This window comes from Rhea pennata, chromosome 5 (assembly GCF_028389875.1).
Source record: "Rhea pennata isolate bPtePen1 chromosome 5, bPtePen1.pri, whole genome shotgun sequence".
NCBI lineage: Eukaryota > Metazoa > Chordata > Aves > Rheiformes > Rheidae > Rhea > Rhea pennata.
The window spans coordinates 23,925,021-23,997,109 of NC_084667.1; the positions used below are offsets into that span (position 1 = coordinate 23,925,021).

Sequence of the window (72,089 nt, forward strand, 5' to 3'; positions counted from 1 at the left end):
TTTGTGTTTAATTTTTGCAACCAACCTGTGATGAAAAGACTATAAATAGACCAAGTTAGATGTAATCGACATTTTTGTGCTTACCGCCTTTGTTTTTCCAAACAGCTGTTCAGGGCAGTAAGACTTGGCAGACTGCTTGGTCTCTTTCTCCTGTTCTTCTTTTTGCATTATTTTCTCCACCATTTTCACATATTGAAACAGAGACAGGCAGCCAAAGGAGTTGTTAAATATCTGGACAGAGACAACAAGAGCGACTGTCGGAGGAAATTCTTGGCTGGCACAAGACTCAGTCGCGCTGTGCTGATTCATCACAGCTCAGGACTTGGAGCATATTGTGCAAAGTGCCATTAGCAGGGGAAGAAATGCTAAAAACCCAGACAGATGGTCTATCTTCTAAATTATTATAATTTCCCCCCAGAATTCTTGGAAGCATTGGTAGCTCTTAATTGCTTTTCTTTCTGCAAAACCAGGATCCACTTACCTAAACCAATTCTCACTTGTCCCTGATGCAGATATGCACACATCTCCGTATCAGGCTTAGACATAGCTTAGTAGATTCAGTTTACAGTGCTCTTCTTATTTACTGCCAGTTAACATAAGATTTGCAGAGTCTGCATTTTGCCTCAAATCTCTTGTATGGCCACAGAGTGTGGCCAAAAGCTGACTTTTTGCTTGATGTTAAGTTGCAACCAAAGAAGAAATACTTTTAAAGTATGTATTTATTTCAGTGTGTCCAAACAACATTTTAATTTGTCTTTATTTCAAATATTGGTCTCAGCTTGCTTGAAACAAAAGACGCAGCGATTTATGGGAAAACCACCTGGAGGCTAAAATTCACTCTGAACTTGCTTCAAATCTCGTTTTTCAATTCCTTTTGAAACCTGGCTCAAGATTCCCACATTCTCAAACTGTGACAACCCTTTTGGGGACCTGGCCTGATTTTACTTGCCAAACATGTGAGTTGTACCTATATTTAAAGTCCAAATGTATTCTTCTACTGAGGTGGACATAATTTTGGAGCCCCTTGAAACTCTGAGCTCAGGGCCACAATCCCCAAATATTTGTATACACAATTTTGAGTGCAGAGGAACCTCTCACTTGCTTGAAATTGGGCAAGTTTGCAGGTTTAGGAGATCACGGCGCGATTTCTGTGATTGCAGCAAAGCTCTCGGTTTGAGACACCCCCCGCCCTGGCCCAACCGCAGGGACAGTGGCATGGCAGCCCCGGCCAGGGCCGCACGCTGCCAAACAGCTCCGAGAATGCGACGAGACGGCAGCTAGCGCTGTGGGTGTGCTGTGGTAGCACCAGCTCGGCCATCCCACGTGGCACCAATGCCCAGCCTCAAGGCAGCTGCAGTCTGCAGTGCACGTACTGTATCGGCCCACTTTGTCCTTCTCATAATTATCAGGTTTTTCTTTCCTTTTTTTTCCCCCAAGCTGAACATCAAATCAGAAGAGAGATCATAGAATGTTCTCAGACGTTCTCTGAGTTCGCTGAGTATTTTTCTAGCATTTACTTAGATGAAAAAATATCACAAAAGGAAGTATTTCATGCATTTGTCTGCCTTGATTCAGTTAAGGAAGTGCTCAGCATGAGCAGTCCCATCCTTATTCAGCCTAGTCCTTGTGCACTCTTTAAAATACCTTGAAGTTAAATCAGTGCTGAAGCGAGACCTTCGTGAAGTTTAGCAGCTGAACAAGAAAAGTAGTTTAGTTCTGTCTGCACAGGCAAGTGTTCCAGACAGCCCTCTGAGATATGAACCAGGCTTGGAGACATAACGACTTTACAGTAAGTGGGCTATTCAGCCTATTAATAAATGTTAACTATTTTGTGGTAGGTACATCATTTCTTTCTCCACTTTGAAAGAATTCACATTATTCATTTTCAGTCTCAAGACATAAAAAAAAGTGAAGATGAGCATTCTTCAGTAAATTTCTTTCATGAGTTGTTTTATTTGAATTTATAGCAGATTCATGAAAATAGAAACAGTGTTTAGAACCATTTTGTGATACATAGTTTCCAAGTTGAGATGTACAATGGAAACAGTTAAAATATCTAATGTGGATCTTTTTTCCACATTTGTACATTGAAGATGCTGTGAGAAGCAAGCAGGAATTATGCAATTTGCTGTAGAAAGAAAGATGAAAATATAACTAAGCATTTTAATGTCTGTGTAATTCATCAACCTATAAACAGTTTCTCAGGATGTTTTTCTCTAATTTTGTACAGAAAATATAGTCTGAGAGTGCTCATGCCAATACCTTTGACATTGTGATTTGCATGTAACTATATAAATATAATATACTTTGCTATCTAGAGCTTTACACATATGAAAAATTATGGTACAATAAAAATCTATACACGTGGTGCTACCAGCTCAGCAGCTGCTAACTTAAAGGATACATCTAAAAATATGATTGCTCAGCTTCTGAAATATAAAATAAAAGAGCAATCAGAAATGCTTTTTGTTTAAATAGTAATTTACATAAACATTCATCTCTTCATTTTCTCCATTTGCTTAGGCCTGGTAAAAGGATTCCCTTTGGTTTGTTGGTTGGTTGCATCTGTCCTTGGCAAGAATTGTGGTTTTAAACAGTCCCTTGTGTTTGTCTTAGGCAAAGGTTAATATATTTGTAAAAGAGAGTAAACGTTGGCTGGCTTCTGTTCCAACTTTGTGCTATTGTGCTGCTGAATGACAAGTAGCTGGTCTGAAAAGTTCTGCAGAATAGGAACACAAATTGCAGGTTTCCACATGCTGAAAGATATGACAGCAAAAATCTGGCATTTATACTGCATCCCAGCATAAATCACTGTCTAGATTTATACAGCATGCTTCTCAATGAAGCCTTATTATTCAAAACTTTTAAGAGCAGGTTTAGCTGCTCCTTAGTCACAACAGGGTAACACATATATATCTACAAGCTCATTTTATTTCCTAGAAAATCTGGTGAGAGATATGGTTAAAAAGCAGCTTTACAAAAGGAATTACAATCCGTTGCTAGAAGATGCATTTTAACCTGAGATGAGGTACACCGGTATGGCCACTGTTCTCCAGTACTCCTCTTTGCTCCCAAAGCAAGAAAGGGAGAAAAGCTGGTGTCAGTGGCTTTTGGTACCACTGACTTCAGGTTTTCACCCAAGGTGTTGTCTGGAGTGGTGAAGAGCACAGAGTGAGAGGCTGCAAATTACACGGGATGCAGGGGGTGGAGAAATGGTCTTCAGTGCAAAGTGAAGGTGCTGTCCTGATCTGCTGGCCTAACTCTTGTTATATGAACTACAAATGATGGCAAAGGGAGTAGAATGTAGAAATTAGTGAGTTGTGCAAAAGCAAGCAATGCTAGCTCAGTCCAAAAAAAAAAAAAAAAAAAAAAAAAGGAAAGAAAAAAAAGAAAAAATAGAAGGAGAGATACATTGAGAGGGAAAAAAAATACTTTGAAGTAGAAAGAGGCTTATTACTTGATTTGTAAATAAAACGAACCTCTCCCCACCCAGGTTATGAAAAGTAAAAATTGTCATGTATGGATAATTGATGGTGACAACTATGGCATACACGGTGTAGGAGGTAGCGTTGTTATTTGATGTGCCCTACATGTGTAGATAACGAGTTAGGCTCTCATGTTTGCCTACAAATTGTTGCTAAGCACATTGGATACCCTTTATATTGGTAATTCTGTTGTCTCTTGGTTTCATCTCTGTTTCCTTTTAACACAAATAAAAAATGAAATAGCCTACAACCTCCAGCTGCACCCTGCTGCACTTCAAGCAAATCTGGAATCAAATCCAGGCACTGCCTAAGGAAATGGATATTGTCAGTATGGATTTAATATGCTTTAATGTCTTTTATTTATTTATTTATTTACTAATTTTTGTCCTGGACTTCTCAGCCCTCATTACTGATATTGTTTTCCAAATTCCCCATCCCTGAAAAAAGAAAATTGGAATTGATCTTTGTTTCACCTCTGTTAACATCCCCAAGAAAATCCTGTTTCTCAAGTCCTACAATCATGTACTCGGTGACCTGGTGAAGTGCCACCTCCTCTATTTTTTTATTTCCCCATGTTCTGTATGTGCTTGATCCCAGGGAGAAGCATTTGTGACTTGAGGAAAGAAAAAGCTGCCAAAGAATGTTCAGACTCTGCAGAGTGCTGATAGAGATGAGCCCAAAATACTGACCCAGATCTAAATGTCCCCAAAGTCTGAGTGTGTTCATGTTGGCAGGATTTTTCCCTACCAAGAATCTCAAGCAAAGCTGACAAATACAATGAATGTAGATTTAGATCTGAGCAAATTGAACTCAGATCTAAATCTACAATATTTTCAGATATTTTGAAAATATCTGTCCAAGTGAGATTTAAAACCAGCCAGGAGGACCATATGGCTTGAAGGAACAGGGGAAACTTCTCCCACAGGCAACGGGATTAGTATATCTGTTTTGCTTGCTTACTGCCTCATCATTTTATGTGCATAAGGTCAAATGCTTTAATTAGGAATACAAGAGGGTTTTTAATTATTACTACTGGAAAACTGGTGCATTTTAGTAAGTTTTCTCAGTCAGAAAACAATTATCTCCCTTCAGTAGCTTTTGGTCCCTGAGACTGACTCTCTTCCCATAGTTCACCTCAAAGGTGTTAGTTAAAATTGAATAGCCCTTTCCCTGGGATGAGCTGAATGCCCTGTGGAGATTATGGAGGATACTCAGTACCAGGCAAGGTCAGGTCCTGAACTTCTGCCTACAAAAGACAGTTCCAGCGGCGGAGGTAGTATGAGTTCTCCAGCCACCTTGTAGAGCCACTGCTTCTTGTGCCTTGGACGAGCTAATTGAAGCTGAACCCACTGTCCAACTTAACACAAGCAACTGGAAGCCAGCAAGTGTTTAAACATTCAGAAACTGGAGGAGGGAAGGAACAAGTGATATTGGCCAGTGAAAGCTATAAACCAGATGATTATGGAACAAGACTACTTGGCTCAGAGATGCTTACTGTTTCCTCCACTTATAGTTGCCTCCTGAAGTGGATTATCATACTCACTAAATGCCCTAGTATTTCCCTCCTTCCTTTTCTTTGCATGACTCACAGCATTGTCATAAATCACATTATGCCTGTATGATTTAAAAAAAAAGAGAGAAAAACTTCACAAGAAGGGAAAAATAATCATAATTCTATAATGTTATCATATATCACAGAAAACTGTGTACATTTTTTCCCCATACAGGACATACTTCAAATAAAATAATTTTAACACCAATAAAGATAATGTTCCTTCTTCCCCACAGAAGTAGAATTGTTTTTTCACCCCAGTTTGGTACATAAATATAAGAAAATAGTCTTTGAATATTTACATCCAGGTGTTTTAAAAGTTGTTTCTTGACATATTTAATTCTCATTTTCTCTCCAGCCACGGGCATTCTTTCCAAATTTATATACTAATCTCCGACCATCCACACGCTCCAGGATTTCTCTTTTATAATAATATCTGTTAGAAGAAGCATATAGAAAGAGATTTATGATTAAATTCCTGTAGAGTCCTAAAAGGGCTGCACCAACTAGGGAATCCCCTAGCCATTTTAAAAGTCTTTATTTTCTATTGGTATAAGTAATACCTAAGATTATTCTGAGAGTCAAGAAAAAATCATTGTCTTCTTTTTACTTCACATTATTTATCTTCTGAATTTGAAATTCACCCCTTTTCAAGTCACAGAGTGTTTCCATATCTATCAGACACTTGCAAAATTTCATGTTTTTTTTTCTAGGTAAACCAGTATCTGAAATCAGACCAGGTAAGAACCTCAGTTTCCATTTAAAAATACATTGTGAACTTCACCTCAGCCCACTTGCCCATTTTTCCCTCCTACAGTCAAGCAGCTCCACTGGTGGTTTTGGGGGACCTACTGCACAGAAATGGAGGAGGAAAAAGAAAAGACAAACAAAAATGTAATGTAAAGGTCAAAATCAGTGTGAAAGACTTGATTGTCAAATAAAGCAAGTGGAGCTGCTCACAATTCATTTTGAAAAATTAACGAGGTTCTCAGTTCAGACAGTGACTCTTTATCCGCCCCAGGTTTCTGTGGCATCTTCTCAGCTCACCTCATAGCCCGGCTGAGTTTCTCATAGGTCATGCTGCTATTGTTTTTCTTCTTTCCCCAGAGCTGAGCCACAGCCTCAGATTTTAAAAACCTGAAGACACCTTCTGACCGGTCTTCCCACTTGATTAATCCTGGATTTTTCTCAGGATTGAGAAGAATATCTCGAATAAATTCCCAGAGATGAGTTCCTCGAGGGTCTGAAAGAGGAAAGGGGCAGGAGGAAAGAGTTTAAGGAGTTTTCTAGGGGAGCGTGACTTTGTTGTGCCATTTTGTTACTGTGGGTCATCCACAGAAAATGACTGTTCCGTATGGATGGCTCACCACTCCTGCACCGCAGGACCCAGGCTTTGGAGATATTCAGGCCTTTGGAGATAACACTGACCGTCCTTACAATGAAACCTGAGCTCAGGGCCAGCCTGTGGCGATCTGAGTCCCTTGGTGAGAGTGCAGGTAGGTACATCAGCAACGAGGGGAAGCCGTGGCCAAACCAGCCACTGCTTCATACTGCACTTGGCATTATTTGTACCCCAAATACAATGTTTAAGACTTCACCTCAACTTACTTCTCCATTTTTTCTGACATTCTTTAACAGCATGGCATGTAACCTGGTATTATGGAGGTAACTGAGGTATCATGAAACTGCCAGGACAACTGTGAAGCAGGAACTGAAGCTGTATGTATTTAAGGACAGATTGACAAAAGGCAAAGGAGGTGAAATGATGTTCCACGTTAGTGAATATTTTGTCTTCAGTCTATTGGACAGACTTGAAGAAGTAAGAAGGAGTAAAGCAGATAGAAGGACAGTGACAAAGCTGGGTAGTCACATTCATATTAGGAAAGGATATGAAAAAAAGATTGACTGAGACTAATTCCCAAACTAATTCCAAAAGAAGTGTGCAATGAGTTAATGGAAATCAAAAAAACCTGAGACATAGCAATAAAGGAGTGATATTTTTGTGTAAGTCTGTGAGAACTTGAAATAAAAGGATAATGTGAGAATCAACAGAAGTCAAATGTGTTACGCTTTGAAAAAAATTAAAAGCAAACAACAAAAAACAAAATTAGCCATTAAAATGGAAGGAAAGCGGGAAAATATGAAGGCAGTATGCTGAAGACTGAGATAGAGATTAAGATAACCCAGATATGGTCAAATATCAAAATGAATAATTTGCCTCTGTTTTTGATATGAAACATACTGAAGACAACGGTCTTAATTTTTCGTATGTATAAAGCTCTAGATAGCAAAAGCAGGTTCATCAGTGAAAATTACTGTATGGGAATAGAAATGAATATAAAAAGGCATAAACAGATCTCAAAGTTCAACATGCAGGCCACCAATTTAAGTACAACTCCATTCCACAGTTACTGTAGAGAGAGCATCAGAATGCCCAGGTTCAAGAGAATAAGGTGAAATAAATCTACTGAGAGGTCGTAGTTTATGAATGAAGAATAACAAGCACAGTGACAAAGTGGACCAGTAAAACAGAAGTCCTTTGGTCTGATTTCACAGCACACAAGGGTTTAGAATAAATTTTGAAGGAAACAAAGTAGGCGAAGATATGAAGGTAAACAGAAACTGGTCTACAATGCTACACAGATTTATTTAAGGCAGATTGTAGTCAACTGATCCATATTTTTCTTTGATATAATAATTATTTTCTAGAACTAAAAGAAAATATGCTATCTGGACATTGGTAAAATACTTGATAGATCACCATACAGAGCAGTCCTGATGACACTGGAAATGTATGGGATTAGCAAAGCACTGAAAGGTGACCTTTTCTATATGCCAAGTCTGCTATGGAATTTTTCTCAGGTCTTTCGTCCAGTCCTAGCTAATCCTTACATTAGCAATCTTGTAGTACAAAAGAAATAAAGGGAGAAAGGGAGAAAGAAAGGGAGAGAAGAAGGGAGTGTGGGAGATAGAGAGAGGAAGAGAGGAGGGAAGGGAGGCAGAGAGGATGAAGAAGGAAGGGAGAGAGGGAAGGAAGCAGGGAGAGGGAGAAATGGGGGGAGAGAGAGGAAGAGGAGGAGAGGAAGGAAGAGAGAAAGAAAGAGAAGGGAGGGAGAGAGAGAGGAAGGAAGGAAGGGAGGGAGGAGGGAAAAAAATGTAAGTTGAATGCAGATAGCCAGCTCTGAACAGGCAAAGTCAGAGAGCACTGGCAATGTGAGGGATGATAGGAAGAGAAGTCAGGAACAAACAGGCAATCTTAAGGATCTACTGAAGCAGGATGAAATTGAATACTACAAAGTATAGCAAAGGACGAATATAAAAGATTTCTATTTTAAATCGGGAATGACGCAGGTTGTAAAATACATATGCAAGACATTTTCAGTATAAAAGTCACAGTGAAGTACATTAATGCAAATGCACTTAGAAATCACAATTATAGTAGCCTTTTGTCAGATTTAGGCGGGATGAGAACCAGAAGAGGCAACAGAAAAGGATGATGAGGGGAACACCAGAGAAAGAGTGGAAGCAGAGAGGAAGGTGGCGATGCCAGTGGACGGGTGGTGCTGTGCTTGGGGAGGTGTGGCAGGAGCAGTGCGCCCTGCACCTCGCGGTGGCACTCCTGGACCTTCCAGGTTTAGACCTGAGGGCTCCTTTGTCATCCCTGAACTCCAGGTCACCAGCCTATCCCACCACTGGGCAGCAACAACTCACTTCTGGTTCTCTTTTCCTGTAACTTCTCCATGACAAAAACATATACGATTGCACTGAGACAAAAATTGTGTAAGTAATAGTGCCAGAAACAATCAGGTCCTTGGAGGATTTAATCACAGTAACTTCATCTAACAGTCTTGTTTTCAAAATGAGCTCAGAATGCCTCCTTTTCCCTCCTAAAGGGGATTTACACTTAATATGTTTCTTTTCCTTCAACCAAATAACTATTAAAACCAAAGATGTAGACTTACTGTGCTTCTTGGTGTGGGACTTTGGGGTATGCTCTTGTGTTTTTTTCACTTCCAAAAAATCTGCAGAGAAGGAAAATGAAACCTATTTGTAAATTTGATTAAAGGTTTTCCATTGACTAGCAGGTTGAAAGAAATAAAACCACAAAAAAGAATGAATATCTCTTTTAAAGATAATCATTTTTCAGAAGGTAATCTAAGTGAGGAGGAAGGGGGAGAGTTTTGTTTTCTGTGCTACATGTTAATCAGCGCACTTCACAAAGAGACCATTGATGAATAAAGAATGAATGCAGAGATAAACATTTGGCTTTTGAAACCTAAATTAGATTAACAAATACCGCACCCCATGCTATGTGTGTGAGAGAGAAAAATAAGAGGATCACGTCTATAAAAGGAATCCTGAACTGTCCCATTATGTCTTAGTCTTTGCAGAAGCATGTATCTTTGGGGGCTTATTTGTTTCTGCAGAGATGATCTAATGTGAAATGTATGTGCTGATACGATGCACAGAACACCTACCTGACTAAAACATAATGATCTGGCAAAGCACTGTTGTTTTTTTGGGGGGGGAGGGTGCGGGAATAGGACTGCACTAGCAGGAGTTGTTTGGCAGCGGGATGTGCAGATCTTGTTGTATGGCTCCGAGCCACAGAAACATGCCATTTCTCATCAATGGAGCCTTTTCACCTGCAGCCAGCCTCCAGAGGAATCGGATTGCTGGCACGAGTGCTCCTTCAGACAACAAGAAAAAGAAAAGTTCCGTCTGTTCGTCCCTGTCACCTAGTTTGCAGTCTGCACGTTTCGTGTTCTCATCCTAAAACAACCGCAGTCTGGCTCTGCTATTGCCATTAATTAATAGCTTTCACTCCATCAGTCTAATGGGCTAGTTCTGAGAAGTAACCCCTCCTGTGTTTGCTTTTCTGCGTGTTTAGTGCCTGAATTCCACAAAGCAAAGCTTAAGGTAGGTCCCACGCACGTTTTCCCAGCTTCTATGAATGCACAATTATCATCCTTTTTTATGGAAGCCGGGCATTTGCATGTGCAAATGACTCACAGGAAATGTTCATTTGCGTAAAAACTTGTCAGATTTGCACAAGCAACTGCAATGACTGCATGTGAAAAGGTAGATGCAAAGCCATTCACACACTTGTTTTATTCATACCTAACTGGATATATAAACTGAACAGGTCAGAGATGATAGGTCTAACCCCACTGTTCTGAGCCTGACAGTTACTGTCCTTGACTCCCAAGCTGCAAACGTGCCCTGAGTCATTTCGCCTCCTCACTCTCAAAGAGCAGGAACCAGTCTGAACCTCACTCAGCTTGAGGGGGGACAGGGAGGAGGAGTAAAATGGGGCTTATTTCATTGCCTTTTCTCAGATTATGATTCCCCTGATGCTATTAAAAGTCCCTGGGAACTTCACCTAGAGAGGATGGCAGGACCAGGCCCTTCATTTGCCCTCTTACTGAAATCTCCCTCATTTTAAAACCCCACAATCTGCTTGCAAATGTTTGCTATGCTCCGTCTAGTTGCAGATTTATTCTTGGAAATTCAGCTGCTTTCTACCTAGCCAGTGATTTATTCTTGATTTCAGCTGTGTAAATAGCCTCCCATTCTGCCTCCGCTCTTACTTAGAGACCGGTTTCAAACACGCAACGTTAGGCGGCCGGGGCCTGACAGATGAAAAGAGTTACGATGCCGTTTCAACAAAGCTGTCTTGCAAAACTGGTGACAAAAGGTTGCGGAGTATTTGCATATGATTCAGGCATGAGCCATTTCTTTACGGGATATACAAATTTAGTTTTTACAGGAGGCTGTGCCCTTGGCGTGCCACCCTCGCTCTAGGCTCAGCAAGCCAGTGGGTAAACACACGGAGCAGGAGCTTGACAGGTCCCCGGGCCCGCCGGAGAGCTCCGAAATCCTCGCAGCCATTTTATGAGAGTGGGTGGAGGCAGCATAGAAAGCAAACAAGGTGCCTTTTTTTAAGGTTTTGGTGGCTTTTTTTTTTTCTTTTTCTGGTTAGTTTTTTATTATTATTATTATTATTATTATTATTATTATTATTATTATTATTATTATTATTATTATTATTATTATTATTTAAGGCTGAGTGCATTAGTTGAAGCCATATGTCACCTTGGCAAGGCTGGCTGTGCTCAGGGGTCAGGACGCAGGGCGAACGCAGGTGCAGAGGCTGCTCCTGCCGCCGGCATGCTCGCCAGCGCCGGGCAGCCCCACGGGGCCGAGGGGCTCAGGCCGAGGGTTGCAGAGACGACGCCGGCGAGGCCGCAGCCACGGCTGCCTGCTCCCCTTTCCTGTCTTCCTGCAGCTCCCACCGTTTGCTCCCTCTTCTTGTTTGCTTAAGAGCCTCCTGAGAGGGTCCTGCCCCTTCTCCCCCCCAGATCTCTGCTTCCTTCCTTTCTCCGCAGCTCGCTCTCACCCCTGTCCTCAGCCCCTGCCACCACGGCCTCGCCTGCAGAGCGCCCGGACGCACGGCGTCCTATCTGCGCCTTCACCTGGCCCTACATCGGCAGGCAGACTACCCCTCTCTGCGTCCCCGGGACAGCTCTCCGCAGAGGTGGCATGGCAGGTGGTGGCCTCCCTGGGACGCTCGTGGAGCCGCTGTCAGGCGAGAGAGGCTCCAGCAGGAGTTCGGGGGTGCAGGGGTGCCGGGGCTCCCCACCTGCCCTGCGGCCCCTCCGCCCCGGCCTGGGGCGGCCCTGAGCCTGGCCACGGGCAGCAGACCGCGCGCTTGCTCCTGCGGAAACGCGGCCCCGTCAGGGGAGCGCCGTGGCGCTCACTCGCCCGTGTTCGGCTGCGCCACGGAACAGCTCCTGACAGAGCTGGAAGATCTCGTCTCTGACACTGATATCCTCCCCTTTGACTCAGGCACTTTAAAAGGCATGTGGAGGATGCAGACTGTTTGATCTTCTGTGTCTTGACAGAGTTCTCTGGGAGAAGCACGTCTTTAAAGCAAGCTACGGGAATAAGGATAGCTAAGAGAGCTGCCAGAGTCAGTCCTGCCTGGTGTAAAGGGCCCGGAGGCTCAGATTCAATCCTGCAACAGAAGACCACGGGGACGATGACACGTCAGCAGCCCTGGGACAAGCGACAATCCATTAACAAAATAATTCCCAATTCCTTACCGGGAGGCTGGTGACTTGGTGTGGACATGGAGATCTGAGCGCGACAGAATGTTTTGCTGTCCAACAACTCTGGGAATTAAAAAGAAGACATGTAAAATAACAGCCTCCAACAACAGTATAGAAACAGCTCGGAAATGCATGAAGTACTGTGATGTTAGTTACCTACTGTGCTACCATAGCCACTGTCATACAGATAATTCTCGTCCTTCCAGGACACCATTAATGATGGATCTGAAAGTAAAATATCAAAAAGATGTTTTAGATATTTAGAAAAGATATCCAGTCCTGAAATCTCAGTCCCTGGTGATTAAGACAGTGCTTTGGGGCAATGGAAATGAAAGTATTCTCAGATATCTAGGGGGAAGGTTTATAGTGAGTATTTATTTCTGAAATGGTAGGACTCGAAAGTCCCCTCTGAAACAGGGCTTCGTGTGTCAACACACAATGAGAAACATCAAAGTCTAACCCCAGATGCTGGGCCATTTTATTTCAGGCATGTCAAGACCTCATCCTTCACCTATAGGCCATCTTTATGATTAAGGAGAAACACTTTTTAGAGACCTTCTGGTCAAATGGATCAATTAAAGCAGAACAACGTTGTACCTGTACATTGATCAGAAGCTGCCAAAAATACTCACGTTTGTATAAATACAATCAAAAACACTCAGGTATGATTATGTTTGGCTGAGTTACTGCTTATGATATAGGAGTTTAGCAGGCCTGCTAAGTAATAGCTGTGTGTTTGGGCACCGAGCTTGTGCTCCTACAATAGCATGCACCCTCCGCTTGTCTGGACACCTGATCTGCCAAATATTGTCTCTGAAAACAAGCCTTATCCAGCAGGAACACGAGGAGACTGCCTGTCTCTACGTTTCAGCCTTTTTTTCAGAGCCCACGTCTTAGCAACCTCGGCAGCCTACCAGGATGAGGGAGGCTCCTTCTCCGAGGCACCTCTTTCCGCGGCAGCGCAAGCGTCACACGCTATGAGTACGTGTTCGTTCAGCCGAGGGGCATGAAGAGGCGGCTCACGAGCGCAGCCGCACACGTAGGAGCTGGGACTACCAGCACAGAGAGTGGTCAGGCCATGGGCATGGGCTTGGGAAGCGGACCTGGGAAACAGTCACGCTTAAAGAGGAGGATTGAACTGAGCTTAAGTTCTCTTCTCGGTGAACCAAAATCCGGGAGGAAGAGGATTTAACTAAGAGCACAAGGGGAAGAGGACTGTCACAGGAAAACTGCAGATTTCATCAAACCAAATTACTAGCTGAATTGCAGTTTCGCTTGAAATACATAAAGAAATGTAACGTTTTGATTTTTCCATTCAAAATTGTTTTTGTTTGGAAATTTCCTCATATTTCAAAGCATGAGCACTAAAATATTTTTTCTTTTTTTATTTGCAGAGCATATTGTGAAGAGAATTGTTTTGAGTTGGAATCTGATGAATGAAGTCCTCTACAAAGCTGTACTCACTGACTGCTGCAAGCTACACTAACTCTCAAGGTAAATGCTTGCAGCAGTATTGCAGAGGTCTCCCAGCTCAAATGATCAAGCGCAAAGTAGAATATGGTGGTACTACCTGAAATCGAAAATTCAGTAGACGTTCACTGATATTTGTGTTATTTATTTTATTCTCTACGATATGCTTTCCATTGTAACTAATGCTACTTTGACCTCTCTCTTGAAATGGGTAATTTTCCCTTATGGTCACTGTCAGAAGTCACCCAACTATTATTTACCTGTTTGTTCTGTCTTCACAGTGACATTATGAGATTGGTACATGTCACTTCCGCACTGACCTGCAAGAGGACAAATACAATGTATATGAACACTGAAAAACCAAAGATACTAACTCCAAGTGGAGACTGCTACAGTTGAGCCAGAGGGCTAGTTCTGGAAGACGGCACACACCCCTTCCCCTGGCCCTTCAGACTCCTGCCCTATATCTGATATAAGCAATACAGCAATATAGCTAATTAAGTGTGAGCCATATAGCAAATATAGCGGATATGATCTGCCAGGTAGGTTTCTGGAGAACATAAGTGACTTCGGAAGAATGCAAAATTCAGACTACTGTATGTGCACCTCTGTCCCTGCATGGGCTGGTGTCTACTTACCGTTCCATTTTAGATGCTGAAGGTTGCTGTAGAGCAGTTGCCCTGCTGTCCCTGCTGCCTGAGTGAATTCCTGCAGACTCATGCTGCACAGGTGTTCCCCGTTGATATCGAACTCCTGGAAAGGTATGCAGTTGGCATCCAGCTGGTTGGTATCAAGGAGATGCTGCAGCCACTCCCAGACCTGAAATTTGGTCCAGTACTGTGGGTGGATTTCATGCCACTGCGTTCCATAGAAACTGCTGGACACTGGAAAAGAAAATGTTGGGTGTTTACCGGTTCTGTTAGCATCATGGGATTTGGCCAAGGACAGGAAAGGTGCATAGTTAAATTGCACAGCCTGGACATCGATAGATCTAGATTCTTGTCTCAGTCCTTAACGCTAGCTTGCTAGCTACTGCTGGAACAGATTTTTTATTTTTTCCCCCTTCAATTTTCAGATTGAAAAATGTGAGTTATTATATTATCCCTTTCTTATCAGTATGTTGAAAGAGTAGGAACAAATTTGGTAATGTTGGCAAAATACACTAAAATTCTTTGCTGGAAGTTGCAAGGCCCCCGTGCAGAAGTATAGCCACAAAGGTATGCTGATCCTTGAGTGGGAAAAGAGTTTCAGTGCTTCAGATAATGATGGAAAAATCTTGAAAAATCCTCATAATGTACAGTAGAAATTTTGTTTGAATAAGTATTGAATAAAGAATGACTGTGAACAATGGGATTGAGCCAAAGAACAGTAAAAACAAAAGCATTCTCATATTGCTGTGAAGTAAAAATCTGTGAGTATTGCGCCCAGTGTCATGAGTTCTAACAAATGCACATTATCTCTGTAGTCAGTTAAGGTGATTTCTGAATACAGTTGTAAAATTCATTCTTAATTATAGAAATAGCCTAATTTTCTACTCAGATGGTCTGAATCTTTTCTTGGCCAATCTTCCAAACAGCCCTCAGTCGTATGTCATTGCATGACACTAATTTACACGTACAAATGGAAGAACCTGCATACGCGGAAAGAAAGTGTACCTGGGGATAGGAAAACTATATGACATAGGAGCAACAGCAGGATGACTTAGTCTGGCCTCACTGGAGGGCCCGCAAAAGAAGGCCAGTGTTGTTCATCCCTTGAGAAGAAGGACAGAGGAGTGGGCCAGGCAGACAGTGCTCTGCAGGGCACGAGGGGCCAGAAGGGTTTCAGGATGAGGGAATGACGGCAGACAGCAGCGTAGGTGGGGAATTACAGGAAGAGGGAAGGCTGCCATGGCTGTGCTCTGCAGTTGCCATGCCCCAGGATGTGTCTTCTCTCCATGGCACATATGTCTTCTCTCCATGGCATTGATCCACTCCCTCACAGTCTCTACCAAGAAAAGGAGCACCTCCACAGCTGGGTACTCAGCTCCCTGGGTATTGCTAGAGGACCACGAGCAACAGAGTGAGCATATTTTAGGAAATTACCTCCCCTCAGCTAGACCTCAGGTCTCCAGTGAGATACTGTACATGTTGCTAGTTTACAGGTGAGCACAAAAAAGCCCCACATTTACTTAGGTTTCTCTGTCACCACTGGCCACCACCAAGGTCTGTGTCAGTAGCTTAGGGAGAGTTTGCGTGGCTGTTTCTCACCCTGCTGTTGAAGGATTTGGGGAATGAGTGCAGATAGTTAGAGTATGCTGGAGAATAAAAGCATGATGGAGCCACGAAGTATTCCCTGAGAAAGGGGCTGATAAGCATTCCCTTCGCTTTAGAAAGACAGAAGATTTTCAGAGGCCATTGGAAGACTTCTGATGTAAATGAAGGGCCTTTAGTGAGAGGAAAGAATAGCTAGATAAAATGAAGCAAAGAGGTGAATACAATAGTAGAGGCTGCCCACGTTTTCAGTTTCCTATGGCTCTAAAATGCAAGTAAATCCTGAGGAATTTCACACTGGGATTCTTGCAAATAAACTCCACTAATTTCCCTTTGTGAAATGCTTTGTAAATTGAAATTCAGGCATCATTTTTCCTATGAATTGATAAATGGCAAGACAGTAAATTTATTAAGTGCACACTTATGTGTTGCTGTGTATTTAGAAATTACAAATAAAAAAGAATGAAAACTTTCTCAGTAAGTTTAGCTACAGCATAATGTGTATTAAAGGATAATTACAGTGTGTGTTTTACTGCTCGAATATTAAGATTTACCCATTGAAAAGCATTGTTTTGGGTGATGAAAAGAATTCAGAATTATATCCAAAACTATATGTATCTTTACATCTATAGCTATAGTTTTATATGGAGAGAGAATATATATATTATAAGCGTATTATTGTATATATATATATGTGTGTGTAAACACACAACTATGATACCTATCTCAATATATCAATAATCAGAAGATAGTAATATAAATTTCACACTGTGTCACAACATGTAAATTATTTTAGGCATAAAAGTCATCACTATCTGGAAGCCATTAGATGGCATATATAGTATTGAAGAGAGAGTTCTGCATGTAAGAAAAAAGTTCATGGATCACAAGCTGTTTAGTGCCCTAATGCCAGTACAATTACATAGCTATCTAGTGATTTCAGCTGAAAAAGCAAACACAGCGAAGGAGCAAAAGGACTACTCCCCTGCAAAGCCGGAGGGGTGATTAACGTTGAAATACTGTGTTGATTCAGAGAGGGCATGAGGAGTAAATGTAAGAGAAAGAATTCTGGACTGAGAAGAGGGAAGTTCTGGCACTGTCGTCGCTACCAAATTCACTTTAAGAGAAAATAATGAAATGAAGCATAGCCTGATTTTTCTCAGAAACGTACTGTTGAGGGGTTAGTTTTTACAAATAAAACAGCAAAGAGAATTTTTCCTACCAAAAGCAAAACTCCAGTAGGTTAGGCTAGAAGGATCACTGAGAAGTGCTACTGGTGCGTATTTAAAGATGTGGTGTTCCCCCCACCAAGAAAAGCACAACTCGGAGCTCTGCGTTCCCCCTACCGTTGCATGTAGAATAGCCGTCTGTCCAGGAAGGCTGCTGATGGAGTAGGTTGCTGCTGGAATTGATACTCATTCTGCCAGCTCCTTCCAAAATCATGATCTGTAAGTGAATCAAACAGCTTGCTTAGTGAGCCGTGCTGAGTCCAAAAGGTAAATGGCAAAAAAAAAAAAAAAAAAAAAAAAAAAAAAAAAAAAAGAATTCTCCGAAGGTGAAGTGTGCAAGCCAATTCCATTTCATTTGTAGAAGATAAAATAGAAATCAAGAACATGTTGCCACAACGCCTTTTCAGCTGCCGCAAAATCTCCTTATGATAAACATTACCGTGTTTGATTTGCATATGCAAGAAGCAAGTTTCTGCAGCTGCCCATCTATAAATGAATAATCTGTAATCAGAAATGAAGCCTAATGAAAAGACAAGGCTCCTGACAGCAATACAGGAACATTGCCAAGGTTTATGAAGTGAAATACAAACTGATTTGACTTTTTTTTTAATTTTAAGTGAAACTTCAAAAGTTAAGAAAAAAAGTGGTTTAAACATGTTTTTTTCCTTTTCTCTTTTTTTCTTTTTTTGAGGAGGGAGAATGGACTTTAAAATTATTGCAAATTAAACTACACAGCTGACAACAACTACTGTTCTGACACCTCTTCACACGGAAGGACCCACTCCACAATGTTACAGGGAGGTAATGTGACAGGGAATATCCTGCCAGCTGACCAGATCCTTATCTGATCCGTATCAGTAGTGTCCATAATCTGTTCTCACTGGCCAGTGTCACAAATGATACGTTTCAAACTACAGAAAAATCAGAAGGTCAAGTTAAAAAATCTTGTAAATGAGATAGCCGTTGCCACAACAAACTATTTCTGAGTGACACTACTGCATTCTCAGTTTTCAGTGACAAGAAGTTTCCTTTCAATTTGCATTAGTATTAGCACCATGAGTAAAACTGTCTTTTTTATTCTTTTTTATTTTGGTTATACATCTCTGGTGCTAAATTATTTATGGGATATCACAGAAAAATATGTCACACATTTCTTACACATTTATTCAGCCCACTGAATGTATACAAACATTGTCTTCCAATGGTTTAAAGTAGAAAAGTTTAAAAATAAGTATTGTAAACATGGTATTTTTTGAAATTCTTAAACAATTTGGAAAAGTATTTTGCTAAATATTCTAAGGGCTTCAGGACATTATTCTTATATAAATGCACAGAAAACTTATTTTAATTTTTTCTAATCTGAAGGCCATAAAGTCTATAAAAATGAAACTTCAGACATCAGGAGAGCATGTGAATACAGCTGTGACTTCACATGGGAATTAAAGCGAAGCTGAAATATGAAATGGACTGTTGAAAAGAAAATTGCTGGTCTTGGCCTCTTGTCCACTGAAACCGATCAGAAAACAGTCATCGAGAGTGCCGTGCTTAGAAACAATCCCAGTCTTGGTTTTAAAGAACAGCCTGAAAACCACCTAGGCTGGTATTTTCCTCCATCATTTTTGAATATGTTAAGTCATTTTTAAAACTTACAAGTTAGCATATTTTGAAGGGAAATGTATATGTGTATGTATATATAAAAATATACTATAAACATAAATAACTATATATGTGTGTGTGTGTGTGTGAGTTTCTGAGAATTACTTTAAAATCCAGAGCCTTAGGAAGGACATCTCAGGGAATGGCCCTTTAGAGTATGATCCAGCTCAGGGCCCTTTTTGTAGCTATACAGAATAGCAAAATCAAACTGTGGACGTTTTAACATTTGCTTTCCACCCTTAATTCAAATAAACCTGTGAATCAGTGACTACCAGTGTGGAGGATTTCCCATAGCAGGCATGAGGGAGGTATAAAATGTTAACAATGAGGAGAAATACTTAGCATCCTTCTCTGACCAAATAAAACACGAGAGTCGTTTCGGTCGGTAAATTTATGTAGACTGTAAAAGAAGGCAGATTTTGGCCCCAAGTTAAAGCCAAATAACTTGGTATTTTGAGGGAGAAAGTGTCAGGAAGCCTTTTACTTTATTACACTGATTTTAAAGATGTTCATTGTACAACTTGAGTATCATTCATTTCGTACACTTGATATAGGAGAGTTTTCAAGCAGTATCTGGCTGTGTAAGATTTATTGCCTGACAGTCAATGCATACACCTCTGAGAAGAGACAGATTGGCAGATATACCACATTATTTATATTATTATCTTGCTTCCTATATTTAAGACTTCATTTATGATCATAAAATTTTGAATGAATCAAGTATTAATGATTAAAAAACTTATTACAGTATCAAATAGAGGTGAGGAAGAATACCAGGTCTTCTGGGAAAATTATAAAACTTGATGATTAGCAAACCACTCTTAGGAACAGTCTGGTAAATTCACTTCTTTTAAAAACTTTTTGGTATGCAATTAATATTGAATTTCAAGTTAATGATTCAAAGTCACATTTTTAGAAAAGATTTCAGAGTTACAGATACCGTGTTAGGTCATATTGTGCAAACAAAAATGTGACTGGGAAAATGTGTGCTTATGAACTGAAACGATTTCTTTGTTCAAGCTCCTGTGTATCTTTGCCTTGAGCATTCAGTTTAGGTAAACTCTCATTTTTCTTTTTTCCTAGTGAGCCAGCTGAATTTCCAAACCAGAAGGTCCTATGACACTTCAGTCCAGCAACTGGAGCCGCAGATAGTTTGGGAAACCAAATCATGAATCTTGTGTATTTTCTCTATCCCAGCAGTAACTAGAGGCAGTAAGTTTTGGAGGTCAGAGTAGAAGCACTCTGAAACCCCTTTACCTAATCTCGGTTGTTGTCTTAAAATCTTCTTCCTCTTTCACAGTCTAGCAGATAATTACTCTCCACAGTATTTCTATACACTAACTGCATTTTCAGATGATGTACTCAAAACTTGCTTTTCAAATTAATTGCCCAGCATATCCTCTATTTGAAAGCTATCTGTTACCTCTTTTTGAAATCTATTTAAGTTACCTCAAAAAAAAAAAAAAAAAAATTATCTCCTCATATCACCTGTGGGAGCAATTGTGCATGGTATAAAGAACTTGAAATACAACAAAAATTCTAGGAACAGGATTGGAGTCAGCTTTAACCCAAACTTATGCAAGTTTCTGAGTATTATTCAAGATACTGATTTTGACTCATCTATAGTTAATACAGTATTAATAAAATATCCATAGGAATTACAGCCTGTAAACTATCAGGTTAAGATGACTCCTTCATCTTAATGCAGATATACCTTAGTTGGATATCACTTCTAGCACTTTGTTCTGGCTGAGTATAAAGTCCCACTAACCTAGCTCCCACAACTTTGCTTGGAAGTATGCAGCATCGTGCTCAAGAATATTGCCCCTATGAAAACTAAACCATGATTTTCTTTATTTCAGCCTATATACACCTTTCTTTGATACAAGTTCATGACAGATTTATACTTACAGTAGTGTCTCATCCCGTAATTGGAAAGATTTTGAGTCAGGATATTGGTAGGGGTGTGCTCTTCATTAGTTGAGGGCCAAATCCTCTAATCTCACTTGAGCACAGACAAACCTAGTTAAAGGGTGTGAAGCCTCAAGGGGAAGGGCACATAATATGTTCAGTTTTCTTTTAATCATATGCCATGTATCAAAGCAAATGGTGGAACTAATGAAGACTGGTTTCCTATGAATGTGTATCTTGTGGTTGGGTTCTCCAGTGTCTAGTAAGATGTGAGCATTGATTGAATTTTTTCCCACGGTTGGGGCATTCATAATAGCTCATCTCAAAGGAGTGAGCTCAAGCTTCGCTCTTTTTTTTCAGACAGAGTATTAATAGATATTCCTCCTTTAGCTGGCAGCCTATTTTCATTAATCCTGTAAGAACCTCATATCTTTGAGACTTCTACCTCGTATCAAATTTAATTAAAACTGGTGATGGGACTCAAAGATTATTACAAGCCAAATGCAAAAGCCAACACACAGATAGAATAACCACAAAAGCCTCATTTCCTCAGGAAACTGTGCTAAACAGGGATTCTAGCTGAGCTGAGATTTTGCAAAACAGAATAAAGATCCTGAGGTCTGGCTCTTTACTGAATAAGACACAGAATTTATAAATGAAAGTATTATGAAATATCATATATGCTTATACACATTTGTATTTATATCCACACATAAATACATACATTTACTTTTGTGTGTGTACATTGCAGTTATCTCTCTGAACACACAGTTCTAGTCTTTTCCACTAAATATAAGCCACCTCTATAGTATAATCTTGTAACAGCATGTAGGACCATTGCATAGTTTATAAGAGGAGGCAAATAACAATTACTTAATCAGTGAGGTCAAATAAAGTCATGCACTGATGTTCAACAACACTCTTTTCATAGACAGTCCTACTGGAAGGGATGAATGCATTTTAAAAAAAATAGATCTTTCACCTGTATTTGATATATCAGATCATATTTAAAGATCAAACCCTGAAGGCCTCTCTTAGTGAAAGCTCTCACCGAAGCCAAGAGGAGTTTTGACTGAATCTCTCATCCTTCTCGACCACCTGACCACTCTGAGCAAACGGTAGTAACAGAAAGAGCAAGGAGGCATGGCCTGATGATGGAACAAATCCAGCATTGCAGAAAAACATATTTACAAATCCTTGAACCTTGAACATTGTCTAGTGCATGCTATGCAAATTATTTTATTGCACTAGAAGTGTGCTCTGGAAATAAATTGCTCTGATCCCCATTTCCACAGTCAACCTAATGAGACATCTAGATAATGAATTTCTCCTTTTCTTTGAACCAGAATCTTTCACAAATAGCTCATATTCAATGACAGGAAAACGCTGAACACTACATGAAAGATGGATGAAAAGCACCAAGAAAATGAGTGAATTTTAAAGTCCTACAGGCAGAGTGATTGTTCTGACATTGATTTGTGCACTTGCTTGTGTGAACTGAATTAAGTTTTCATTAATTACAGACATGAGAGGATGTGGAGCCCATGGGGAGCCCATACAGCCTATGCAAAAGAAAAAAAAAAAAAAAAAAAAAAAAAAAAAAAAAAAAAAAGATGTCCAGGGCAAAACTGACTGAAACTATTAAACTATGACTCCACCTGTAAGCTATGCAAAGTGCAAGAGTGACTTCTAGCTGAGACAAGCTCAGTGCAGGTCCTCCCGGCGAGTCCAAAAGGGTGGATCACTTTTGGCACATTCACTTATGGGATCCTTCCCCATTTTTCCCCTTTTACCATCATGGCTGAACTTCAAATGTAGATTTTACCCAGGACTATTTTCTTTGAAGTATATTATGTACACAATGAAGACACAAACCCTCCTTTTCAGGGCTTGGAGTTCGTGGAACAAGTATCTACAGAGTACATTAAATATCTTGGATCATTACTGCACTTTGGAGTACAGTCAAGCACTTAAAGAGCAATATAAAATAAATGATATCGGATAGTAATTGCAGCTGCAGAGAAACAGAATCTGCATTTTAATCTTTTTCTTAAAAAGTCAGAAGACAACCAAATGGCACCGGTTTTCAAGACATCAGGAACAAAGCACAACAAAGCAGGTGGACCTGATTTACACGTACGGTAATTTCAGAAGCATAAATGCATTGTACTTGTAACGTATATCATCAATTAGCTTCTTTGCATTCCAACCACCTATTTTACATCTCCAGTGGTAGTAAGGGCAGGCATATAGTGAATATACGAATGCTGAGAGCCTGTTTGCATGTTACCGTGAGCTTTGGGTCTTCTGTTTTTTCTCTTATTTAGTGTTCATTATACCAGTACTCCAGGGTTTTATTCCGAGCCATTCTACTTACATGAATAGTTATGGTTGACCCTAAGACTGCCCTATGGTCTCCACCAGCTGACTGTCTGTTTTGCAAAAGTCTCAGGTTGGTCTCTGGTGCTTGTGCCCACCTTGCAGTTAAGATGTTGTCCCTGCCACTGCTCACCTGCAGATGTGACCTTTTCTGCAGTGTGTTAGGATCTTTTTCGGCCATGCAGATCCACATACTGCCATCCCAAACTTCCTTGTTTCCATCCCTTTGTTTCACTGCCCCCCTAAAAAACAATTCATCTGTAGGCTGATCTCCAGCAGGGCTCCACTTCACAACAAAAAGCTCAGCTGTAGATCACTTCAATACTAAGTGCCATTCAGATGACAGTCTATGAAGCTTGGCCTGGCTGATGATAATCTCAAAGCTCACCATTAATATCACTGTGGATATACCTCTAAAACCTTCTTTTCATACTCCTCAAAAGCTTTGCTGAAAGACCATAGGAAAAAGCAATATGATCATACTTAACATTTGTTGTATAACATACTCAGTATTTGACGCATTTCATTTTTAGTCCATCATACGTACCCTTAGGTCACAGTAGCAAAATGTGTTTACTAAAACCCATACTGAGAGTAAAGTTCAAGGAATCATTTTTATTAAAAAATATTTCTAAATAATCTCCAAATCTCCTTGCATTCAAGATCCTACTTCTGGGGCAATCTTTTTGCTTTCTGCACCTCTCTGAATGGCACATTCCTATACTTCTGTATTTTTATTGTATACAGTTGTATTTCATATGCATGAAACTACCTTTGCATGGGCAAAACTGGCTCTTGTTGAGATTTCAGAGCCTACATTGAGACCTTGTTCATTTACTGTTGTGGGCTCTTGGAAAAGAAAAGTTGAGATTATTCTTTTGTTTTCTTTGAACCTTGTATATTAAACGTACACATGAAGGTAAATAGAAAGACCAGAAAAAGGAAGATGAATAGAAAAGGAGCAGTTAGCTTATTTACCTATGTTACAGATAGGATCATGATAAATAAAATCAAATAAAGCTTGGTTGGAATCCTTTATTACTAAAGATCTGATTTTCATGATGCACTACAAGGCAACTTTTGTAAGAGATATGTGGTGGTTGTTTTAACACGTTCATAAAGATGCTTCAAAATTTTACATATATATTTTAACTAAAGAGAAGCTTGAGCAGAAAAGTTAGGATCTAGATCTGTATCTCAGCTACCCCTCTGCTCCAGGGTTTGGGTTTGGTTCTTATCTCTGCTTTAACAATGTAATTTAAAGACAAAACCATAGTTCAGTTTCCTTTTTGAGAGAGAACAAAGTTCACTTCATGAATGCAAAAAAAAAAAAGATTGCTTGATTATATGCAAAGTCTCATAGGTTATTTTTTCTCTCTTCCCTTTTTTCATAATCCACAATCTTCATATGAACTAGCTTCAATATTCAAGCTACTAGTTAATATAATGAAAGTAAAAGACATAATTTCAACAGAGGTTTTGTTTCTTTGTTTGTTTTTCTAAATCAGAAACAAATGGAAGGCCAACTGCTAGTAGAGATTCCTCAAGACGTGGATGTGCCTGACACTACTAACTGTCAAAGGTTGGCACCTCTGCAAATTTTACCTATACAGTGTATTACCTTAGTAGAGGAACTAGTGAACCGGAACCAGTCACTTAACAAGGATCCAGTGTCTGGGATCCTTCCTTCTCGCATCACAGGCTAGATCTGACTCTTCTTGCTATGCTGTTGGTTTTTGAATAATAAGAAAAAGATTATCGTAATTTATTTTGCCTTTGAAAAGGTCGTTCTCCTCTTGCAGAAGATATGTGCACAGATCTGTGCATGTAAATCAAATTGCTGCTAATGCAGCTAAGACAAAAGTGAAACAAGAAATGGTTTTATTTCTTTTGATAAATGTCCATGCTCTTCTTGCGTTAACATGTTCTTAGAATGCTTTGAACAAATAGATATCTTTGCCAAATTTTGGCCAAAAAAAAGCATGTCTTCTACTTTCTTTCACTTCTTCAGCACTGGTTGCTACAAAACATGACTTTGACCGGTGCATGGAACTCCTTTCATTATAGTCTGCATCATCTCAGCAAGTTCATGATAATTTGGGTCAGCCATTTTTCCTGAATATTAAGAAGTCATTTCATACAGATTCATCAGTCTAGCCTCAGGGATACAGAGTCTTGGAAAACACAATAATGGGAAAAACTGCCTTTGCTCTTTATTCTTCTTTCAGCACTTAACACCACACCTCACAGAACAATTCCACACCTTTCATGTCCTTCCTATCCCTCTGGTACATCCTTCCTCTATCCAGGAGCCAGCTCATCTCCCTACTCTCCTTTTACTAAACACCTTTCGCTGCTTAGGATACACTAAATATACAAATGACCAAAAAGCACTCTAGATGCCCCTGTAGCTTGACAAGTTCTGTGTCTATAATTAGGCAGAACCTCATCAGCTAACAAAGTACTACCATCATGTTCTAACATCTCCTCCTTCTTCCTTTGGCTTCCGCTCCCCAACCACTTCCTTCCACCTTCCGCGACAGCTTGCCTTTCTACTGCCTTAAAGAGTAAGTCCATACTGGGGAAACTGCTTTCTAGCCTGCTAACAGAACCTCTGTGACTATTCAGTTATTAGCAACTAATGATTATGATAATAGTGATAATAATCATATTAGCATTAGCATTCCTGTTTGGCTCTCATTTGGTGCTGAAATGTTTCTGAAATACCAGCTGCTCAGACATAGAGTCTTACATATGCTGTTTTCTTTCACAAGGAAATATATTTGAACCATTATCACCACTAATACTTCACTTTTGCTGCGGGACTAGGCTGGGTTTTAGTAATAACAACCACTAAGTCACTTACTTTCAAACTAAAAAGATCCTTTTTAATGTATTTTCCTTTTCTTTTTTAACTCTGCTTTATAAGGTTCGTTTTTACAAAGACCACCTGCTTGGAAACTGCAGGTTTCTTCTTTTGGGCTGGTTTCTGAATGAGAGCTATAGAGAAAAATGAGGCTGGAGACCAAAAAAATGAAGGTGTCTCGGGGATCACTGTGAGCTGCCTCTTCTGTGTGGGAAGGAAGAAGTAAGCGACGATTTGCCTGGTGGGGAGAGCAGCTCCTACAGCCGAGTTTGCTGGGCCGTGGGCGCAGGTGAGCTGAGAGCGGCAGAGCTTTTGCTTCCCTGTCCTGCCTGAGCCATGTGCAGGATGTTCGACAAATGCAGTCGAAGGAGCACTCTGCATCACAGCCCTTCCAGCTGGGTTCCTCTCTGGCTGCTAGGATGTTACGGCCATGAATATCACCTTACTTTGTGCTACTAGAGAATTGCTGATCTTTCTGGTGAGGTGCAGAATCTGGCTCAGGATAGAGAAGAACATCCTCTTTTCAGCCTCCCACACCACCAGCTACAGGAAGGAGAGACATCCAGCTGGAGTCTGGAAAAAAGTTCCTGCTCTTGAAAAGAACAAAGATGAAGCCTTGGACATAAACTTCATCCATTTACAGCCTTCATGCTTAAAATCTGGTTCTTTCTGATGTTTAACAAGAAAATTGTGCCTATTGGGACTGTTATTTTCAATAATTCAAAACATTTTGATAAATTCAATCAGTTAATTATGTTTCTCCTTACCGATCCCACCTGCACAAAGATAGCTCCAGCAAGGCTGTGGGCTCCCCTCTGTGCTCCTCTCTAGGCTACGAAGGGTCTCAAGGCAGACCCTTCGTAGGGTCTTTCATTTGTAAATGAAAGTCACCCAAAAGCAGAGATTATCACTGGAATAGTTCAGTGGTGTTCACTGACCCCATTTCAGAAACCTGCTGTCAGTCACATCATTACTTTAACTGCCATCCAAGCATGTTTGTGTGTGTTCGGTAAACATATTTATTTGGAGCACAGCTGTACTCTCATGGTTTCGTCATATTATATTTGTTGCATAAAGGATAGGAGATCGCAAGACCACCACCTCAGCATCCCCCTGCGCTGGCTGCCCAAGAGGGGTTTTCCCGATGTTCTCTGGGGTAGCAGTAGACTTGCATGCCCCACGCTCCTGGGACGTCGAGGAAGCCCTGCGGCTCCTGGAGCCCCAGAACCACGGGTCGGTAGCTGGAGCACACACTAAGGCTCATTCATGCTTCCTTAAAAGCAGCCATAAGCAGGGGAATGAAGTGTCCTGGCTCTCCAGCTGCCTTCCAGGGGTATAACAAGGTGAAGCGGTGGGAAGCAATATCTCCCTGCTCCTGTAAAAGCCGGGGAGAGCTTCCCCCTCTGTCCTGCCTGTGGTTAGAGCAGCAGCACCTCCATGGTGCGTCTCCTCCCTAGCTGGCAGAGCACGAGCTGCCCATCCTGTTTCCATTGATTTCTCCAGCAGTTGCATTAAACAATACAATGGAGTATTTATGTGTCAGTGTTGGGAGCAGGTTGTTAAGCAAAACCCACCGTAAATAAAGCCGTTAATTCAGTTGCTGGCATGGCTTTCTGTTATCTTCTCAATACCTCCCAGAGGGTATTAGCCTTACCCTTTCGTTTGAGTTGGCAGCAGAGTTATTTTTTTGCACCTGCTGCTCTACTCCGATAACAACACAGGTCAGCTTTGATTTGTTGGAATATAAACAAAAGAGCAAAGCCAGGCATCTGCCTCAACAGCCTGGGCCGGTTTGACGATAGAGCTTTTCCCATTGGGTTTTGTACAAATGTACTCTTTCAGTTCTTATGTGAACTCTCTCCCGCTTCATAAATAATCCTTTGCTACAGGTTTCAGGAGGAGAGCTCAGCACTGTACTTTTCCATCAACTGAAGCATCAACAGGGCAAAGTAATGCACTGAAATTTCTAAGTCTGAAGTCATCAGAGGGATAGCATGAAATACATAAGGAAAAATCAGCTGAGACAAAGTAGTTTTAAAGTTAGCAGAAAAAAGCAACGAATTAAGTTGTAAGCAGTAAAGGATCCTTCCTGAGAGATAAATAAAAGCTGAAGCACTGGGAGTGTTTGCTTTCCCCATACATGCACACACACATACAAACAGCCTTCACCGCTTAAGCTGCTATTTTCCAAACAGTAAATAATGTCCAGGAGAAGTAGATACTCAGCTAGGAGCTGGGATACTTTTAAGTTCTTCTGAAAATGAAGCCTCCAGGGCTCACCTACTGTAAAAACATCCATGGTGATGGGAGATCTCCCCAAACCATGACTACTTTAGAGCAGAGAAGGAAGAGCGCCCACACAGACTGTGAAGGCAGTAAATAGCATAAAACACAGAAACAAAGCAATGATCTAGCATTACCTCTTTATTACTAACAGGAAAATTGAGCCACCAAGCTGAAATTATTTGCCTAAGTCTTATGTCATATAACAAGTCAATGGACAAGTCAGTCCAACTTGTATCTTCCAGTTGAAGCTCCACAATTGCATCACATTTCTCTAGCAAAGATTACCACATGCAGATGAATTACGATGGTCATGGGGTTTTTGAGAGTAAATAAAAGGTATTGCATAAGAGAAAGAATTTTCTATAAGAAAGAGACCTGTTCAGACTGAAAGCAAGATTCGTCAAAGCTGTTATATTCCTAGTAGAGATCTGAATGTTAGCTTAGCCAAACAATTAAATCTACACTTGAAGTATTAAATCAAGAAATGAGCTGCCCTTGACCTATGCATGATCCTGAAAATAAGCTAGAAATTCCTGGGTAGTGCTGGCTGAAATTCAAAATTTCTATTCTGTGGAACTATGGCAATTTCAATAAGGTTTTTTCTTTTAATCACAATGCAAGAAAGGAATTTTAGAAAGTAAGTTCCTTGGCAACAAGGGAGGGAGGATCCCCATCCCTATGAGCCGACATGTAAAAACCTATACTCAAGTTGTCCAATTAACAAAAGTGCGACTCAGCCTGTTAGGCAAAATTGTTTATAGAAGACAGATGTCAAATGCCAGGCTACAATAGTCCTGCAAACAGACAGTAGTGTCACCACAGAGCAGCTGCTCTGGAAACCTTCACAACCATGGCTGCTGCCCACGCAGTCTCCGGGGAACCCTCTGCAGGCCCTCGCCACAGTAGTCCTGAAATGCAGCCCATGCCGACTACCAGATTTGCCTGTGTTGCACGCCGTCTGGGACACAAAGTTTGTGATCTCATCCCTCCTCTTTTTGTAATCCCTGATGTTCCTTCTCTTTTTCCTAATTTCTATCTTTTTTTCAACCGACAGTCTCCCATTTTTGCCTTCTGTTTAATCAAACTTGCTGACCCGGCCAAGAAAGCTTCTTTTCAACACCATCATAAGCAATAAGACGGACAAAACCAACATCTTCAACGACCTATGCGTGGCATAAAAGCACCTGGTCTTAGAGCAACTGTGAGGTTTGTGTGCTGGTCTCTAGGATGAAGGCAGGAGAAATCAGAAACAAGAAAAGCTCTGTTCCCTGTCTTTGAGTTCTTTTTGCTCCACTCTGAGGGTATATATCTCATTTAGTCCTCAAGGGAACTGGAACAGGTTCTGCCAACAAAACTAACAAAAATATTGCTGGGCTATTTCAAACTTTTTTCTTCAAAAGGAGTGTTACTAACTTTAATATTGTTCTGAGTAAGAGTGAGATAGCAGAGTTATAAACAAGTCATTTGCAGGTGCTAGGAATTTTTTTTCTTCCTTTCTTTTTATCTTAAATGATTAAATCTTCATAAGAGTTTTAATATTGAAGATGCGTCACAGAACAAGGCAGGCTGATACCCTGGTTCTGAATGCCCCAAAGCCTTGTTAGCTTTTAACATCTCCAGTGACCTCAATCAGGTTAATACGTACGGCTGTCAGCATCCCTTCGTCATGTGGGCACCACCACAGCAGAGCCCAGGCAGCGCTAGAGCTGTGGGGCTGCCACTCACTATGGGGCCGGGGGATGGAAACGCCAGGCATGCTGCTCTCCAGCCACGCATGTGCTCCTGCAAGGAAGCCAGGTATGGCCAAGGCAAAACCTGCCAGCCTGGAAGTCGCAGGTGGCCAGGACCAGGGCTCTGGGCACGAGTCCTGCCAGGAGCATCCCCTCGTGCTCTGCAGGACAACGCCAGTCACCTGTTTCTGCCTACCGACAAAATATGCTGTGACACAACTGGCTTCAGGTGTTAAGGGATTACATGAAGGAGCTAGTCAGATAATGAGACAAAGTTGGAGGAATGTTGGGCAAATATTGGAATTTTTATTTGGAAAGTAAAACACGAAAGCCCATACAGGAGACAAGGGATGTGCATGTGCTTGCACATTTGTGTACTGTGTGTATGTGAATGTATGCGTTATCGGGAGTGGCTACAGTCGGACTAAGAAAGATTTACTGGATTGACTACAATTTGACTATCATCCAAAAGCATTTAATCATTTGAGATTTTAAAGGAGGAAGAAAATTTTCTACCTGTTCCTACAAAGTATTGCAGGTCCGTCAAAAAAGTCTTGGGAAGGGTAGGGATATCTACGCATCACTAAATGAAGTAAAAAATACATTCATTTCATTTTATACATCCTGCTTCTGATAATTCTCTAATGATATCTCACTCATTGTGTCACTACTAATTCAGTCTTTTAAACCTTTTTCTGGTCCTCCTCTTTTGGGGCAGGTGCCTAGGAATGTTATAAATGAAGCTTGTTTTATGCGAGCAGTGTGGTAGGATGGCCCCACTGCAAAAGAGATGAGAACAGCACCCTTGTGTGTGTCAGAATTTGGCTTCCTGCTAAAGCCCCTTCCCAGCCATGCCCATCTCAGAGACAATTGCTTAACCAAGCATACTTTGAAAGTGCATCATCAAGATGCAAGCTTCTAAGTTATTGTGTAATAATAATTACATGCTTCAGTAAAAATCATTAAGAAAGTTTGGGGGTAATCATTACATTGTGCACTCAGTCTAACTCCTGACCATTCCATCTCGAGTAGCTTTACAGGAGTTTGTTAATTACATGGCAATATAAACTAGTTACCTGCTCACTGCCAGTTGAAAGAAAATCCAGAACGGTTTTAAAAACAGAAACGATTTTTCTGGTGAGAACACCAATAATTTGGGCAATAAAGAGTATTTTTACACATTGCTGAATCTTTATGGACCTGTAGGGTCTTGGAAAACTTTTCTGGCTACATTGGATTCTGAGCTGAGCAAATTTCTCAAGAGTGATTGTGCCTACATCATTCCTCCATAATAGTCAGGAAGCTTTATTTTATTTTACATATTTGCAGGTCCTAGAAGTAGAATGACTTCCTTTTCACCACTGCAAAGTAATCATCTTTTATTGCCCAGTCTTACTGATCTATAACCAGCTATCACCTACTTTCAGCTAGACATTTTTTTCTGCTAGTTCTTACACTCTTTCCTGTGAAACACATTTCACAGTATCAGCAGAGCAGTAAGTAATGATATCCATGTGCAATGTCAGCTTTGGCAAAGAGAGTCTTTGTGGATCCTCCTCACAGAGAGACGCTCAAAATGCCAAATGTCAGTAGATTGCTCCACTGATTGCATGACTCCATGTTTACTCATTCTCACCCACCTGTGGACAAATGACCAACAAATGTCCCAGCTTTTTAGGCTTTCAGTGAGGGATTTGATCCAAGCCCCATCCCTACTCAGTTCAGCGCAACTCACATACTAAGACACCTGCTGACTGCCGTAGAAACCGAATCAATCCTTAATTTTCCCCATACCAGTTGTGTAAGTAAACGCTTCTCTGCTTACCCTTTCTGTCAGCAATATTGCTTAACAATTTTACCCTTATCAAGTTTGCCATGTACCCTTCCTTGATAATTCCGTGAAATAAATCCTTGGTTCACCAGGGCCCAAAATGAATGCAAGCTGCAGGGTATGCTGAAAGCAAGGACAGGGAGAAAGAGTAGCAGATACTTGCAGCTACATAAGTGTCCTTGAGCACAGAGCTAGCTGAGCAGCTGAAGCTGGTGGGCTTTGTGAAGATGGTCCCGGATTTCCACAGTGCTCACAAAGCACTTTCTATTAGGAAGAAAATTCCATGTGTTTTGCTTGGAAGTTCAATAGTAGCTAAGCTCTGAGAACACGCAGAAGTTTTACTTCGCTAAACAACACAAGCTATGCAAGCTACAAAAATAGTTACCATTTCTGTTCTTTTCCTCATGTACTGCAAAGCCTTTGTGTTTGATTCTGCCACATCCTAACATTGTGCGTCATTAGCAATGACAGTTGACGATTAGGTTTGTGACCCTTTTCTTTTTATGTGCTGCTCACCACAGGAACGCCTAGTCCTCAACAGGAATACCTACTTCACAACTGTAGGAAGGCTGATGAGAAAGGCGCACTGCAAGAACTCAGAAAATCCTATTAAAGGCCATCACATTACTATCAGAACAAGAAAGGGTCATTCATTTTCCTATAGCTTGGTCTTGGCACACTGAACATTACGTAAGCCAGCTCGTTCTGTCCTGTAGCGCCCTGTCTTGGGCTTGGTTCTCGGTACAATGGGTCACCATTATGCTGCAGAAAGAGCACAGACCCTTGTGTAGGAACCGAATCTGAGTAAACAAGCAGCAACAGGAAGCGTGCAACCATAGACTGCACAGAACAGATCCAGGGTATATTGCAGTTAGTGGAAAGATTGCTTGGGATAAGACTGAATGATTTGGTCTGGAGATGAAGCTAGACAGGTTTATATGGAGCGTGTTGGGGTAAAGGGAAAAGTGGCACGGCTCATGGACAGTCCTCTGAGTTCACTGAGGCAATAAAATCATTAATCCTCTTCTATATTATCTACAAATACTCCTTTTTTGAGCAGGCATAGAATCTAATTCTTACATCTTTTTTTTTTTCTGTGCAATTTGCAGCAAGACAGCCAACAGACTAACACCATTGGTTCTGTCTTGACACAGACACATGACGCACTTACAGAAACCTTTCTTTTTCCTCTCTAATCTCTCTTCATCTGTGTCTCTGGATGATTCTTCATTTTTAGTTTGATCTCTCTCCATTGCAATTTGTTACCTTACACCTCCCAGAGAGAGCAAGTACTGATGTTAATAACGAAATTCATTGGGAATGAAAAAACTGAGTAAAGTTCAGAGGTAGCCAAACGTTTTAATTTTGGCTTTGTCCAACACTCCTGTGGTCTCTACTGAAAACTCATAATACCCCGAGAATATCTCAAGTAATACGAAATTACTGTGGCAACACCACAGCGTATTTTCTCAGGTGACAGGCGAATAGTAATTTCCCATGTTAAATAGACCATGTTCTATTACCTGATCTCACCATGACTGGGATAATAAGAACTGTTGTCACCCTATGAATTGCTGTGAAGCAAACAAAGCATTAGCCTGCTCTGATACAGAAGTCTGTATTACTACGACTTGGGAAAAAGGTACATTTTTTACCGGCTATATAGGCTTTACAGATTACACTAGGACTAAAAAAAGCGATAATGGAGAGGGTATATATCTAGTGTGATGTGATGTTTTTGGTAAGCTAGGTGCAAGCAGTCGACATCAGTGCCTCATCTCCGTGCGGAAAACTAATGCATGGAGGCAAGAAGGGGGTCTAGAGAATGACGACTCTGGAAAAGCCTCAGACTGCTGAATTAAAAGCCCTGACCATGAACTCTCAGTATAGCAAATGGGGTATGATATGTCCTTTGGGGGCAGAAATATGGATACACTGACTCATATTCCAGCTGTGCTTGGTATTGCTGCTCCTAGAGCCTGCGTCCAGTTCTGGCATCCGAATTTCTCAGAGGATGTTGAAGAGTTAGAGTGGACCATTAGAGTGATTGAAGGATGAAAAAGCTTACAGCGGAACATACTGAGCTCCTAGAATTTTTCACTACACTGTAAGTTTTTCCATGAGAGGCAAAAGCGTAGGGAGCTCAGCTGAGCACAGTTAGCAAAGAGAAGGTTAAGGCTTAACTTGTTCACAGCTACTTGCAGCTACTTATACAAGGAAAAGAAATTCGCTACCCATGGAAACTTCACACTAGCAACCGAAGACAACACAATCCGATGGCTGCACGCTGAAGCTTGACAAGGTCAGACTGAAAACGACACCAAATATTTTAAGAAAAGTGGTATATAATTGCTAGGGCACTTAACAAAAGTGCTGGTGGATTTCCCATCTTTGAATTTCTAGATGTTTTTTCACAAAGTTGGAAAGTTTCTTGAAGATAAGTTCTATGTCAAGCCACCTAATTAAACCCTGAAAAATGTTAGGAAGTCCTATGGCTTTTGTTATCACATCAATCATTTCTGGTTTTAAAACTTGCAAAGGCCAGGAATTAAACTGACATAATGATGATATCTGTTGGTGAAACATCTTAATCCTGTCATTTGGCTAGTTTTAACTGCAACTGTTTTCTTTGGTTTCCACATTTGCAGTAAATACAAACCCGTTCTGTTTTCTAACTCTAGTATTTTAAATAGTGCAAAATAGATGTCAGAAAAAAGGCTTAAATTGCTGCCCGCAAATCTGCTATCAAAACAAAATTTAAATAGTGCATTTTTTCTTATCCCACTGAAGTTTTCACAAATTACAGAAAATATTTGTTCGAGATAGATGTATTTAATACAGTCACATGTAACACAGGTATAAATACAATCATCAAGTGAAACTTTTACCTCATGTTTCATTTTTATCATTACAAACTGCTTTCATGAAATATGATGAAATAATTCAAAAGTATGTACCACATAAAATTCAGTAACTATATACACATAAAAGTATCTACCTAAAATCCCTCCTGGGGTGAAATGCAAACACTTTTTTTTACTCAGTCAATGGAAATTGTGAGCAACTTTTTCTATTATATTCATTCCTACTATTATTTAGACAGACTTTAAAAACTTTGTTTCTTGCTGTGCCTCCACCTTAAGGGGCCAATTCTGATTTTATTCAAATAAAATTACCATTGGAAGTGAAGTAAATTAAACAAGCAAAGACACTGCAGGCCTCTGCTCACACTGTATTTACTTCCACAGTGCTTGAGTGGGCTTCTGTGGAGCACCTCAACTTAGAGTGGGCTAAGAACGGCAGAACCCCCCTCACCGGGCACCGTGCCACAAGAGCTACTGGGAGATCGGCTTGTGGCGAAAACCAGGCAAAATTATGGAGGTGCTTTAGGATTTTCTGTTAACAGCACAATCACTACCCATATCCTAGTCGCTAAAATCAACAGAAAGACTGTCATTATAAAGTGTCCCCCTGTTCTGTGGCATTAACACTCTCAATGTTACATGTCCACCTTCTCACCCCTTGCTTTACTAAACAAATGACCATTCCATGGTAAAGGTAGCTCATTTAGGACCCAAAATGTTATTAGATACAGCAGAATAAAAAAGATCCTCAGAAAACTTGGAGTAAGACTTCTAAAGCCTGGCTCAGTTCAAAGTCAATGACATCCAGGTGAACACAGACAGCAGGTCTGGCCCTAATCAAGCATAAATACAACAGGCATATTTAAACAGAAGCAAGATCCAAGTTCAAAACAGAAAACCAGAAGTCTTTATTGTAACATTAAAAAGCCTTTTCATCAAATGAGCTTAGTTTCTGTTCCAAGGTGGGAACGGAGGGACTCAGGAGGATGGGCATGAGTCCAGTAGACACTTTTTCTCTTTCTTATTTTCAGTGGTGTTAATTTAGAAGGAAATATATTTTTAAAAAATACCCAAAACACCTTACCTCATTTAGCTGCAGATTCTGGAGTGGAAATCCTTAACCGTGGCAATGGGAAGACTGTCTAAAGAACAGTAGGTTAGGTAAACACGGGTACTAGGTTATCTCTCCTAAAGACTCACAGGAGTGAAGATAAATGGATGTGGTATTAATTTTAAAACATTTTGCTGAACACTCAGGCAGCCAATAGGGGAATTCCTTAAGTCACTTCCTCCTCATTCGATTGGGTGTGCAACAACAACAACCAAGACGAGGTTGGGAACATTTGCATAAGGCCAGCTCAGTCCTCAGCATTCAAAGAGAACAGGTCTAACCGGGTTACACGTGTGGCTCCAGAACAAAAGAGAAACCTGGTAATGGATGAGGGATTGATTTCTTTGTAGTTGTTCTTTTTTTTTTTTTTTTTTAAGACCATCCCCTTTTTTTTTTCTTAATGAAGGTTATTTCAGGTAGATAGGGAGATTATAATTAGAGTGAAGAGAAGTGAAAGGGAGGAATGGCCCAAATTAAAATTAGTCTGGAAGTAACTTTAGAAGATTCACCTTAGGGAATAACTCATCACTGGCAGGGAGATGGACTGGATGATCCAATATTACGGGCTGAATTCTTTCTTGTCATACCTCAAGCATCCTGTGAAATGAATGTGTCTGCACCAGGGGGATCTTCATCTTTCTGCTTCTGTGGTTTTCTGAAAGAAAGTAAAGAAAGTGAGGAAAAATCTTCAGGGTACGCGTACCAAGGGATGAGTACGAAGAAAAGGGTACATACACGTTTGTGGCGTAGAAATTCAGCAGAGTGTTTAGTTTTACCTTTCTGTGCTTTTAAACTTTATAATTCTGGTGGTTCTGGTCAGCATGATAGAGCTAAAACTTTTCTCAAGCCTGTCGAAGTCAGAAAAACTATTTTTGTTTGATCCTCTGAACCACAGGCTGGGTGTTGGATTCCAAGCCTTTCACTAATTCAGTCATCAATACAGCTCTCGACCTACGTGAAGAGCAAGGAAAGGCTGTTTCCTCATGAAAGATCTGTGCTTAAAGGACAGTTCTGAGAATTGAGAGTCCTAAGCTGTCCTTGATAGTGTGTGAATTACGCTTCTAGCTGGCAGCAAGTTTATGATTATTTCCTAAGCAGCAACTGAAGTACTGAAATAAAAATGAGAACCTTCATCTGTTTACCGCTATTTCACTACTCAGAAAATACATGAAAACATCTAAAAATATAACATGTAGGAAGGTTTTGAAGCTTACATAATTTGTATACATAAAATACAAGAAGTGCTGAATATTATTATACGGTGACTACTCAGTGGTCTGCGTCAACTGAATCTGCCACCTCTGTTACCTTTTGGCTCCGGGACTCATCCTAAAATTTCCTCCCAAGAGACATTGACAAGCACTCTCAGTGATAAACTTATCAAGTACAGGGAATGAATTGTCCTTCAACATCCAGAGATACTATTAATTATTAATCAAGGCCCATTGTCAGTCTAGGGGGAACATTTCATACATGTTATTTATATTGAACTTGATTTCTAGACAAATAGTGGATCTCAAACTCAAGGAATGCCACCTTTGTACCTGTCATTTATGCTAACACAGTTTGTACTAAAATCTCAGTTGCTTTTGTTCCTATCAATAAGGTGTTTCTTAATCAAAGTGTTATTTGAGAAGATCCCATAGTTTTTCATAACAGTTATAGTTAAATTCCATAGCTGATCACCCTAATTGTCTCCTATGAAAGAAAGTTGTCCTTGAGGAAGAAGGAAGACCTTAAACTTCCATCTGGGAGAGCAGTATCATCCTGGAGTTACAACATCAAGGGTTAAGGATGTCATTGAAAACTGCAAGGCAACTGCTTGGAGTTTTCACAAGTAGGTCAAGTATCTGCAAGATTTCTCTAAGCTCTCATGTCACTGAGTCTAAGTATTTACATACCAGTTCATCTCTTGGGTAAGTATTTATATTAGGGCTTTCATCACCAAAATAATGTCTTATCAACATATCAATATGAATGATCAGTCCAGAGCAGGAGAAGAGGAAAAAGTTAAGAAGCAAGCAAAGAATGAGATAGCAATAAGGAGAGCACCTCCCTTCCCTGAAACGACATCTTTGATAATCAACCCACCTCTTAGGTTGTTCAACTGAACTCAGCAAGGGAGATTAAAGAATCGCACGTGCTGCAGAAGCGCTAGGGGAGGCTGTTACCACTGGATCTAAACATAGCATGGGAAGTCAGACTTTTCCTACTTCTAGGAATGACACCAGCAAAAGTGACACAAATTTGGTTCAAATACAGTACTTAGACTGATGTGTCACGTTCTCTTTGTGTGCCTGCAAGCCTTTTCTGTCTCAGCTCCCAAAGGCAGAGACAACTATGGCTGCTAAGACCCAGAATTCTTCCAGACAGACAAAAAAGCGCATTGTACCAACAGGTCTGGGCAAGGTGAGGCTAACTTGGCCTGCATACCAGCATGCATTATTTAGTAGTGTGCTATTTTCAAAGGCAGGGTGCCACACAGGGTGGTGGCTCCTTAAATTTACTGCCCTGCTTGGCCAGCTATGCTGCCCCATGTTCCCAATTAAGCTTATTGACACTTACATGTGGTTCAGCACAGAGAGGATTTACAGGTGACTTTAGGAGACAAGTAGACCTTTCCCTCTCTGTATACCTCTCCAGCATTAGAGCCACAAAATTAACATGATTTTCGTCCCCACACAGTTTTGGTGACAGAGGAAGCATGAAAACCTCTGTAATTAGGAGCTAGGAGCCCAAGTTCACAGTATGGTAAAAGTGTCAGTTCAGATTCCCAGAATTAACTTAATTATAACCATCAAGCATTGAGAAAATTATCTGAATCTGTCTAGATTCTTAAATTGGCGTCTGTTACCGTGATGTCTGACACCTGATGAAAACAGAGAACAAATGTATGGTAATATCTACATTTCCATTAATATTAATCTCTGCTTCATTTGTTAAATTCCAGTGGAATATCAAAAGGCAAGTGTAAGAAGTTAGGTTAGACAGGTTAGACATATCAAACAATCAGAGAACTCAGTGTATGATGTTCCTGCCATCATTCAGTTGCAGCAAAATTAGAAGTGATTCTTGAAGTTTGCGGTAAAAGAACGCACTTTCTGTAAGAACATCAGTAGAGAAGCCACAAGGAGCAGGTCAAATTTTATTTCAAAGCCATGTTCAATGATACAGGCAAGCATTACTAAGTAGCCCATTACTTTCACTTGCAAGACTTTGTTATTATTTCTTTACAATATGCCAAATTTTAGCCCATAGCTGCTGGGGTATTTTGAAATTTTCTATGATGGGCATTTGCTTTGCAACAGCTCTTTGGAGAATTTTCATCCATAATGTTTTACCTTACTCCAAAAATTTTAAGAGACCAAGAAAATGATACTGTTCTTTGCATTAATAGCAAAAATAATTTCTACTTTTTCTTTGAACACCTTGGGAGCACTCATGTTTGAAGCTAGGACTTCCAGCAACTGGCCATTGAACTAAGAGTGTGCTGTTTACCATTCCTCTAAAATCCATCCAGATTTAGCCAGCTGAAAACTCTTTGACAAATCAGAGTCTACATCATGGGCTCCATGATGAAGAGCTGCGTTCGCTGACATTTCTTCATGCACTGCGCATTCTCTGCTTCCCAGCTTCACAGGGCTTTTCTAGCAGCTAAGGAAGGCTAATCCTGCCTGTGTCCAGCCTCCTAGAAGGAGGAGTAAATCTCCAGTAATACCCCCACTAGGTCCAGTTGTTGCTCTCCGTTCAACAGGCAGAAGTCTGTACTAGGTATATAAGGTTTCATTCTTGGGCTTAACTCATAGGATTCCCAGGCTGAAATATCTGTCTTCACTTTTTCAAAACCTAGTGGCCATACACAAGAAACAGAATTAGAAGAGCATTATTAACATTGCATCAAGATAGGAAATACCATATTTAAGACACAGACAAGACAGTACTCATTCGAAGAAAAGCCAGCTAATGTTATGCATTCAGGGAGTGGCCCTGAGCTGTATTCGCTGCACATGAATCAAACTTGCTCTGAAAACTTGTATCCATTTCCTCATGAGTTTTCTTATAGTGTTCATCCTCATGGTATTTGAGGTATTATAGTGACACTTTTATTTATAATGCAAATAAACATTTTATATATGTAGATTAGTGTATTACATTATATTAACGCATTGACACTAATATTACAGTATTAGCACAAAATCTTTATGCTGCCCTAGTGAAGTGAGAAGGTAATAATTTATTATCCCTTTTTACATGGGAAATCGTATAAAGATCAAGGTAAAGGTGTTTAATAATCTTAGGTATCCATTCTGAGATGCCTAAGAAACCATTTACAGCACTTAATATTCAATAGTTATGTAAAGTACTCAAAGCACAGCACCCACTCACTTCCATTTCAGGTGTTAGCATGTGGTACCTCTGTAAACCAGACTCCCTTTCTCCCAGAAAAGGAGGGAAAATTAGATTTTCTTTTTTTTAGTGTGAGCAAACAGTGATCTCAGTCCAGAAGACAGCTCAAGCATTTTGTGTTTTCTTCCAAACACACGTAAACTAAAGTAGAAACCCAGCACAGCTCTGATGGTTATCATGTGGCAAAATTACAAGTAAAATTAGTAATGACAAGGAGCTGGGCAACGCTTACAACAGAGTATCAGCTTCACATCTGATTCTACGTTTTTGTATAGGTTTGATTTCTAAATCTGCATAGCTAGGTATGTTAATATTTGTGCAGGTTCCTCACGAGCCCCCCTCACTGTCAGCCAGACCCTAACTGCTGTAAACTGGAACCAGTGAACGGGGACTAGACGAGTTGTTCTGATTTACGGCTCCTGAGAGTCTGGCCTTTTGTCCCATTTTATACACTGTCTGACGAGCAGGAGCGGAAGTCCTGCAAAATGTTTCCTTCTGCCAAATCCAGGTACACCTGGACAGGAGTACTGAAAATCCTGATGAACAAAGGGACAAAAATGAACCCCTCAAATTCCTCCACCAGCAAAGCCAACAACTGTCCAGAAGTATCACCAGTGCACCACTTTTCCTGTCTATCACTGTGGAGGAGCCCCAGTTTCAACTCTTTTGTGCCCTTTCTACACATTGCAGCTCAAGAGATGGACATTTGCTCAGAAACCACACAGCTGTTTTTCTTATCATCTGCAGTCCAAAGGTAAAGACGAGGCAGAACCCAGTGTTCATGTGTTATTTTAAGTACTTGAAGGAGAAATATGCAAAAAGCTTTGCAAGGGTCACTGCAAAACTGTCCATGCTCTGAGTGAAAGATTACAGAGTAAAAGCCATAAAAACTTATAACTAGAAACAGAATGGAGATAGCGTAGAAACCAAATAAAATTATAAATAACAAGCTAAGCTTTCCATGGAAAAGATAAGGGCAACATAGAGCTAAAATGAACAAGCAGAGCAAATATGAATAGCTTATACAAGCACTGAAGGAAAAATGCAAATCCTGAAGAGAATATAGGCTTATTATTAATTATGTGTTTGTTTCGGTCTTCTCAGTGTGCAGGTCAAACCAACTCAATGTAACAGCACAGTGGCATCCAGCCACTCCTTTGTACAAGAGCTCCCATTGTTGCTTACCTGGTGGGAGTGAACTCGTATGAGAAATGGATATAGAGACGTTAAATTACTAAATGTCTGTGGCAAGAAAAAGGTAGGTGGCACTTGAGCAGATCATTAAGTACAGTGCTGCATCAGTTTTGCTTTGCTTCTCACTTGAAAGAAAAAACAGGATCAATTTGTAAAAAACTACTTGTAAGATCTAAGGACCAGGTTTCCCACTCATATGAACTGGTGCAGTTCCACGGACTCTGTGGGATTTTGACAGTTCAAAAGCACTTGTGTATATAGTTGCATACATTGCTTGTTCAGGAGTTTAAAAAATCATGTCTTCCTCAACTTATTCATATAAATAGTTTCTTTTCAGTTGTGTTTACTTTTCTAAGAAATATTGGAAATAGGTTTGGAAGGCTGTATCCATCAAAAGGGATAAGGAAGTGTTGAATGACCATTCCATCATTAAAGCCCAAATATGGGCTATAATGATCTCTCAAGGAAAAAGTTTCATAACTTTATGCAGTACTAGATGGTAAGAAACAATCTTGGTTTGAACGAGCAGGGTAAAATGTTCTAATGGGTCTTTACCTGTTGTGGTTTGAGTCTCTTAGAAAACACTGTGATTCTGCCAGGAACATTTTTTTTTTCCCCAAATCAAAACCTTTGGTTTTAAGAAGAAAATACTATCACTGAATGCAAGCACAAAGTAATGCACAAAGATAAACAAAAGAGCCCAAATAAGACAAGATAAAGTTATATCAGGGCTCAAATACTTTTCCCACTGCATTCATAACCCAGAACATGGTAAAACCACCGGGGCCAGAAGAGGCACATCCATTGCTATGTGTTGCACCTCTCTCTCCCCAGGTCTGGTGAATATAGAAGGAAGTCTGTGCGAGGACCATGAGCAGATACAAATGCCTGCTTAGTCCTCAGGTGCCACTGATTTCATACAGCTAGCATTCAGAGCACAACTCCAGGCGTTGCAACATGGGACCATGTTTTCATTGAGCTACAAAGATGTGAAAAGGTGGAGATATGCACTGTTGGTGGGCTTGTCCAGCTGAATGGACAGGCATTCAAGTTAATTCCTGCACTTAGGTCTTCATCAATGAGTCTGGATCACAGTATTTCTGAATGGGATCTTACATATGACAAAATGTCTTTCAGGAAACCTAATAATGGGTAAGTGCATCACAGCTGCAGAATTCAGATTCTAACCCAGGTTCTTAACAAATGAAACTTTTCCTAAATTAACAGTGTTAATGTTCCCTAGAAACCTCTTCGTAAATCTTAGGAAATCTAAAGATTTTGAACAGTTTCAAAGTTAAAGGATATTCAGAGAAGAAGATATGATTTGAGATGATCTCTGACAAAGGCCTACAAGAACCATGTGTAGTTTCTTTTGTACTCTGGAAAAGTAGGAAATTAAGAAGTAAAGAAAACAGTCTACTCAAAGATCAATTATATGTTGAAACGACAGCTCAAGGGGCCTATACAATGGGAATGGGAAAGGATAAAGGGGCAGTTATGTGGAAACATGAATTTTAATACTGTAGCCAGTTACTTTTCAGTGCAGTCATTCTGATAATCCTTGTGAGCTGACCAAATAAAAGAGATGAGGAGGCATGGACATCCCTAGACACAAACACCCATGTCCAGATTTAGAGCAAAAGCAGTTCAATGACAGAATAGCTCAGCACAAGTTCTCACTGAGTCTGTGTAGAGACTCAGCTGGAAGCCCAGCGTCTGATCATGAGTTACAGACTTGGTTAGTCATGAGGAATTAATGGCACCACTACTACTCTCCTGAATTGTCTGACTAGTACTACACCCAACAGAGACCCATGGAAGCCTGAATGGTGACCAAGTTCTTCTATGTGAACTTCTCACTCTTCCAGACATTGAAAAGTAAAAATATTCTGTACAACTGCATTTTCATGCATGTCTGCATGTGGTGAGCATTTCATGACTGAATGACTGTGGAGAGCATAAAGAAACTTATCATGCATTTGTCTGTCTTCGTGCATAAATGTGAGCTGAGGGCACTCAAATGGGTGCGTTCATATATTTGGGAAGGGCCATTAAAGAGGCCTCCAAGATTTTAGCAATTAGAGCCAGGGAGCAGATACATCTGCCACCAGGCAAGTTGGAATAGTTTCACAGAAGTGAACGACAGGGTCTAAGAAGTGCATGGGTACAAAGGACATTAAAAATAACCCTTCATGTTCAAGTTAACCTCAGGAATCCTGCCAAAACAGATATTTTGGGCACATCCCAAAGCAAGCAAGTACCAGCAAGATAGCATGAAGTATGAACAGTTCGTAGACTTATCCTCCATCTTCGTCAGTATGTTATCTTTTCCTTCGCCAGCATCCGAGTGGGGGAGTGAGGGTTAACCCTTGAACACAGCTGTAACAGGCAAACCTTTCCAAACCAGTTTATCCCAACTCTAATATCTACACAATGCTTAGTGCCCATGAGATGCAAATATCAGGTTTATGATTAACTATGTTAAAATTCCATGGAACTGCAAGCACTTTTATTTGTTTACACAATGAAATTGAAACAATGCACCCTTTCCTTACAATACTTCAACTTCACTTGAAGTTAAAAGGAAAGACTAAACTTTCAGTTGAAATACATGCCATATCCTTATATGCCCCAAGAATTTCCTTCACCTCCAATAGTGGGACATACCATTACATTATCCACCAGTAACTGTGCATGCTCAATGCGTGTGTGATGAGGGCAAATACTGCCCTGTTGGAGATGGAGGATAGACTAAGCAAATGTTTTACGCTGACCTCAGAGAAACTCTGCTGGTTACCATTACAAAACTTGCCTGTTCTAAATTACAGGTTTCTGAGCAAGACACACATGAGACTAGAGAGGCATGAGTTATTCTTCTGCCTTTGAGTAGTTTGTGTCTCAGCCACAGTTTTCACCTAGTCACAGCACCTAGTCTCTGCTGCTGATGAGATAACTTTTCTTGAAATGGCAGAATGCTACAAAGATAAATGCATTTCTCCCCATAAGACATCAGTTTTCAAGGGACATGTCTTGCAATTAATACCATAAATAAGTAGGGCCCCAATAAATGAAAGTCTTGCATATACCAGGCTATATTTAGTGGTGCCAGTTGTGCTGATTAAACTTGAGGGACCAAAAGTTTAGGCTTTACCCTTAGGCAAACCTATCTTTGAGATAGGCTGCCCATGTCTCGTACTGTAATATTAGTCAAAAGCTTTTTTTCTCCGCAAAGATTTAATTTTGCCAATCCTTACATTTCGCAGATCATTCTGACACAAGGTGTGATCCCAGCTAAAAGTACAAGCACATCCTTTTTGTCAGCAGAAAGGGCCAGCCAGTTCTGTTCAGGGATATAGCTTTTTGAGCAGCAAGCACTGAAGAGCTGTGTTTGCCTTTTACCAACCAGGTTGTTAAATCCTGGAAAGCAACCATGTGAACAAAATCCCAGGTACTGCAGTGAGGCACCAGCATGAAGCTGGCACTTCATCATCTCTGTACAGGGTTACTACGCAACATCACATTACTCAAAATTAATTACCTGATTTATTTAAAAAGAAAAACCTTCTCCTGGGTTTCTCCCATGCCCTTTCTGAAATGGCTCTTAGCAGCTGACATGGTTAATCTGTGGGAGGAAAGAATGAGAGAAATTGGAGTGACTTTAGCAGGACTCATTCTCATCCTGTGGCTTGTAGACTAGACTCAGTGACCCACAGCAACACAGCCCCAGATTTCAAAGCGAGTCTCTCCTCCAGTTATTCCCTGTAGTGAGCCAGCAAAAGCTTCATAGCTGCAGTTGTGATCTTCAGGAAACTCCATCACTGGTCTCATGCCCTGTGGCCAATCTTTCTATTTGCATGCAATTTCTACGGGAGAACACTACAAGCTTATTATGCTTGGGAATAATTCTGTTTAAGTGCCAGGCCATATTAATAGGAAGCAATGTCTGCTGGAATCACCTTGTTAGCAGGAGTCAATTCCACCAAAAGAGTAAAGCAAGCCAGATTAAGCAAGCAGGTGACTTCGCCACACACCCACACACATTGCAGAAATGCCTTCTTCTACTTGGAAGAAGCACGTAAGGATAGTGAGGAAAGGATAGACCCAGTCTTTACAGCGATTTTCGTATTAGGACATTGTTGCACCATTGCTACTAAAATTAATTGGTTATTCTGTTATTACTACCAATTACATCACAGTCATGATGATCTAATCGAAATGGTGAACGGCACACATGCTCACCTCCAAGGACTCTGACACCGGGCATGTACAGAAAGTGCAGGACAAGCACATTCTTGGAACACAAAACAGCTAGCACAGGAAATTTTATTGATACGCCCAAGATTTATAAAACTTTATTTTCCTCTACACTAAAAAAAGTAAAAAAAACAGTGAGTTTTTAACTTATGAACTGTGAAGGAATGGGTATAGTCACTTTCCATATTTCTTTTCTAGCACCACAAAAGTGGATATGTGTTTCATAGGCTCATAGGATAATTCAGGTTAGAAGTCACGGCATTTTCATACGCTGATTCAACAGTCACTGAAAGAAACAAGGAAAAATAAATGATACTAGAGCTTGCAAGCGTGCCAACAGTCTTACCAGTCCAAGTATTCATTGTCTTAACACAATAACATATGAGCTTAATAGGGGTTTCTAACAATTATGGATTTTCTGGACTAATTTTGAATGAAATTCTTCACTCAGAAATAAGTAGTACAGTTCACAAATTCTTAGTCAGAAGCTTAGTTTTCTTATTTAAAATTACCTAGCTCACATTCAATTATTTATTATTATAAAAACAATGAAAATTATGTAGACATAGATAGTGGCAATCATCTATTATGCACCATTTGATAATTTTTTGAATCTTTTTTGAAATGCAAGGTGAAAACCATTATCAATGTGTAAAACAAATAAGGACACAAATTTTTAAAACACCATCCAGATCAAATTTTGGCCGTTTAGAATTGTAAGATTCAATGAGTGTGTATATAATATACTTGCATAATATGAATATGCATATTATAACATGTTGATTGAAATTTATCTGAATAATGGCCATATGCTACATCTAGAAGTGAATTAAAGCTTGAAATCACACCATGCTCTTGTATAGAGATCCCAGAGCTGATAGGAAGCTTTGACCTGATATCAAGTTTTCCAGGAGGAAGATATTTACTCTGTAATTCTGACAAGGCACATTCTAATACTAAGGCTAGTAGATCTGAAAATTCAACTTTATTGCTTCTTTTAATACTCAAAAAATGTCGTTGCAAATAGCTACATCACCTACTATTTTTCAAACTGTTTCAACTGAAAAATTTATGGACAGATGAACCTCTTGGACAGAGCTGTGCAAATAACAAATCTAAAAAATTTGTTCTATAAGATCTTCCATAAAATCTTCTATAAGAAAGGACAATAGATCATGACTGTGGTGACTCACTCACCGTATAGAGGATGGAAAATGAAAGAGCTAGACCTTGACTAAAAACTGACTGAGATCCGAGTGAGACCAATTACTGAGATAATTAGCCAATGGATGCGAGATGAAAGCCATAGTCTTTTCATTTGTACATTAATGAACCAGAAGATCAAAGATCTTGGCTAGGTCTATAACCACGACTGCAACATTAGCTTGCTATGCAATAATGAACTCATTATTAGCTGCTTTCATGAATTACCTGTGGTAGATGATTTTATTTTTAATACCATACATAAAGCATAAAAACTACAATGTTATTTTAGAATATTTTAATTGCTAAGCGTGCACTTTTGTGTAACAAGAGTGTTCAGCCCTTCAGCTGATTGCTGCTGCTAACTCTGTTCTTTCCTTGGAAATTTCCTGACAGGTGACAAACCTCCTTATAATTTGTGGAAGAAAGGGGAAAGGAGTGACCAAAAGACCAATGTGAAAAGCAAGTGAGATGCATCAGTTAAGAAAAATTTGAAAAACTACCTCAGCATGAAGAAAAACAGATCAACATGCCAGTATTTCACAAGCTGAGGAAAAGAAATACTCCAATACTCAACTGCATGCTATCGTTTTGTACCAGTATGTTTCTGCCTTCTACCATATTAGGGAAAAATATGCCTGAAACCATGATTGTAGAGTCGATTTTTAGCTTGGACAGTCATGTATTTAAGGTTGTGGGACTGGTCTTGGGGGGATATGGACTGTATTTCTGTTTCTGCCATAGAGTTTTTGCAAGACCATAGGCAAGTTATACAATATCTAAATTTCTGGTCTCGACCTGTAAAACAGCATAATATCAATTCATACAAATATAGACAGAATAAGTCTATAAATGTTTGTAACATGTATTTGAGAAAAGCTTATAAATATACATCTGATTGAAACTTTCAGATAAAATCCAGGCAGTTCATGAAGGAAGTTATGAATCAACAGTAAGACATGAATTGGAGGAAAGCTTTGTCACAAATGGGCATGTTATTTTGTGGGCATGTTAGTATACGCCTTCTTTTAAATGGCATAGAAAAATAAAGGTATTTTATCTGTCGGGAAGATTTCTGATGCAAAGGAGATAAAAATCAAATTTATTTATGACCTGCTCTTAAGATCTGACATTGCTAGTGAGAAGTTTAAGCTTGGAGGATTGAGCCATCAGTTGCTACAGCAACACAAAGCAATTATTCACCACTCTGGGACACAGGGTAAGCCTGAAATTGATTCTTCACCCCCCCCCCCCAAATTTTTTGCTTAATTATTTACCTTAGAGAGGATGACTCTACAATTCATAGCTCAGATAAAGTATGGATGAGTGAACACCCCTCCCCCCCGCATCGAACAGTTTATTCAGGAAGGCTTACCTCTTTTTACTTGAAAATTACCCACAAGCTTACATTTTTCCAGGTGCTTCATTATTTTGAACCACTCTGCAAACTTTCGTCAACCCCCACATTTCTCACCAAGTATTCACCAAAGCTTTTGTTTCCAGCACGGCTATTCATAATGTCTTATTCATCCTGTGACCTCAGTAACATGTTATTGTTGTTTTTCTCCCTAACTGGATGACTTGAGAACCCACAAAAATCTCCCAGGAGGGCTGCAGGAACACTTCCACTGAAAATATTCTTGCACGTCAGAGCATGTCACTGCAGAGGTGCAGCTGGTTGAATGTTTATGGCTTGTCCCTATTTCACAAACACTATAGCAAACAAATTGTCAAGCCAAATGCAAAGACCAGCAAGTACAGTCCAGGGGTGTTATTAAAACATACATTCCCAAAGCTCTTTGAATCACTCTTCCAAGTTCCCTTGAGAAAAACAGAGAGAAACTCATCACTGCTTTGCTAATATTCAGTACCTATACAGTATAGTTTTGTTGGCTCTTCTTATACCCTAGAGAGAAAAAAGGGATGAGACAAAACTTCAACTAGATGCATTTCTCCAGGAAATGTTCATAGGCCTCTGGAAAAGGTGAATTAGCCACGGTGCCTTTGACAGCTCAGTGGGTGCCAAGGGGCAGGGTGATTGCCAGCCCTGATGCTGCAAAGAGCCTCAGACTCCCTGCTCCACCCTTAAAAATCTTTCCTGAGGACCTTAGTGACAGCTGGGAACTTGGCCTAGATGTAAAGTCCTTTTTTTAATTAAACAAAACATTTACCATAATGTTAATGGTAAAAAAGAGCCCACTAACACCCAGCCCTAGTGATATAAATGCAGAGGGCAAAGTCAGAAGACACATGCCATCAACTCCAAGGACACGAGATAGCATTAGCCTGGCAATCAATACCATTCTGAATAGCTTCAGGCCAGAGGCAGTGCCCATCTGAGCTGCTGTAGCTGGAGGCTGTCTGCAAACTACGTTCGTGTTTTGTCACTTCAGTCCCAGCAAGATCAGAGTCACAGCAGCCCCTTGGAGACACTGGCGAAGACCAGGCCCTCGGCAAGCACTATCCTCTCCCCTCTCCGAGGGTCCTACCTCATCTCACCAGAGCAGTAGCTTTCAGGGATGAGATCAAACTAAGGTATTAGACCAACCTACCAACCTATGTCAGTCCAAGACTATCTTTATTATATTATGCGAGTCTAAATCAGCAAAAGCAGTTTCTCTTGGTAATTTTTGGTTGGTTAACTATCACTAGTGCTATTGATAAAACTCAAAGGTCCGAACAGACTACACCAGGCACAGCAAAGGAGCTGCCCTTTCTCTTCCTCTGGCCGGCCAGTGTTGGAAGAAGTAGGATCTCTGACAGGGTCCCAGACAACCCAATCGTTACTACTTTAGCCTGCCAATGTCTGACACCAGTAACAAGAAAGGTATTCATTCCTTTGGTCTCAATAGAAAGCTTGCTATCGTGTTGAGTGGAAGCTTGTCTGTACTCACCTGTAGTTGAAATGTCTAAGGAAGGGCAGCACAGCACCAAACTCTTTGCCTCTCTTGATGAGATTTACAAGCAATTTACATTTTTTGCATTATGAGTAAGCAATTGCTACAGCCCTGTCTTCTCATCCTCATCAGAATTATGTTGTTTTCAAATTATTTTTCACATTCAAGGGTAATGTTGGGTAACCTCCCAAAAATCAGTTCTAGCAAGGAGTGAACCAAGCAGCCTTGAAAGGGAAAGAAGGAATTCATTTAGCCACAAGTATTCTGAAGGCTGTTATCCTAGCTAATGGATCAGATGAGAGCTTAAGTACTTCCAAGAATTTTCCTTCTCCTAGACACACATCCTAAATTTAAGGGAGGTGGAGAGTTTCTTCCTACAGTCTGGTTCTGAAACATCACAAAAAGGTAGGAAAAGATGGAACTGAACTTTACCTTTGAACTTCCTTGCTCTGAGCCTGCTCTCCAGACAAGCAACAAACTTGGCTATACAGACATATAGTTATATATGTACATATGGTTATGTAATCATCATTCACTACAATTAGTTTTCGGTTTTGATGGCTCAAGTTGTCCTTCTAATCCACACTAACAAGCAGATCTTGACCCATCTGTCATTAACTCTTGAAGTATTTGGCACAAACACATCCAATGGCTTTAGCACTACATACATGGCAGTGGGAGTACAATTTTGCTCCTTTTTTCTTCTGTTTTCTCTCCATAAAAACTATAGTGTTTACGCATTTGAACAATCAAGCAGCCCAGACTTCAAAACTGATAATGTGATCTGATGGATTACTAAGTAAAATTCCAGAGGCTATTAAACTCAGGATAACTCTTGAGATCCATGCAATTGGTCATCATTCCTGCAAACAGACAAGCTGTGAAAGAGCTATTTATGGGACAAAACTACTCATCAGTGAGAAATGTAAACAGCAAGAAGAACTATAACTAAATTAAATAGTCATAATGGCTCATAAGTGAATATAAAGATTAAAAATAAATCTGAGAAACCAAAGATTGAAATTAAAATTACTTAAAGTTAAAATCTGAAAATTCAAAACAGGTGGAAAGAACAGTAGGAAGCAAAATAAAGTTTCAGCTCAGCCTCGCAGCAAAACCCTAACTGCTTTCAGAAGGTGCTTGAAATATAGATGAAAAGAATTACATGAATTGGCAGTCCCTAAAAGGAGATAGAGCTCAATAGTTAGGAGTCTTAAAATCATTACACTCATTTGGTCTTGCAAAGATTTTCATTAACTCTTTTCCCTCCCCTTTTAAAATCTGATTTTGTCACAGCCCCAGAAATGCACTGTGCAATTGCATGCTAAAGCCTAGTCATACCTACTCAACACTGCCAGTGGCTCACTGCACACCTTGGCCAAGTGTCTACCTTACTAAAGTAAGTAGGTAAGTGAAGTGAAGAGGTGAAGGGGGGGGAGTGATAATTCTCAGTCTCATAAAACACAATGAAAATACCTAGCTCTGTACAACCACTCACCTCCCTGTCACCTTGTCATACCAGCAGAGCAAAGCCCATAAATCCTGGTGTAAAAAAGAGAAGAAGCACCTCCTCCCCACCTTCTCTTTATATCTGATGTTCAAACCCACCCACTGGGATAATCATGGAGCCATTTGGCAGGTGTATCTCCTTAACGCATTTTAGAGGACCACATGAGGGCTCCAGCAAGATGAGAGCAGGCTGCAGGTGCTCACAGCCCCCTGGCCAGCTGAAGGAGACATCTGCAGCTGGCTTCCTGGCTGTACAGAGCCAGCAGTGTCTCTGGTGCACCAAGAGCTTGTCAGCTCCCTGGGACACCTCTTGCAGATCAGCACCTTTACCAGCATTAGCAGTGTCACTCCATTTGCCTGAAATGACTGACAGAGACCATGTCACAAAGGTCACAGGACAATGTGTTAAATTTTTATCATGTAGAGATAGCAGTGCCTTTCTCACTTCCTTCCCCATCTGTCTTTTTGGTACTAGATAGCAGTGGGAATTACTTCAGTAGCAGCAGGGACTGCTCCGGATGAGCCAAAGCACCCTGGCTCCAGCCAAGGAGAGGTCAAAGCCTGCCCTCGGCAGGAGCGGACGGCACAGGTAGCTCAGTGGCAAGGAGAACAGGAGAGGCGCCCTGGAAATCACAGGAAGCAGGCAGTGGAAAATCAGACGTGTTTCCTGTTTGACTCAGCCATTGCTTTGAATTTGGCACATCATCCACTTGTTTACTGTGATACAGACCCAGTCTGGAGAAACCAATATGTGATTTCCAAAGAGTTAATGCATTCCATCGCCAGCCCTAATCCCGTGATTAATACGTTACGACCTCTAACAGCCACATTCAGTTTGGTGCGTGGAAACACACGGAGGATACCTTGTTTCTTGGTTCGCTCGTCTCAGACGGTGCCGTAATGGTGAATACATATAGTGGCAACAGAGCGCTGGGGTGTATTGACACGATGTGATCAGATTCAGTCGCAATACCATGGTTTCACAATGAAGCCTAAGGTTTTGGAGATTTTCCAAACATCGTCACACACAGCTGCAGGTGGGACCCAGCATAGTAAGGCTAACCCAGAGCGGACACCTAGGGCAATACTTAACCTCTGGCTGTGGTGTGGGAAGAAACAAATAAAGAGGCACAGAGGGGCAGTAGACCTGGCTAGGTATTAATGGATTGGAATTAAACAACAGCTTCAGGATAAGGGAAAGAGCACCATCTGGTGGAGGACAAGCCAGCAATTAAAGCGCTGATTCTCCTGATCTTTTTCCCCAGTCGCTGTCTTGCAAAGACTGAACGGAGTCGCTGAAGTCTCTCGCTCCCATGGCACACTCGGCAGACTCCTAATACCTGCATCCTCTTCACAGAAGAACAGATCTGGCTCCGTGGCATACTTTGTCTGTATCTCACAAAAGAAAAGGGTTCATGACTCTGGGAAAACTTGCAGTTTAAAGATGATTTTGATTTAAATATCCAGGCATAATCAGACCTAGGTAAGCCTTAAAAAAAGACAGGGTTTTATTTTAATTCCAAGCATACAAATGATCTGGACTCAACCTATTGCAATTCTATACCATTTTATACACATTCAATGTTTCCTCTCAGAAACATAACCATGAGAATCTGTCTTCATATGGTTTTTAGTATTTTCCATCTTCCTAGTCAGAGGAAGGGTTCTCTGTCTTCATTTGATAAAGCACCAAATTTCAGCTGCTTGCTGACTGAGCATCTGCTTGACACTCTTCTGTCAAATTTTGTTAAAATTGTCTAACAGGTTCAAAAGACAGGAGGCGGCAGACAGGAAAGATGCATATGCATTTACACAAGCACAGGCTTTCTTAGGAAACCAGGATGAAAAGATAAGCAGCCAAATATGCGTTAGCTCATCTGACTGTTTTGCAACAAATGGATCTCAGTCCAGCATCTGTACAGTATTTCTGCAGCAGCAGCAACAACAGAACAGAAAAATGCCAAGTATCTGAGCCTACTTGGTATGCAATAATTCTTCAGAATTAGGAAGAATTAAGTGCAACATCCAGCAGAATTCAATACACCATCTGATGAGTTACCATTCAGGTCTGAAGACAATCCCAGAGATTCTACCATTTGGAAATGAGAAAACATCTACCAACATACTGGTTTGGTATTGGGTCAGTAAATATCATTTCATGCTTCTACAGTAGAAAAGATCCAGGGGACACCTGAACTCAAAGAGACTCCAAAATCAGCAGCTTGGGGAATTACATTAGAGGCAGACTGTGCTGAATCTTTAAGTAGTTTCCTCAGAGAGGGTCACAGGTTCTTTTCCTCACACTGATTTTAATAGCATTCAGTTGTCTTGCACTAATGGAGCATCTAAGGAGTTAAGTACAACATTAGGTGCTTTAGTGGGAGACTACTGTCAAGTTTGTGTAAAGTAGTTTCTTCCAAGCGATTTTGGTTTTTTTTTCACCTTGCTAAAGAAATAAGTGCAAGGTATCAAGGAGAGAACAGATAATAGCAATGGATCATATAGCCCTTGTATAGCCATTGCAGAGAGAGGATTAATCCTCTTTCAGGAATAATGGAATGTCACACAGAAAATAGATAGTCAAATACAGAGTTTATGATGCTTGTCTTTGGTAGAATGACTACTGCTGCTACTCACTATTGGATTTGCTGTTAAATAGTAAGGATATCCAGCACTGGATATAAAAGATCGCATCTATTTGTAAGTATAGTCACCAAAAGTGCATCAACAACCATGAGTCAAATAAATACCTGCTTGGCCAAGCTATCTATCTCACTGTCTCGCCTTTGCTGTTTACCATGCTGGGAAATGCTTACGCAATGCTAGCAATTGCACAAGGGAAGAAGCATCAGTTTTGCTTATGTGCATGTGAGTGTGTGAATGTGTTCACAGTTCTCAAAACAGACATCTGCACTCTTTTAAAAACTGCCCTCTGATTCGCTCTGGGAATGCTTCTTTTACACTTGCACTACACCTTCTTTATAAATTCAAGACCTCTGCCTCTTTTCAATTGATTGAACATGCCAATTACAGTCCAATGGATGGTGTAGTCTCCTAAATCAGGTGTTAGTCCCGGTCAGGACAGGACTCTGTATCCACCCTACTATTGTCAAGTAGCTTTAAGCTTCGCCCACACAAGTCAAGTCGAGTTCCTCACTGTCTGATTTGACCAAGAATGCCATTTCCAGTAATGTTTTGTCAAAATCAATATATTCCCACAATATATTTCAATTTTTGACAAGAGGGAATTTTCTGGTGGAAAAAATGCTTTATCGGCAGATTCCTCACCTCCCTTACATGCGAGTTCTTATCAGAAAAAGCAGTGACTAGTATCTAGAAAAAAATCTCCTGATCTCTGCCTAGGGACTTGTATCTTGCCTCTAAATAAGGAGCTATAAAGAAGCGATTTAGCCCGTGAGCTACATTCCATGCTAACAGCTCCTGCCTGCTTGGGAAGGCAGCACACAAGGCCCCTAAAACTGCCTACGTAGCCTCCCCTATGTCCACCAAGCAGTAACTTCATATTCCACATGCATTTCCAGGAGAACTATTGATCTCAGGCCTGGACCCACGGCTAACAGTGACAAGAATTCAGCTCACTCTGGATGAATCTATTCTATCTAAGCACCAACTGTGAGTGGACCAGTTAGTTCCTTTGGCAAGAAAACAAATGTAAGAGAGAAGATATTTCACTGTAAAATCAATACCTGACTGACATTGCGGACACAAAGCAGCCCATACTATTTGCCCAGGGACCAAGGCAGTGACAAAAAAGAAAAAACAGTATAGGCATCTGAGGGTCTCAGAGACCTTTGCAAGGCTGCTGCTTCCTGCGGGCGGGAGATGAGCTCAGCTGGCAAAAGATGCTCTGGCTTCTATTCCACAAGAGAAGCAGCAACTGTTACTCAATGTTAAAATGACTGAGAGGTACACTTATGTACTCTTCTTGCTCTGACACATCATTGTGGATTCCAGACATGTACGTATTCTTCTAGAGTCTTTCTTCTTTTTTCTTGTAATTTGGTTGGTTGTTTTCATGCAACTAGATTTTAAAAAAGCGATCACCCTTTTCCACCCTACAGTCACATAAAAAGGCTTCAGAAGTTAGGGATCAACTAAGTTTCAGTTTAAAACTACAAAAATTGTGAGATTTGTAAGTAACCATCTTATGGTCTAGAGGAGTGCTAACTACTTTCTAGTTGCATGCAAGCCCTCTTCCTGAAGTGGGTTTGAGACATACAATTTCTTCTTTGATCATGTTGTTATTCTTCTAGAATAGAGGAACCTATATATATATATATGTATATATATCTGCTGAGGCTTTTCAATGTATTCTCCTCTAAAAGTTATAGCATATGGATCATATTGATGGCTATTGTATTCACTTCTGGAACAATATTGCAATGATAGGTGAATCGTTTATATGCTACCTACCCTCGATAGTTAATTATGCCTGTATCTTAAAGGATGTGATTTATCTTAAAGGAAAACATGCTCTAAAATTTACCTCATCAAGTGCTTAGGTGAACAAGGACTGCAGTTAGCTTAAGCACAGAAGAGTTCTTCCAGACAAGAAGCATATATACGAATAAATAGACTGTTCCTGTCTGAAAATCAAATGGCGTACTAAAAATCCATAATATGCTGGAGACTCCCCCTAAAAGACCAAGTTCACAGGTTCACATGAAAAAAGAAATAGCACTAAGAATAATATGAACTATAATGGATGGACCTACTATGGACAAGTGGTCCTTGTGGCTGTAAAGCTTACCTTTTCAGCCATTGCAAAAACCCTGTGTGATAACTACTGTATCCTCATCCCATGAGCTGTATCTAACCTATAGAAAGGCTAATGTTCTAGTGCAGACTGTGAGACGTCCCAAAAGAAAAACTGAAGCTTTGAAAAAGACATTGTAAACTCAGCAGGAAAGGTGAACATAGACTAGGTATTTAGCATGCTTGAAGAAGAGCAGTTCCCCATTCCTCCTCGCGCCTGTCCTCCCAGAGAACCTCACCTGCTGCTCCTCCCTCACAGAAATGTACAGAGATAAGACAAGCAAGTGTTCTCAACGCGTGACAGCTAATTGTTATCTGGCTTGGCCTTGGTACAACCTGAGCATGTTAAGACCCAACAGTATTTCGATGTTGTAAATGGGACTTGGATGTGAAGTAAGGACATGCCTTCTAAGCTTCTGCACTAAAAGTTGGCCTGGCAGACTTCTTTGAACAGGCATAATAGAAAAGCAGTATGAGTGGTAATAGGGGGTGTATACCATGTCGTATTCCCAGCTGATGTCCACCCAAGAAGAGTAATAAAGCAATGGTTACGGAGGCTCGCATGAAATTAGTTAGCTCCTGGTTCAGCTCCCTGGCCGACGTTTGACTGCCATTTATCTATCCAGAAAAGTTGAGGTAAATCAGTTAAGTGTGAGAAGTTTATGTGCATATGCTGAAGCATGTTTAACCTCCAACTCAGTGCTCTCATGCAGGAGAAATGTAGCCTTAAATTGCTGTAGCTTAATCCTCGAGAGTCATTAAGATTACGGTATTTAACTTTCCTATTAGCAAGGACAGTCTATCCTATCCTAGTCTTCCATTATGTTTTTGCAGAGCTGTAGTCACAGTCTTGCATTGTGATCTGTTCAGATCTCTTAAACAAGGCCAGGTCAAATTCAATAACTAATTGGATATGAGACCACCACAAGTGTGATTGCTGTGGGCAGGCATTGACCCAGCCAGTGAAATGGCCCTGACCCAGTGCTAGGGCTTGACAGCAGAGGATGTTGTGCTGCTCTCATATTTTATGTGAATGAAAAATGTGTGTCATTTACAGCAGTTAAAGTTTGAATTACACTTTTTACAAGAGTGATGGTGTTCCTGGTAGTCTGGCCACTTTCCAGTCTAAATCCATGCTTTCTGAAATAGTATGGTTATGGACTATATAAGGAAGCTGAGGGACCGTCTCCACTGGCTGTTTTTAAGAACAGTTTGGACAGAAATTTGTCAGGCGTTAAGTAGATGTTGATTCAGCCTCAGAGCAGAATGGATTGAATCAGTGATTCCCAGTATTTTTAGGTGAGTCTTGCTATGTCTCCTATCGTTTATTCCTCTGTCTACTTGTTTCCAAGCTCTTACGCTTCTACACTTGTGCTTCTCCACAGACCCTAATCCCTTGCAAAATACCTCCCTTTGGCTTCATCCTAATGATCCTATGCCTTTTTAGTGAGGAATACTTCATCAGTTGGGAAATACTGGAATAAACAGATTAGCTGAGAACCTCCTCTGTACTAAAACCCTGTGATCATCAATCTTCACTTCTCACCCTTATCCTGTATAGAGTTATGTGTGCTACAAAATATTTATCACACTTCACAGAGCAGCTACATATGTCTAAGGAAACCGATGCCTTAAATATATTATTTTAAAGCTGCAAGACATTTTGACAGAAAAGAAACTACAGAAAGAGAAAAAAGATGTTGATCAATTATTAAACAATAAAAACCTCTTTGAAACAGTTTTATGAGGAAAAATTGGTAGAATATGTTGCATTGCTGTAGGATGAAGAACAAATGAATGAGCATGGCTGATCCTCCAGTGAGCACAGGGTATTTTAAGAAAAAGATAATCTAATGTTTTTCTCAAAGAACAACAGAAAAATCTTAATGAAATAGAAAGATCATTTTTTAAAACATGTATTTGCTTAAGGTCAAAACATACTGCCAAACCCCTGAGCTACGGAAAGAACTGGCTCCATTGCTGCTTTTACAAAATCCTGAGCAGCACTACAGTGATAGTCTTTCAAGGAGGTTTTCCTGCTTGCAGTGATCTGGCCATAAAGCCACTTTCCCATCTCCCCATGGTAAATCAGAGCATGTAAATGCAGCACATGTTAATACTTCCTCTAACTCATTTCCTGTCACACGCACAAAACTTTGCAACAGGCCCACTCCTGCAGTCCTTCCTCCATCACTCATCCACCCTAACATTTTCAATTTTTCTGTCAAGATCCCTGGGATCCTAAATTCAAAGGTAAACATGGACCTGTAATGAAGAAAACTCAAATGGTCTCCTCCACTCCCTGCCTCCCAGTGCCACCTCACTGTTCAAGTCATGCATGTTTATTCTTCTGGGAGGTGTGAAGGGTTAAAGATTGTTCTTCATGAGCAACAATGTGCCATTTATTTGTTAATCCTTCATGCTTCGTTCCTGAACAGCCAAAAGCATTGTTCGAGCCAAGAGCACTGGCAGCATTAAGCTTTCTTTTCTGCCCAAAATGCTTGAGAAACAGCAGATGCAGAAGTTTTTATTTCTTTCTGGAAACCACTTAGTTAAGGGTTGGTTTCATTTGGCTGCTGGGCTGACATCTTGCAAGGTCATTTGAAGGAGGAATTCAACATACTAAAACACTAAAACAGATGTCAGTGATCCTTCCAAATACTGATGGACACACATTGCGCTTCTGTATGGTCGGACATACCACTATCCCTATTTTCAAGTGACTAAACAGAAGCAAAAAGGTTAAATGGCTTAATTTCTCTAATGATATACATGGTAAGGCAAAACAGTGTTTCTAGGCACTTTCTTGGTCCCTGGCTGTACTTTGAGCTGTTCTTTCCTTGGCCCGAAGGAACTCAGAGTATCATTACTCTTTTCCTGCCCATATGCTCCAGAAAAATTTCAGTCAGAATTGCTGAACAATTTGCTCTTCTATTTTTGCACCACTGAAGGTGACAAATTTTTTGTAGCTATTCCTCTGGTTACCTGATGAGTTCCACTCATGTCTATGTCTCCAAGACAGCAGGGTGTTGTGTGATATAACCATTCTCTTCTTCAGGTTTTCCAGCTAAGGATGTCACGTGTATTTCCTTTCTCTGATTCCTGCGCCTCAGGTCACAAACATCTCAAAAGCTGGATTAGTATCCAGAGAAAAGCATAACAGAGGCAGGACAATTTGTGCTTCTCACACATCAACACAGAGGAAAGAAGGATATTTAGTTATCTGGAACTGCGTACAGCTGTGTGGTCGAGAGATGCCCACCTTTCCGGTAACTAAAATATATGTGCGCTGCCTTTGCAGACAGTGGCAAAGGCATGCACAGGTGTGTTGCAATAAAGAGGTTACTTTTCCGTGCCTCTGAGATTCAAGGATTAAGAAACAGGCTCAAACACTTTTTGAAGTTTCATCTTTCACTGAATCCCTTAATCCCTCCAAATTTGGCACCAGTTCTCACCCATTTGTTTATATATTAATCTAAAGTTTCTCACTTGAGAACTGTATTGACCTTCTGTTTAAACCCAAGGCTGAGTGAGTGATGGTGCAGCTGGGAGTCTTGTTACAGCTTTTCCAGCTGCTTCTCACGGTTTGGGGGGAGCAAGGAGGATGTTTATGAGCACTGTGTGCGGTCGGTCACATCCATGCTGGCTGATTTAGCTCTTGCAGGTTGCAACATGGGTCTGAACACTCGTGAGCTAACAGATGAAGCAGTCACAGACGGTGAGGGATCTGACTCCAACGCAAACGCATTAGCAAACGTCATTGATCCCTTTGGATTAGATATCCCTTGCATTTTGAATAGATCCTAGTTAGGACTGTTAATAGAAGCAAACATTTTTAGAGTGCTAGCTAAGGGCCAGATCTCATGTTTCACCTGTTTCAGCAAAAGCTTGGCTTTTTGCTTCACTGCAGGCACGAGACAGAAAGCTGACTTCCCCAGACAGCACAGTGGTGTGAGGAGGAGGCAGACCTCAAACCACATCAGTGGAGAACCAGCAGCTGTGTTCCTGGCCCTCTCTTTGCCCCCCTCAAGCTGCACAGGGGAGTTGGGGGCTGGCTATGCATCCCATCATTCACTTGTTCAGTTTGACAGATAGGTTGGTGCCCTCCCCATCGGCTGCTCTGACCTGCAGCCCCACACCCCGAGATCATGCCTGGTGCTCACCTTGCAGAGCTCCTGCCAGAATGGGAGCCCACTGCCACGCACTGTGCCCTCAGTAAGGCCATACCAGTCTGCCCTTAGGCCTGGCCCTGGACAGGTCATCAGGAAGCATTAAAAGATGGGAAAACCAGCTACCTCCATGTCTCACTTATCCATGAGGTGCTGTGGAAACCCCACCAAGCAGGGGCTACAGCCTGCTTTGCCTGACTCAGATACAGAGCAGATGTGACTGTCTCATGTACTGTTTCCTTCCCTTTACCTGGCTCCTGATGTTGCAGCCAGAAGCTTGAACTTCTTTTTGTCTTGCTTTTTCCTCCTTTGTGCTTCCTCTCTCCCTGTGTTATTGGTCCTTAGAATGGGGGGAGGGATCTTCCTCAACAGGGAAGGAAGGTGGCCCTGGTTTGGACCACTGCGCTTGGGGGCAATAATAGCAGGTTAGGGCTTGAGCCTTGCAAGAAGACCCTATTTCTTCAGTGAAGAGTCATGCAAAAGTAGACTGAAAACATGTAGGGGAAAGAAAGTTTCAGTTTCCTTGATGCTTTATGTGCAGGATATTAAGTGTTTGAAGAGGTATATTTGGAATATATATTCATCCCTAAAAGACAATGTTTCTTTACAGCAGGGCTGGCTGTGGGATTTGCTGCTATAGAAGGTTATCCCCAAGGCAAATGAGGCAGCTGGACTTCAACCACCACAGCTGCATGAGTAACCACTACACTGTAAAGATAGACAGCAGCAAGGGTATGGCATCGGTTGTGATTGACTTCAAAGCTATGACCTGGGAGATTCCAGAGAGGAATTTCTTTTTACCAGCTCTCAGAATTGGCTGGGTGCTTTCTGCAGGGTTTCCACTTCCCAGGATACAGTTACTGACCTTCCTTCTGCTCTGTTCTGGCTTGCTAGATTTGAGATAAGAGGTATCGATCTGCACTGGGCTATGCTTTGTATCAAGGTAGATCGTGCACAGCCTGTACTTGCCTGACTAGGGAAAAAAAAAAAAGTCATCGATCATCACTTGCACCCAGAAATTTCACAGAATGACTACCATAAAAATGCATAATACTCACATTGTCATACTAGCAGCCTATGCCAAAAATAAGAGAACTCAGACTCAAAAGATGTCTGAAATCTTAATTTTTTCTTGTTTTATTTTCCGACAACCTAAGATGTCAGATTCCAAGCACACCCCTTAGCCTCACCAGGACCCATAGTGTCACCCTTCCTCCCCCATGGTGCTGGAGGCACCCAACCCCATCGATTCCTTCAGAACTGCTCTGCTGGAGCAGGCTGCCAGAGGACAAACTCCCTTTCCATCCTATAGTCCTGGGACTAGAGCATTCATCCCAGATGCAGGATTTGACATTCAGATTCTGCCTAAGCACCCCACATCGGTTATTGCTTAGGAGACAGCCAGGCTGCAGCACCCTACAGCCCTGTTCTTTTAGCCAGTCTGACTGAGGGGATTTCACTCTGCATGGACTAATTCATTAAGCTGTAACAATTCTCTGAGCCAGAGGTGAGGGAGGATTGTTTTATAGCCCCACCGTTAGGGTACTAACCTTAAACAAAGGGGAGACCTCAAGCTTACAAGCTACAGATTCTACAAGGCATTAGGAGAGTTATAACTTTATTCAGACTTAGATAAGGCACCATTTCCATGAATGAAGCCCTTCTAGGCTCCTAGGGGCAGGAAAGTTAAATCGGCTCCACTTTAAAAATGTTTAAATGTGTTTCCCAAGGACACAGATAAATTTGTTAAACAGAGAAACCTAGCAGCTGAGAACTGTGCATGTCCTCAAAACAACCTGCCTAATATTCCCACAGTATTCAAACTGGAAGGTGAAAAAATTGTCAAAGGGGACCAACTGAGAAAGAGTATCAAACATATACAGGTTTTGGCTCCCAGCTCAGAATAAATTGAGGTCCTCAGGTGGTATTGCTTTCAGATAAGTTTAGATCCTAGTTTAGTCTAATGTGTAGGCTTCTACAGGTAAGTCGACCATCTAGACTTCTAAGAGAAACAGGCACTTTTATTTTGCCTTGTAGAGGTTTTATGGGCCTTGCTAATTAACAAATGAATGGCATTTTAAAAGGGCAATCATTTTTATAGCACCTAATTGATCGCTGCTACTGTTTTCTAACCTCTAAACTGTCTCAGATTGATCTACACAATTGTTTCCTAATCCCTCTGAGCTGAAGTCTGCAGGGGAATTCCCATCATATTTTGAAGGTCAAAGACACACCTTTGATTTTTCTTCTCTTCAAAAAGGAAAAAAAAATAGAAGACTGTGTAAGTATTTTGTCCCTCATTTCTGTGGACACACAAATAAAATGGCTCTCACTCTATCTGACATTACCTAGCAGAGATATGACTACATTTCTCTGATCGCTGGAGCACCTGCTTACTCAATGCATTTAAAACTGGGAGGTGTCTAATGTAGTTAAAATAAGAGTAGGGGCTAAAAGCAGAATGGTCTGACCATCTTGGATTGCAGCCTGAAAGACTTGTGGGCTCCTCCATTCTCTCAAGCAAGAGAGGCCAACAGGCAAGGGAGAAACGAGAGAAGAGAGGGCAAATGTCTGCCCTTAGTATGACAAACCCCATTGCTTGAGTTAAAAAGTACAAAAAGCTTTTTTGCACCAAAGTGAATCCAGCAAAGCAACCTTTACTGTAGGTAAGTCTAAGCCAAATAGCTGACTTGAGAACAGATATCTCAGTTCTGATCTGGTTCCAGCTATAAATGCAGACAGCTATTGCCAGATCCAAGTACTACCTTATCTTCATTAAGGCTCTAGCCAGGCTTTGTTTTTCTCAATTTTTTTTTCTGCCATCTGTTTTGATTCTAATGTTGAAAACATTTTGCAATGCCTTCTCGTGAAAATCTTTCAAAGCAAAAATGCACAGCACAGGAATCATTAATGTATGATGATCATAGAATCAGTAGGGTTGGAAGGGACTTCTGAAGATCATCTAGTCCAACTTCCCTACTCAGCAGGGTCACTTAGAGCATGTTAGACAGGGTTGCATCCAGGCGGATCTTGAAGATCTCCAGAGAAGGAGACTCCACAACCTCTCTGGGCAACCTGTGCCAGTGCTCTGTCACTCTCACAGTGAAGAAATTCCCCCTCACGGTCAGGCAGAACTTCCTGTGCTTCAGTTTCTGCCCATTGCCTCTTCTCCTGTCACACGGGGCAACTGAAAAGAGTTTGTCCCTGCCCACCAGGGACATCGTCTGTGTTTCCCTCATTCTGCAACCTCACCCTGTTTGGTAGAGAGGATCTCTAGGATACAAGGGAATGACATGTCCAAAGAGATGCTGGGAACCTGTGGTATGCTGCAGTGTTGTTTGAACCTGTTATTAATTGTATTAGAACTAAAGGGCTCATCTGTGTTTAGTCAGTAGTACTGTCTGTATTTGGGATTAAACAGAAAAAAAAATGCATATCTGTAGCTTTTCAGGAAATCTGAAAACCTGTAGGAGTTCAGCAGATGCCAGAAAGCCCACCAAGAAGCCTAGATAACTATTTGTGTTGCTGATCAGTGCTAAGCACCATGCTTGCCATCAGAAGTGAGACAGTGCATTTGGCCATGTCTGCATATGCTCTGATTGCATTTTCGCTGCAGTGCTGCAGAAAGTAGAGAACTGAATTACTGTAGGGACCACTAACCAGCAGATCACTGCAGGAAGATATTGAGGCTTCAAGTGGGTTTAGAAATGCAGGAATGTGAGAAACAGCTTTTAAAATCTGGTTTCTCCATCAGCCAGTTATACAGGGTCCAGCTCCTGAGAATCGAGAACTAGCTCCTGAGGAGAACCTGGGTAAGTTGCTCTCTTTTGTACAGGACAGCTTCGTCGGTGGCTGCGGGGTTTGTGCCATCCCAGCACCAGCTCCCGCTCACTGCAGAAGAATCTCATGGAGGCTCTGGCTGTTGCTCTGAATTTTCCTCCTCACCAGCTGTCATGGATCAAATTCACAGAGAGTTTTCTCAAGTGTGTGAATACTAGATCTGTGCCAGCCCAGGTGCCCCAAAAATTCAAAACAGAATCACATCATAGTAATATCTCAGTCTACTTAAACACCTTGATTTTTGGAGAATTGTTATTTACCCTTAGTACAAGCTGCAAGCTGAAACTCTTGATGGAAGCCCATGAGAGCACACTCAAAAAGACAGTGAAGGAATATTTATTTAATGTATTTCTTGCATGTCACTAAACTTCCAGATTTCTCTTTTTCATACAATTGTTCACAAGCATGTCAAGATTTGGGGGGAATTTCTGTGAAAGAGCAAAAAGTTTTAATTAATACAGTCCAGCATTTGGTAGGATGTCCTTTTCCATTAAATATATTCCAAATAGACTTCCCAGAAGCTTCCGCATTTTCTGAGGAAGGTGTCATGATTCTTGTTTGGAAGAATCTATATGTGCAGAGATGAAGATGTGATACAGGGCATGCATCACATCCTCTGTTATGACAGGGCAGCTGACCCTAAGCTGCTCAATTTTGGTCAGTTCAGAGTGGAGGAAATGGAGTTAATCAGGTTTTCTGCTGCCATGGCTGAAAGAAAAAAAATTAGATGTATTTATAGTATGTATTATCACCCTTGTTTCACCATTACACTTTCCAGCCCATCGAATATAAGTCAAAGTCTCTTAGGAGTCATTCAGATGATTGCCAGAGATAAAAAATAATAATGGGCCATAAACTGAGGGAATAGCAGATGAACACGGTTTAATAGACTGTGAACAAAGTTCATTTTAGCTAGTCAAAATATGAGCTGCATTTGAATCAGAAACATCTCACGGTGGAAATCTTCAGTGTGCATTTGCACTCATCAGCAACACTTCTCTGATCAATCTGCAAAGCTCTGAGAGTGGCACTTATATTAAAAACTGTGGAAGGAAGACGGTGTCAGGGGCTAATCCAGTACAGCCTCCTCCTGCTTCGCTCAAGAGAGCAGTGAGTCTTACCGAAACCTGCAAAGTCTTTGTTCACGCATGGAGCACCAAGGCTCGGGCAGTTCAGTGCAAGACGAGCTACGCGGCGTGCACTGATGCTGCCTTGTGAACTCTGAGCGACAGGAACATGTCTACAACGCTCCATCAAAAGAGAAGTCTCCACATCCTTGAGAACGGAGAATCTGTTAACTATTCAGCTCAGTAGGAGAGAAAGGGGAGGGAAATAAAACAGCCTCTTTTGAGGCTCGTTCTTAGAGCTGTACCAATCACGCTGTGTTTATGTAGCCTTTCAGATCCATTCTGTTATTTGCTACAGTAACTTCCATTCCTTATTTACAGAGGTATTGGCGTTTACAGGGATACCAAGAACTTCCTGTCGGGATGAGCTCTCTCTCTATGTCTCTATTCTGCCTTATCAATGCAAAATTCACATTACAGGAAACCAAGCCTTTGCTCCAGACAAAGCAACTAGCTATTGCACAAATGCATTTGTAGGCTGCTTGTTTGGCTCATCGCCATAAGTGTTTGGCCTGACCCACATGGCTGACTGGCTTTCCAAAGAGGTCTCCTTGCAACAGTGCTGTCACTGCTCATATGTGGTCTGCCCATCAGAAGAAGCAGTCTCTAGCATGCAGCTGTTTTGAGTTCAGAGGAGAGAGGGCAGAGGAAAAGACAGAGGGAAGATAAGCAGAGAAGGAAACGAAATAAAGGGGAAAGAGAGAAAATATAGTCAGCAGAAAATGGTGGGAAGAGAAAATAACGAAGAAAACAGAAAGGGGGAAAGAATAGAGACAGGAAAGCTGGGAAAGAGAAGCTGACCAGAAGGACAGAGGGGTGACCTTGGGCTAAGGCTCTGCCACACCGGAGCCTTCAGACCAAGGCTGGTCAGACATCCTGCGTAACCAAAGGCAAGCCTCCCGGTGCAAGGCACTGCTCCAAAAGGGCGAGCCAGGACACAGCACCCGGCTGACCCACTGCCTCATTTGCAGTGTGTCCTGGCGTGGCCTGCGTTGAGCTGGGAGACAGAACGTGATACTCCTCCTGAGTCACTTCTCCGTGTATTCATACCATGCAACAGCGTCCCTTGACCTCACAGTAGGACATGCACTGAAGAGAAGCGCAACGAAGCTCGTGAGACGTTCTGATGCCAGGGTAATGGGTGCGAGAAATGCCTTCACTTGGAGCAGAGAGAGAAAAACTGTTAAAAGAAAAGCAAAAGACTAAACCAAAGGCACCCTGCAAGTTTTTGCCTCTCTATTTGATTCATTTAATGCTTTTTCCCCTCCTCTCTGAATGCCAGTTCCAGTTGGGGAACTTCTGAAGACAGGAAAATCTTAACATGAAGCACATCTAAACCTTACAAAAGCTATGAAATTTTCAGTATGGTATTTTAGAAATAGTATCTCCCAGGAGGACTGAAGTGCCATATGTGCCTAAATTTTTAACTCCTGCTATTCATGCAGACATCGTCAAGAGGGTACTAATTAAAGTGCAACTCCGAGGCACAAAAATATTTTGATCCAGGTTGGTAAAAGTTCTTCCAAATTTGTATTAAGAACAACTGTCCTTGCATTCTGCAGTTCGTTCTCTCCACTGCCAGTGTCTCTGATGTGTTGCTTCTAATAATACCAAGCGTCTTCCTCATAAAAATTCAAATCACTTGCCAGTCGTTCAAGTGCTAAAGGCAGCGACATCTGGGCTAGAACCCAGCAGGTATTTCTGGTGGATCTCAGAGGCACCACGTTCTGCTGGATGGAGATGTAGCTCGACGCCAGATGAGCACTGTCCTTTCACTAACACTGTCAGTGGTTTGCTGGGTGACTTTAAGCAAGTCACCTTTCTGCATCCTGGTCCTTGCCAGACGGAAATGATGAGAATGCCACTTTCCTGGCCTTGAGACCCTGAACGAAATGTGATAGCCCTTCTTACATGCCAAGGTCATGAAAGAAAAAGAGTCTCCATAGTTCAAGTGCTTAAAGACACCACATTCGTTTAACGTGGCCCAACGGTCATGCTTACATAAATCAACTCTTTTTAGAGGAGGAGAAAAAAATAATACAGGATAAAGGTAAACTCTCTGCACTTGAGAATGTTTCTCCCTCATTCCTTGAGCTATGTTATACTATATATTATCACTGTCATCAAAAGGGGTGTGTATAAGAACTTGAAAAACCAAACGAACCTGTCTGTAAGGTGTTCCCTATATCACAGTCCTGCAGGTGGCTTTATTTCCAAAGCGCCGGGCTGTGCTGCTGTTAAAGCCTCCTGCTTCCCCTTGCTCCCACGACCTGCTTCTGGACTTAACTGCTGCAACAGGAGCAAGCGCCTACCTGCACGTAAGCTCCATTTCTTTATTGAAGTCACTGTTTTTAAACGAGCTGTAGGCTGCCAACGTGGTTTTGCTGTGAAGATTGATCAGGCACTGCACTGACATACTGCCTGCCGTTCTCATTTGTGCATCACTAGTTTTCTCAGTGATAAACAATTGACTTTGGTTTAATGAATTAGTGGAGGAGACATGCATGAACTTCAACAAATGCATTCTAATAAATGAGCCTGTCTCATTAAATTAGAAGAAAATGTTTGTAATGTGACAGCCAATTAATTGCTTCTTCCAGCATGGCAGCAGCTCAAGTAAAACTAATACTGTAAAGCTTTACTGTTGTTTAAACAACTGCCGGCTCTTCCCCTTTCTTTCTCCTCAAAGTGTATTTAAGCAGATATGTATGTGTGTACACAAGCAGCACTAGCTAATAGTGAAAAATTATTTGAGGTCATCCAAACCTACATCCTGTTTGCATAGAATATTTGAAAAGAGACTACTTCTGCTAATGATATTAAGAATTAACATGATTTTCTGGAACATATATAGCTCTATGTGGGAGCAACAATATAAACTGCATACAGATAAAACAGGATTTCTCACTCCCAAAAGGCTTTTCTTGCCTGCCACAGCATGCGGCTGCGCCCTTTAACGGGAGCAAGGCTGGCAGCCTTGCCCCGTGCCTGAGAGCGGGCACAGCAGCGGCTGAGTCTGCCTTTCCCTACACAAAATTAGTTTCCCAGCCTAGAAAAGCAAGCTTTAGTCACAATAAACTACAAAATCACAGATGTGCCTAGTTCTGAACCTTCCCCAAATCTGGTGGGTTTGGCTCTGTTTCTGACCCTGCATTGCTTGCAATAGGGTTCATATATCTTTCATACATCTTCCCAGGCATCATGTCACCTTGAGTAAATCTATTTTCAGCCTTGGAAAAATCATCATGAAAATTCACAAACAAGGCACTAAATCTAGCAATCTGTCATTACCATTCTACTAGCAATGATGCAAATAGTACTAGCTTTGTAATTTTCTAGAAAAATCTTACCTAGATGGAGACATAATTATAATCTTTCAAGGTAGCATATTCTTTTATCTAAGCAGTAACTATTTCCAGATGATTTTTTCTCTATCCTAAAAAAGTCATCTGAGAAATAATTTGTACTGTAAAGTGAATGTGTTGCACTCATCTTCCTGTCTGTTTTTTGTTTGAATTTCTAGCAAAAATTAACTCTTAAAACTTGTGAAACTGTCAGATAGGAATTATTTTCTGCTGCCACACAGTAGAAATAAACAGTGAAATTCTGTCTCCTCTGATGGGAAAATTCTCACTGACCTGAGTAGGGCTGGGATTTCATTCCAGATGTTTCTCTAAGTGAAAATTTAATATATGGGGAAGCAGGTATAGAGAGGTCCCAGATTTCTTCATTTTTAAGCATGAAAGATGCTCAGAATAGGGTGGGTTTTTTAGCAGTCAGTCTTAAAACAGTGCACTGACGTGATCTTGGGAGCAGTTCTACCCGTTCCTCCGAACGGCGGCTGGCTTTGGGGGGTTATTTCTGCCCGCGGAGGTGGCCGCAGCGGGCGCTGGCGGGGGGCTGCCCCTCGCCGTGCTGCGGGAGCGGGGGCACGCCGAGCCGGGATCGCCTGCTCCGCACCGGCCGGGCCCCGTCCGCGCAGAAGCGGGGTGTCAGAGAGCCCCGTTTGCCCCCGGCTTCTTCACTGCTCTTCCGCGGTCCTCTGCTCAGGGCTGCTGCGTGTCTCCGTCCTGCCACCCTTCGGCGATTAGTGAGCGGTGAAATTCTTCCGCTGAAGTTCGTGAAAAAATTCCCGTGGATTTCAAGGGGACCAAAACTGCATCGAGATGTTTTCCTTTTGTGGGAAACAATTACTTTCTTTTACCTAAGCGATAAGCATGAATAGACCTCAATTTCCGTATTTTTCTGAGAGACTTGGGACAATTTACTTGCATTGTGGTAGAGAATCTTTGACTTATTGCTACCTGACACAGTGAATTTCAGAACTTCTGTATACAGTAGGCCAGCAACATCTCATTCAAGTATTGAAATTATGTATCAAAGCAATAAGAGAAAAAATAAATAAGCATTTTGTGCTTATTTACATTTGTATTACATTTGCAGCAGCTCAAAATTAATAAAAATGTCACTGTTTTTCACTTTCTAAATTGTTTGTGAATAGATATGACATTGGGTACCTTTTTCTGTGTGGTCCACTGAAGGAATAAAAAAATCCTATTGAGATCAACACAAATTCTAATATTAAATTCTGGTAATCCTCTTACAGCTGAGATAGGATTTGGTAGATTAATATGCTTCACTTCATATGAATTTTGTGAAATTCTGAATCACTCACAGAAGGTATGGTGCTCATCCAAAAGCACAGTTATACCATATACATGTGTAAAGTATTTCACACTAAATCCTTCAGGAGCAATGCAGAAAGAATAGACTCTTTGAATACCTTGGCTGAATGATTAATGGTTTATGTTCTCATATGTTGCATTCATATTGAACTCATTAAGTGGAAACACGATGCTTTTGAAATACTACCTTCCCTCCATGTGACTTCCAGTTTGTCACAGGATTTCAGGAACATCCCAGATGTTTCCACATCCTCCACATCATCATTGTCTCATCTAGATGAAGATTAGAATTTCTTTCAAATCTGTAATTTATCCATGAAAATTTTTGAATCCTTCGTATTTTTTTTTTAGAATATGCAGGTTTTTGAGCAATTATTGACCTTAAAATACCTAATATTGGACTAAATATACATCTTGTAGATCTTAAGACCATATTATCCTATTAACTGGCTCAAGTTTCTTTCTGCTAGAAATTGTCCAAGTTGGAATTAGCTATGAAAGGCAGAAGCAGCTTAGGTCTGAAGGTGAGCCAAAAGTGGCTTGAGTGGTTTTGTCTAAAGTCTAAAAGGCAAGATCCAAAATCATGTCCACTGAGTTTGTATTTACGCATTCACTGTAGTTAATCCAAGAAATGATTCCTGTCTCTCCCAAATAGGAAAGCAGATGTGAACTAGAACCCAAAAAACTGTGGGTTTAAATTCTGCTTAATTCTTTCCTGCAGGTCTGCTAAACCAGTGTCATTTCTGCTAAACTGCATGTGGGAGGTTGAGGGTAGCACATTGTGAGCGTCAGCTAAAAAGACCTGAGAAGTGTATGTGTGTGCAGACATGTGCAGATGGGTGTGCAAGCATGTGATATATGCAAAGAGAGCGCTATGGACTGATAATTCTCTTTTTCTGTACCTATTTTAGTTTATCTCAAATAACATGCTTTCCTCTACCTCTCTTCTCTTTCATTGTGGTGTTACCTGTTCTCAACTACTTTCTTCTTCAGTCATATCACCTTCTGTCCAAGAACCTTCTTCTCTGAAGCTTAGGCCCTCTGAAATGCTTTCCCAATTTTTCTCATGAATTCTCAGTTTCTAATCTCTTTTGCAAATGCATTTTTCACTCAGACTTTGTTAAACTCCCTGCACTCCGGACTGGCTGACATCTGTGGCCAGTGTCTTATGGATTTAGTGAACAACCTTATGGTGAGGATGATGTTTTCTTGCATGTTTGGGGACTTGATCAAAAAATTTTAACAGTGATCTCATTGAACCATAATGTTAACCCCAACCACATGTTTCTAAGCAGTTCGTGAAGGAGCTTATGCGCAATGTCATGTCTATTCAAAAACAATTTAGAAAGTCAAAATAGTGGCACGTCTACTAATTCTGAATTGCTGCAGAATGCAATACAAAATCCTCACTCATTTTTTATATGCATAAATTGCATTATCAAATCCCTAGGAACATGTCATTCTAACCATTCAAATCTACGTACGGATCTTGATCAGATGCATTCTTGCTGAATTTGTTAGTCCCTTCACTGCAGCTTTCAGGATCATCATTAACGTTGAAGTGACTATAGACAATAGTATATCATAGATCTATAACGTAGGTTCTTGATATTATCCTCTCATCTTCACATAATGTGTTAATATTTTAAGGTGATGCTGGATTCAGCAACTCACAGCACATTTCTATCAAACGCAATGGTCTGTGATCCCCTGATGTCTTGGACAGAGTTATTTGGGACACCTGAAAATGATTATTCCAACTTTGATCATCAGACAGGTACGTAGATGGATTAAAAAGAATATGCAATGCCAAAAACTCGAGGCTAATTTGAATCTAAATTAGCTACAGATTGATCATGTAACAAAGAGCCTACAGATTTGGAGCCTGCAGCTGAGCTCACTGATACAGTCATTTTACATTAGTCTTACTGAAAATTTAAAGCATGTAACCAGACACGCATGACAAAGGTGCACAGGTAGAGTAGTTTCAACTAGAGGCTTTAGCTGTTTGTATTTAGGTCATATTTTCACCTCACTCAGCAAGGCGATACATGTAATTCAAGCAGGAACTCCCAGATGACAGTATGGTTCAGTAAGAGGGGCAGGACAACGAGGACCTCAGGCTCTCCACTCCTTTTGTTTACCCCATCATTTGTCACTAAAATCATTCCCACCTTTTGGAACTGCAGCTATATAATGGAAAAGTAATTTAATTCAGTAGGTTTACAATTCCTTAAATGCCTCCTCTGTAATGAATATGAATGAACAGATAAATACACACTTAGCTGGAGAGA

General features: G+C 40.9%; 2 protein-coding genes across 5 annotated transcripts in view; one reads left to right on the forward strand and one right to left on the reverse strand.

Annotated features, from left to right (window-relative positions):
• Window positions 1-5,373: 5,373 nt before the first annotated feature.
• On the reverse strand, window positions 5,374-17,317 carry EHF (ETS homologous factor). 3 transcript variants are annotated; one of them, XM_062577297.1, is made up of 9 exons: window positions 17,218-17,317; window positions 14,258-14,503; window positions 13,880-13,939; window positions 12,306-12,374; window positions 12,144-12,212; window positions 9,824-9,835; window positions 9,000-9,047; window positions 6,085-6,280; window positions 5,374-5,473 (listed from the first exon to the last, which is right to left on the reverse strand). In XM_062577297.1, the coding sequence occupies exons 1-9, from the start codon at window positions 17,312-17,314 to the stop codon at window positions 5,374-5,376; spliced, it is 897 nt and encodes a 298-aa protein (XP_062433281.1). In that variant the 5' UTR covers window positions 17,315-17,317. The 3 variants fall into 3 exon arrangements, with proteins under 3 accessions (XP_062433281.1, XP_062433279.1, XP_062433280.1); XM_062577295.1 differs by lacking the exon at window positions 9,824-9,835 and having other exon boundaries at window positions 9,000-9,059; window positions 17,218-17,314; XM_062577296.1 differs by lacking the exons at window positions 9,824-9,835; window positions 12,144-12,212 and having other exon boundaries at window positions 9,000-9,059; window positions 17,218-17,314.
• Window positions 17,318-71,448: 54,131 nt separating this feature from the next.
• The window catches only part of ELF5 (E74 like ETS transcription factor 5), a 12,504-nt gene continuing 11,863 nt past the window's right edge, over window positions 71,449-72,089 (forward strand). For both annotated transcript variants that reach the window (XM_062577166.1, XM_062577167.1), the window contains exon 1: window positions 71,449-71,572. In XM_062577166.1, coding sequence (XP_062433150.1) covers window positions 71,449-71,572 — 124 coding nt within the window. The remainder of the gene's footprint in view (window positions 71,573-72,089) is intronic.

Bases quoted from the DNA above. Each gene is read 5' to 3' on its own strand.
- EHF (XM_062577297.1), bottom strand. From the start codon at position 17,314: ATGATTTTGGAAGGAGCTGGCAGAATGAGTATCAATTCCAGCAGCAAC. The intron at 14,504-17,217 runs GTAGGGGGAACG...TTTCTTTTCCAG, and splicing joins CGGCTATTCTACATGCAACG to TGTCCAGCAGTTTCTATGGA. The intron at 5,474-6,084 runs GTGAGCTGAGAA...TTCTTCTAACAG, and splicing joins AAACTCAGCCGGGCTATGAG to ATATTATTATAAAAGAGAAA.